The 72,089-nt window shown below is 40.8% G+C and overlaps 1 protein-coding gene and 1 pseudogene across 1 annotated transcript; both read right to left on the bottom strand.

Annotated features, from left to right (window-relative positions):
* Positions 1-14,763: 14,763 nt before the first annotated feature.
* On the bottom strand, positions 14,764-17,307 carry LOC147463131 (uncharacterized). Its single transcript, XM_086528088.1, has one exon. The coding sequence runs from the start codon at positions 17,157-17,159 to the stop codon at positions 16,611-16,613; it is 549 nt and encodes a 182-aa protein (XP_086384214.1). The 5' UTR covers positions 17,160-17,307; the 3' UTR covers positions 14,764-16,610.
* Positions 17,308-20,151: 2,844 nt separating this feature from the next.
* Positions 20,152-23,001, bottom strand: LOC147463132 (uncharacterized; annotated as a pseudogene).
* Between the last annotated feature and the right edge of the window lie 49,088 nt (positions 23,002-72,089).

A 72,089-nucleotide genomic window follows, 5' to 3' on the forward strand; every position in this document is an offset into this window, starting at 1 on the left:
CTCTCTTTTTTTAGAAAGTTAGGTGCACCACCATGATTTTCTAATGTAGCCTCCCACCTACCCCATAGATTGACAAAGGTTGCTTCATAAGAGGGATAGTCTTCAAGTGTATCTGCTTATGTCCAATAAGACATTTCCATAGTCCTTCAGAAGTATCACCTTGTCCGAACTTGGAGAGGAAGCTTGCTCGCAGTCTCTCCCAGTTGGACTTGATTTGGGGTTGCAAGGTCTCATATCATGCTTTAGCTTCTGCTTTTAGAATCAACAGGAAGACTCGTAGCTTTACTTCCTCTTCATCTCTCCCGGATATGAGATGTGCCATCTCCAAGTTGTCAAGAAACTCTTGCGCATCTTCCCCACTTCTTGCATAGAACGTGGGAAAAGAACTTGACATTTTGTTTAGACTTTTAAAAATTTCTTTTTTTTAAAAGAAACTTTTCTCTTACGGGCCGCACAAGATTGTTGACACTATAAATCTGATTACATTAAAATGAAGATGTACACATCCATTGTTAATTCATACTTTATCATAGGTAGAATAAATGGATTAATTGAAGCATTGATTTCATTGAGGCGAGTGGATCCAAATATCCTCCTTATGATAGATTGAAACCTAAACTTAGTTGCAATGATTATATGAATGGATTTCCGAGCAATAGGCCTAAAAGGTTCATTGTTTTGATCGTGATTCATGTGCTACTCCTTGTTGTTGGTTTGAAGACCTCGTTCCTTCATATGGCCCTTGAGCACCCCTTCACCACTCCTTGTTCCTGCCTTTAAAACAAAATGAAAATGTGAACATCAAAAGAAGTTTCATAATTGATGATTGGAAGTATAACTGGATTGGGTGATGCCAGTATTTCTCTAAGTCTTTCTGCACCAAACATAAAAACAATGCCTTGCTAGAAAAAGACTTTTCTATCTATGTGAACATTTACTCTAATGTGTTGTGCAAAATGAAATGGATAGATGGGAACTCCATTGTTCATCACTAAAAAATTTGAAGGTAACTTGGAAATATGTTCATCAGTGGGGGCACCACTTTATGAGGGCGAGATTTTTGAAATGGGGCCTCTAAACCCAAACCAATGGGCCTACCCTCACAAAATGTTCGTAAAGAGGTACGCACACTACTTGGGGCACCACCTTCTTTTGGGAGTGCCGTGCAACCGAATGCCGTGCATCAAAATGAAATATGAAATTTGTGGAATAGCATTCACCTTCTCCCCATAAGAATACCCATAATACATCCAAACTCTTCCTCTCTCAAGCACTCATCAAAAAATCATGCGCACAAGACTTGCCTCTCAAACACACGAGAGAATCACTTACATCAAACTAACACACTTTGCATAGAGAGCTCATCTCCATCTATGCAATGCCGTGACACAAATAAAATCACCATGAGAGGTAGCCACATGCATATGTAATGAAGCAAAAGAGAGTTGGAGTGAGAAATTTCTTTAGACCAATTGAATAAGTGTGGAGAAACAAACCAATGGTAAATTGAGAATAGAACACTTACTTGATTTCTCGCACACCTTTTAAGGGGAGGACAGACGTTGGCTAACCATCACGAAATGCAACACTTGAAAGTTTTGAAGATGATTTCATGATCATTAACATAACCATGAGAGAGATCATGATGTATTTACAAGTTATTGAGGTGCTACAAATGATTTATTGGGTTGATGGAGTAAGAGATTGTAGAATGGAAAGAGTGGAGAATAGAGTTGCACTTCCTCCAAGGAGGAGGGTTAGGAGGGAGGATGTGAAAGAGGGAGAGTTGGGGTTTTCTCTACTATTGATCAAGAAACAATATGAAGTTTAAAATATAGGTGTGTGTCCTTGAGTCTCTCCAAGGGGCTATTTATAGTTGTGTAGGAGTGGGATTATGCTACACTTAATTAGGGTGAGTGATTAGCCCTAATTAAGTGTCCTTTGACCACTCATTGAATATTGGACATAAAAGGGACTATTTTTTTACCAAAAATATCATTTTAGACCGTGAAGGCTCCATAGGGGTGCATAATGTAGGTGGGCCCCACCATGAGGACCTACGGGTGGCTCCTGCGGGGTATCTCAACTTGTCTGTCTTGGCATTTAGAAAGCATCTTTAGGTTGGTCCCATCACATGCAAGTGATCTTGAACACTCATTGCTCTTCTAGAAGATGAGTAGGGGAAAAATAAGATCTCACTCTCTTGATTTACTTGATTTACAGTTCCCTTTTGCTGCGAATCTGACAGATTTACATTATTTTGACCATAACTTTTTACCTGTAGCTCGGAATGGCATGCTTCAAAAGGCAAATTTGACCTTCTCAACATGTTTGATATGAATTTGGACTATTCTTCACGCCCATGCACCAAGGAATTTGTTTTGGAAGGTCCACACTAGGCTAGGGAACCTTTTGCTTCAAAGTCTTCTTGTATGGGCCCTTTGCTTGTATGCATCCAAGGGGAATCATGCTTTTTAAAAAGGCTATGATGCTTAAACAAATAGAGGAGGGCCCAATATTATTTGCTTGTGAAAAGAATATACAATTGGAGTCTTTTTGAAAGGAGAAAAACTATATGTATATTCTTAAGAGATATTGGGCCACCTATGTAGGGGGCATAGAAGACTTGTAGAGATGGACCATAATCTTTGGTAAAGACAAGTGGAGAGCTGATTTCCATGGTAATTTATCTATATGGGATGGAAGATGGATATATTATTTTTCTACTACTAATTCACAAGAGGTAAGAAAGTTTGGGGGTAGATAGTTGGTTATTGTATGCTTACTTTTATTTACAAAGCAAAAAGAAAAGGGTGGTAATATAAATATATGACTAAGGTGACATTTTTGGGAAGAGTACAATGTATGTGTTTCTACAAAGGTTAAACGAAGAGGGGGAATTTACTCTAGATAACTTAATAGCGTAGAAAAATATATACACATATGTGGAAGAGGACGTTGAGTAGGGTGAGAAATGTTGCAAAAAGATGGTTACCATTTTATGCCACTCACCATCTTCAACCCCGTGAAAAAGGATTTTCCTGCCCGCCATATTGCATATCAAAGCACCTTAATTTAGAATCCTTTCACAGAATTGGTGATCCGGACAGAGATAGCGGCGAGAGTAGACAAGTTCAACCTACCCACAAAGAAGCTGGAAAGAGGACATTTGACTACTAAAGACTCCAGAAAATTAGATTGAAGTCTAGATGTTGCTAAAGCCACAGACAAAGCTAAAGACAAAAAACAAGACAAAGTTTGCACAAGGGCGTGCATAGACTAAAAAGGGGCAAATGTTGGCAGATGGACCAAATGGGCGTCCTCCTAGTCAACCCCTTCTTCATGAGCCCTAAAACTTTGACATCCCATCATTATTTTTGCACAAAAACTTTGTAATTGTATGAGAGTCTTTGATTTTAGCAAGATGATCTCTGAGCTGGTTTATCTAAAAATCCGAGTTGTAGGTCGTATTTTGAGTGTGAGCCTTGTAAATTTGGCCCACTAGCCAAGAAATCCCTAGGTATATAGCTCAATATTTGTAAATGAGAAAACACACATTATCATTATCAAAGTGGTTTTACGAGTTTTGGAGAGTACGACTGAGAGCGGCTACTCTCATGCGCTTTGTAATCAATCTATCTTGAGCTCTGGTAATCCAAATTCAATTCCAAAACTTGCATTGTGTTTCTTGTCTACTGCTCTTTAATTTCATTGTAATCACTGTCAATTCTATTATGGTTTTTGACTATGCATTATTAAGATAAATCGGTTGTTTTGAGTGCTTTAATGGTTGTTTTTTGACGTTTCGACCATATGAGAGTGTTCCTAGACCATAGGGAGACCCTTATAGTATGGTCTGTTACAATTTTCAAGACCTTGATCATGATGGATCTTGATTTTGGTGCCTTGTTGGATTATGACCAAACTTGGTAGGATAGTGACCTAGGTGTCTTAGACCTCCTCCTAAAGTTTTGTTGCATTTGAACTTCATTTGAGTGCCGAAATGGCATGACAATTGAGTGGTGTGATATAGGACACAGACAGTTTACCAGATTTGAGAGTGATAGATTTTCTAGTGCGAGAGATGGCTCCGTTTCATAGGTTCACTTCTTGAGGTTGACACACTCAAACAGTTTCCATGTGCCATCCGAGTTGCTTCCCTGAGTATTGACATTATGTTAGTGCCAAATAGCTATGCTATAGATGTCTGTCGTGGGGACCCGCTAACACTTGGAGTTTTGGATATACATAAATTGAACAAACACACATGTTCTGTAATGCATATAAAGAAGTTTGATCAGTAACTAAACACCATGACCGCACCGAAGTCCCTTGGTATCTCGTGAGAACCCAGTTTAAGAAGCTTCAATTCAAAAAGAAAATGAGGCCAACTGTGGGAGGGATGTCTAGCCTCACTCCTATCTTATTGCACACATAGCAAGAACCACGAATATAATTGTCAATCCATGAGACGAAGTTGACTCGACTAGTGCATAGAGGCTACAAGAGGTTGTCAATCTCTTGGAAAACAACAAACAACTTGCATCTAACTCAAGCTACACTCACATGAGAGAAATCACCAAAAGCTAGCCGCTCATCGGCAAACAAATCACATCTGTTCCAACATCAAACGACATCCAAACGTACAAAACTTCTAGGACATGTTTATAAGACCTAAGCATACATGCTTGTGGTCTCAAATCTCACTTTAGGTCAAGTGAAAAATCACGATTATTAACAGCAGCAAGTTTTTTACCTAGTCGTTTTCGACCCAAAATGCATCTAAATGCTTAGCAATGATGCCCCAATACCCATGGCCTAATTTCTACTTATGATGAAATTAGGCCACGGGTCGGCGATCCCAAAAGCTATAGATTACCATGAAATGCTTACATCGTTGCGTAGAGCTCTTACCTACGTTTGCAACGCAACAGACGGCACTGCAATGTGACAACCGGGAAGGGAATAGGAAGAGCGAGAAGGAGAGAAGTGAGCGTCATTAGCTCACGCTGTGTTTCTATTATCCAAAACTTATAAAATACTTACAAAAACTGGCTTTTATACCTTAGCCAAGATTTTGGTGGTCAAAACTAATAATCTAGGAGCTCTAACTAAAGATAGGCTGATACAATTTGGAAGCTTGTAGCCCCGACCCATCAATTACCTTGTTTATCTGGAAAGTAGGAGTTACAACATTCCTGATTCATCAAAATAATAAGTGTTTTTACAATAAAAGCTTCAAAAAATGTTATCCAAGTTAGCTTGCTGCTAACGTTCCCCCCCTCTTCAACTATATCGTCCCTTGACACAGCTTCATGGACTGAAGTAGTCTTTGGGTTGACGGCTGGCGAGGCGGCCTTTAAGTGCATGTAGTGATTTCTCATATCTGATTCTTCGTTCTTTGTCACGAACTTGGAAGAACTACATGGTGACTTTGTTTTTAAGTTCAAAAGTTGAATAGCCAACAAATATGGATGTACGATTACTTATCATTGGCCCAAATATCTTCATTCGCCAAGTGAAGAAACCTATATACAATGCTTCCTCAAATGCCAACATATTGCTAGAGGGGAAAAACATGCATCGGGCGTAGAAGCCGTAGAGGACTTCTTCTGAAGGCTGTCCACTTAAGTCATAACAGAGACCTTTATTGCCTTCGAGGAAAGACATCCATGGTACTCCGGCTTGCTCAGGCTCGTGAAAAGCTTGAATACAGGAGCATTCTACAAATCTTATACATTATGGCACATAAGAGGTCAAGGAGGCTCTTTAAGAAAGTCATGGCGGCCGTTAGGGTTCTCACCATGTATTCTTCCGTTGCTGGTCCCTGCTACGGAGTTGTTAGTCATGGGTAATTCATCCATGTAGGCCTCTTCTTTTTCAGTGGTACGTATTCCTGCCATGTCCTTACCCTTGGTACATGATAGAATATTGGGTCTTTCTAGAGGGTTGCAGGTGCCCTTGTGAACAGAATTAGATATCTCAAATTCTTGTTCAACCAGCTTTTTCTCCACTTGGGGTGGATATCCTTTGAGCCTTTTGCCTGCATATCTTTGTATAGTCTTTCCTTTACCTGTAGTAATTCCACTTTGATCAAGGGGTATGGTAGTGATTGATGATGCCACTGAGCATTGATTTGGTTGGGAGTGAGTTGAGTTACATTTATCGAGTGGAGAACTCTCAACTCCCAATCCATTGTTGCTTTCCATTCAGCATATGTTTCTTCGGCAATCTTTTAGTGCATCTTCCTCAGCTTTAGAAAGCTGGACCATGAACACTTCCTCAACTTCAGTGAGTGGTACCTGAAAGTATGATTCTTCTGCCACTCTTTCTCACGGCTGTGTTTCCATCTCAACAAATGAGACTGAGGGTATGTCGATTGTTGGTTGTTTAGTTGTTCCTGCTTCTTCTTGATTTTTTGGTTGTCCCTCCCTCAACAGCTGATTGAATCTTTTTAATTGTGCTATCTCTTTGAGCAATTTCTCTTCGCATTGGACCCGCATCAAGGCAAGGTCTCATCTTTGTGATTGTTCTAGCTTCAGCTCAAGCTTGAGATCCTTGTTTCTCTTTTCCAAAGTCTTATAGAATTCATATGTACCCTTGATTGAAGCGATAGCAGGGTTGTCTCTTATCTGTCTCAAAAGTGCTACCTGATCGTTGATCCTTTGCGCAGAGTACTGCAAAGAAGCAAAGAAAAGCAGACTTATGAAAGGAGCCGCCAAGCTATAGGTCAGGACCCTGAAAGATGGGTTCCAAGAGATATAAGAGGACCCATAACCAAGAACACTGCACGAAAAGGAACAGAGGATCCCAAGGATTTTCTTGAGTGCATGTATGCAAAGGCAGAAGCCTTAAAGTTGAAAGAAGCTCAAGAAGCTGAAAGAAAAGCAAAGGAAGAAGCGACCGAGCAACAAAGACAAGCCGAGACTACTAAACAGAGTGAATCACATCACGACTGGGGGAGATGTCTCCGAAACCCACTTTACCCACTACGGAGCAAGAAGACCAACCAATACCAAGCCCAAGCCCTTCACCAACAACTAAACCCAATGAAGGCAAAAAAGAGTCTGAAAAATAGGTAGAAGCAAGTTTTGAATAGCCAAAAGAAACAGAACAAACTAAGGCAGGACCTTGTACAACAACCCAGTCAGAAATAGCCAAGGCATCCATGAAGCCTCAAGAAGTAGCCAAGGCAACCGCAACGCCTCAAGGAAGAGAAGTAGAACCCCGCCACAACCACGAGCAAAAACCACATCACCACCTAAAGAACCACAAACAAAAACGGACAAAACCTCTAGACAGCCCCAGGTAGAGCTTGTTGAATGGGAAACAAATGACGAAGTCATCATGCAGGTCAATGAATATGCCAAGCAGATGCAGTTGATGACATATAAAATGCGAACAACAGCACTTAGCCGCAGTGCTAAGGCTAAGGAGATTGATCTAGTCATTGATGCTCTACAAGGAGAGCTACATGACAGTATGAACATCATTCTATATCTACAAAGACACATCAAAGAAATGAAAGATGAAGCAGAACAACACCACCTTGCAAAGGAGAAGCAGCAGAAAGAGATGGAAGAGCTGGGAGATCTTTTGACTAAATTATCCAATGCATGCAAGAGCAAAGATCAATAGCTAATAGAAGTAACCAATGAACAACACCAGCTTGCAAAGGAGAAGCAGCAGAAAGAGATGGAAGAGCTGGGAGAGCTTTTGACTAAATTATCCAATGCATGCAAGAGCAAAGATCAACAGCTAACAGAAGTAACCAATGAACTTCTAACCACTACTCTGTCAGTACAAAAGATCCAAGTGCAGCTCGATGTAGCTTCTTTTGCTGAGGTTCTTCTTGGTGTGCAGCTACTGTTTTCTTTTTCATTTCTTCAATTCTTGCCCGTCTTTCTTTGTTGTCCGAGCTTTCACTGCTATGAGCTTCATGGGAGCTTTCTGTAGATTCTTCGTCTGACTTATACACTCTCTTTCTTGAACAGGTGGTTCTTGGAGAAGGTTGAGTAGCCACAATCCAGGTGTTCTAATCTAGGGCTAGCGGTAAATTGTCGGCCATACCAGTAGCATGATATGCTATCCTTGTCAACACTTCAAGAGCACCCATATATGTGTATTTTTCCTTCTTTCTTTGTGCCTTTCAATGTCGTAAGTACATACTGTGCATGATCAATTTCCTGCCTGGTCAACACTTGAGTGAAGGTGGTCGCAGCCGCATGGTTTGGGGTGGTGTACCGTGGTGGTCAATTTCATAAATGAATTCGGCTTCCTTTAGATTTTCTATCTCCTCTTTGATATTTCTGGAAAATGTTTCACTATAAGTATATGGCTTCTGTCTGCTTGGTTTTTCATCATCTCTCATAGGTATGGTATGTTGATAGATTTTTGGATCAAGACCCTTGAGATCCTTATAAGACCAAGCAAAGATATCTCGGTATTCTTTCAGTAAACTTAACAAAAGCTCTTCTTCTTCTTCTTCTATCAAGTCGTTTGCAATGTAGGAAGGTCTAGGCTCTTCTCCTGGTTCGGCCAGATCTATCTTTTTTGCGTTTTTCAGGTTCTTCGTAGAACTCACCCTGTTTTCATAGTTCCCTGACAGGTTGTTTGACTATGATTTTTTGGTTATTTCTTGTAATGGGATGGAACACTCATTACATCTTTACCTTCCTCCTTGGTGGTTTCCATTTTAGTGGTATATATCTCCTTTAGAGATTTCTTCAACTCTTGATACTTCTTTCTCCATTCAACTCGTGTCATGGTTGAATTCTTGTCCTGGTATTTAGGTTTTGCTTGAGTTTTCTTTCTTGTTTTCTTCAATGTTTTTGATATTTTGCGCTTTTCATTTAAAGGATATCTACTAGTGATTTTTTTTTTGACACAATCATGTGCATCTATTTGCATCAGAAGCTGTGTTCTACTGGAGACTGATGGCATAGGTCTAGTTTGAAGTTTCTCCTATTTCTTTTCCACTTATACCATTTCTGTCTTCTCGGTTTTTTGTTTGGAAAGTCAAAAAACTTTTCCTCCTCTCCTTTCATGAGTAGTTTAGCTCTCACATGTTCTTTTTCTGACCCCAAATCATCTGAGGTAGCTGAATATTCTTCTAACTCATCTGTTGCATTATAGTGGAGGTCCGAAAAGACTTGTTTAGCTTTCATTAAGTCCTTGGATTCTTGAATTTTGTCTTCTATGTGAAGGGTTGAGATCATTTGTATGGAAATTATATCATAGGCGTTCTCATTGCAAAATTGAGTAGGCATAGACCTATTTACACACACATCCATTGTTGCCAAAATTTGAGTCCACTCAAATGGCTCAAACAAATGCTCTGGAAAGGGTTCAGGTACATAGGCTTCATCTGTGTAGTCCCTTTATAAGATAAATTCTTCTCGTTTTAAGCTCCCATTTTTTGAGGCTATGCACATCCAAATAGGTGTGTCTTTGTTCAACCAAGATGGAAGCTTAGTTTCAGCTGAAGAGAGTAAGTCAAATTCTTGTATGGGCATTTTCATGGAATCTCTATAAGTGTGATCTTTTAGATTAACTCTTGTTATTGATCCCACTTGCTTCAAGTACAGATAATTGTTTTCCTAATCCTAGATAAGTTGTACTTGTCGCATGAAAGGTCTTCCCAAGATGATTTCATAATTGAGTTTCTTTCCAAAGTCCACTATTACAAAAGTGTGTTGATATGTTCCACAGGAACTAACTATCACTTTTTCAAGCAGTCCTAAGGGTTTTTTGATGTGTCCATTAGCCAATTGCAATTTCATTTGAGTTTGTCTAATGGTTGGCTTTCCCCATGATTCCCATACTGCTTTTGTGGCTATGGCTATTCTGCCCCACTACCCAGTATTGAATGGTTTCTATATCATTATATCTCACCGGAAGGGTTGTTTTTCCTTCTTCCCCTTTGTATTATTCTCCAACTTTGTTCATTGGAACAGATCTAATCTCTTTGTTATCCAATTTGTGTTTCAACTTTTCCAAAATTTTCACGATTAATCCTGTTATCCCCACCTTCTCTAGAGTTTTCTACAGGACATTCCATAAATATGGTCTGATTTGTAACAGTTCTCCAAAAGTAGGAGTGTATTGAATGGTTGTAGACATGATTGAATGGATGTTGTCTACCTCTAGGGTCTGTTCTGCTCTTTTTATCTGAGTGGTTTTACACACTATGGATTCATCTTTGTTACCTCCCAAGTAAGAGGGTAGTACTGTTTTCAAAGTCATTGGTTTAGACATTCCTGAAGCTTCAGAGCCGCAATCCCCATGCAAGGATTGTACATCCATGTCCATATCAGGAGGTAGATTGTCTAACCAAACTTCCTCTATAGGAGCTGACTTCAGAGTTAGGCTCCCATCATTACTCTCTCTAAGTTTTTCCCACAAGTGTCCTGGCCAGTCTTCTTCTATGAACGGAATTCCATCTAAGCATCTTCACTGTCAGGCACTATGAGTTCTGGCTCTTTAGTTTCAAGGTGGGATTCTACCACCACTTCAGATTTCTCTTTACATGTTCCTTCCACAAGCTCCTCAGGTTTTGCTATACTCTCGAGCTTGGGTTTTTGTTTTTCCAGCATCACTTGAGTAATTCTTACCAGATTTTGATAAGCTTTAAGCTTAGCTGCTTCCATATCGGGAGAAGGAAAGTTTTTCCATTTGTTTTCCATGTTTTGGCCTGCTTTAAGTCCCGCTTGGTAAGCTTCCAATGCTGCATTGATTGGCTCAAAAATTTTGTCTACCAAAATTGATCCTCCAGATTTCACGGTGGTTTCCTTGATTTCTCTTCCAGTTTCTTTCACTTTTTCTTGGAATAGTTTCTTGGATTTCTCCTCGATTTCAGCCCTTTGTTTTTGTTTTCTCATCTCATATCTTTTGCTTTTACTTCTCTTGGTCTTTTGAGAGGAAATTTTAGTATTCTCCGAATCATCAGCGGAGTTATGTCTGTTTTTCTTAGCATGAGCTCTGGTAATTACCTTAATTGGAACAATAGGTTCACTCTCAGATGAGCTACTAGGTATCACTTGGACTACGCTGATTACTGTTTTATCCTTGTTTAAAGGATTTTTTGGACAATCTTCAGGGAAGTGTCCTTCCTTTTTGCAACATTGCATACAAAAAGCTTCCATTGGCTTAATTTTCTTGTCAGCTCTGGGCATTCATTTTTCTAGTTATCATCTGTACCAGAGTTATAACAGTACCCCGTTCTTGGCTTAATCATGGGTCTTACCATCGGAGATCTAACACCTTGATTAGCTACATAGTACATCGCTGCAAGTTTTGGTGTAGTATAAGTCACATGTTCTTCCATTGGTGGTCGATGTGAATTATACCAATCTCATTCTACCATTACTGTAGATGGACTAGGCTCAACATAGGGTGTAACAGGCACTAGTGCTTGTTCATCTATGACTCCCTATGAATGGATGTACTTTACAGGCACTGCATTATGTCCTGGATATGGAGGTTGTTGACCCAACACGGGCTAAGGTCTTTCCATACCCATCGGTGGTCTTTGAGCTGGGGCCATATAGGTTGATATCTGTACATGGGTTGTCCGTGTGGCCTCATAGGCACGTATTGAACACTCCCATCATACTTTGGTCGGTAATAGCACTCATTGGTCTCATGGTTGGTCCATTTACCCTCGATTGTACACCATTTCTACGGCCTGATTGGTTGTTTCCGTTGAGGTATCCCTTGTCCTGGTCCCCTCATAGGTTCTTTTGCATGTTATTCATCATTTCATTCATCCTTTTGAGCATGTCTTCTTTGGCTGTAAGCGGTGATGCAAGAGCTGTTCCCACTTGTGCTTGTTTGTTGGATGTTGTTTTCTCACTTTGATTATTCTTAGGGACATCTTCTTCATTGAAAATATCACAATTGTCTCCTAAGCAAATAGCATCTGACACACACTCTTCTAGGGTCATATGTTTCTTGCTATACAATATAGCATGAAGTTCTTTATCTAGCAGTCCCTCTAGAAACAATGTATTGTTTCATTCTAGTTGCACAATCCCTAATAGACTCACCTTGTTTCTCTTTGAAGCTATAGATTTGAGCTACAATATTATGTATGATCCCCGTTTTGAAACATGCAGCTACAAATCCTTGAGCCAATATATTTAAGTCCATGATTGACCTTGGTGGAATGTTTTGGAACAAACAAAATTTTTCCAATTTATACTCAAGTTCTCGTTTTTCAGTGGACAGTCTTTTTATGATCTATTTTAAGCCTCTGGGTCAAGTCAAAACTTAATTGGCCTAAAATGTCAAGAAAAAGAAATAATTTGAGTTTTTGCAAACTCTTGAAATTTTATCTCGAATGCGTCCTTATGCTTACCCACTAGTTCATACAACTTTTAAAGCATAATCTCCAATCGGATTCAATGGTGGACAATCTTCTGGTGTTATTTCTAGCCATAGACTGAAATTCTACAACTTCACATAAACAACTTACAATTGATTCTTTTGGATAGAGCAATGTTCTGAGATCCACATCGGATTCTACTTACCCTACTCCTAGGTCCTACTACAATGGGGTTGTGGAAAGTGTCCAGAAACACTCGTTTTCTTGTTTTTTATGGTTTTTTGAGCATTGATCTTAAGACTTGTCTCGTCCATCAATCATTCTCAAAATCCTAATCCAATCCTACATTCCCACAATCCTAAAAGGTACTTAACAAGTACAACCTACTTTCAAGCTACCTCTACACAGCAAAAGACGACAATCTTAAGCTATGCGACTTTAAAAAGAAAGTTTTGACTCTAGGTGATCCTAGAGGAAGTTAAAGGATAACTTCACAAGACGCTTGTGTTTTTCCCTAGTTTAGGTCACTTCAATCCCCGAAAGCGGTGCCAAATGTGGGACGGTTGTCTAACCTCACTCCTATCTTATTGCAGACATAGCGAGAACCACGAATATAGTTGTCAATCCATGGGACGAAGCTGACTCGACTAGTGTATAGAGGCTACAAGAGGTTGTCAGCTTCATGGAAAACAAAAAACAACTTGCATCTAACTCAAGCTATACTCAAATGACAGAAATCACCAAAAGCTAGTCGTTGATTGGCAAACAAATCACATCCGTTACAGCATCAAATGACATCCAAATGTTGCGAAATTTCTAGGACGTGTTTATAAGACCTAAGCACACATTCTTATGGTTTCAAAACTCACTTTAGGTCAAGTGAAAAAATCGCGATTATTAACGGTAGTGAGTTTTTGACCTAGTCGTTTTCGACCCAGAATGCATCTAAATGCTTAGCAATGATACCCCAATACCTCGCCTATACTTAGTTTATGATTTTGAAGCTTAAATTCCTACTTATGATGAAATAAGGCCACAGGTCGGCGATGAAAAAAAAACATGTCGACAGTCAACAAATCAGACGGGACCTAACGGGTTTTGGCAGTCGAGTAACGAGGGAAGGTTGGGGAGAGGCTGAGTACTAGGCACGATGGAATATGGTTTTGTAGTAGCGTGAGCACACGAACCGCAAAGGATTTTTTTAATGATGAGCACTCACAATGAGAGTCGACAAAAGAATCCAATGAATCACTAGGTGTAGATGATGCCGTACCTGGCTTTGGAGCAAGTCAAAGAGCTATTGCTCAATGTCTTGGATTCAAATCCGTGATAAGCAGAATCAAAACAAGGGAAGTGCAGCTACCAAAAGCAAAGTCCACCAGTAGGTAGAAGCAGCACCAAGCTTGCACGTCGTTAAGGTATTGAGCTTGGAGCTTGATGTCTTGTATAAAGCTTTGTAATGATGTGGATAGCACTGATAGGTGTAACTTAGCTCTGTTATACGAGAAGATAGCACAAAAATGGGCTTTTCGTGAGCTTTAATATGTTGGTGCAAGGATTTACAAAACAACTAGCAGATGTTGGTGGTTGCGGGGCCTGTAGGCCACATGCTGTAGTGAAAGCTTGGGGTTGATTTCTAGCAAAGGGTGTAGCATGCACAGAGGACGCGTAGCATCACTTTGTGTGTGTGGGATGAATGTTGTTGACAAATGGGCATTCACTTTTTGGTAGAGGTCAAAAGCCCTTTAAAATAAAGAGCTATAGCACAATATGTACATAGTGATAGAGTTATCCCACACAGTCACAATGGCTCTGAGCATTAAATGCTCTCAAGTACTTACACACACACACACACACACACATACACTCAAACTTCAATCTGCAAGAAATCACAGAGAGAAAAATGCACTAATCTTGCAATGTAATTTGTTAATTAGTTGTCCATGCGAGGTCCGATTTGAGCAAGCAAATGGTCGTTCAGAAAGCTCTTGACAATAACTTCTCCCACACACGAGAAACGCTACAAGAACATGATGATGAAGAGATTAATTGAAGATAAAAATTATGTGTAAATACACTAAATGTGAAGACTAATTGACGATGAAAAACTATGCAAGGATTCAATGCTAATGAAAATTTTTCTTCTCCGAATCACCAAAGGGTAGTGGAGCATGCTCGTGCCCAAATGGTGATTAGGAAGTAGGATTATTGAGAGTGCTAATGCAATGGTAATTAATAGGCTTAGTTGTGAACCGACAGCTTTGATACCACATGTTGAGACTTGTGGCTATGGTGTAAATGATAGCAGTCCATTCAATTAGCAAATTAATTATAAGAGATTAGAGAGAGAGAGAGAGAGAGATTAACGCTAATGGAGATAGAAAATCATTAGTAGATTAATATATTGCAAAATGTATACAAAGTGGCTAGAATAGTGGGTATTGAGTGGATGCAAAGTCAGATACAAAACATGCAGCAAAGGCTTCTTTTATAAATTAGGGAGAGAGTCTTCTAATGATCTACACCATGATGTCAAATTGTTGACTTCCATTTTAGAGAGGGTTCTCACGTTGTCGGGGGATTTTTATGTGCACGAGTTGAGCCGGGTCAGCACCGGGCTGCTCGCTGTGGGAAACGGTGAGAGAAAGATGCACATTTCAAGAGAATATAGCACGAAAGAACACCTTGAATTGAATTACCTAAATGAACTAAAATCTAAATACAAAAAAAATAATAACTTGATCGCAATAGGCAACAAGTGCTCTTGGTCCCACCGAGACTGTGAGCGGAAGAGAAAATTCCAAAAGTGTATGGCCTCAATGCTCTTCCCTTGCTCTTCTCGACCACCTTCACTTGCACTCACTTTGTCGTCACTTGCTTGAGTTTTCTTTAAATTCAAACAAACCTCTGAAAACTGCTAAAGATCTGCTTCTCCATTGTCATAACTCTTTGTGAACTTCAACTTCTCGTCCTTGCTTTATTCTGAACACTAACGATCTTCTTCCTTTGATGCTTTTGGTATCGATGAAGTTTCTACCCTTCGTGCCTTCCCGAATCACAAGTTAAATTTCTCGGTCTGCTCCTTGTTGGACACTGACATATCATGCCCAACTTGTCGTCCAAATAATAATACTCCTCTCTCGCTCGTGTTGGCCGCCCTGTCCTTAGCTTGCAGCCTTCCTTTGGAAATTTGTGGCACTGCTTTCATGCACGCAAAGGACACAATCCTCCTTCTCTATTCATGAGTGCCAATTGCCACCCTCTTGCTCATGCACTCGACAACAGAGCTAGCAGAGCCTCCTCGTGCTCTCTCCACCAGCTCCTGCAGTTCTCGGCCTGCCTTGCTCGCGCGCGCACGCGTTCTCTTCCCTCTCAGGCCCGCCTCTGCTCGTTCGGCTTCCAAACCACCAGCAGCTCGATTCAACTCTTTCCTCTCCTGCTGTCTTCACCACAAGCAACCCCACTGTCAGCTCGTCCTCCTCTTCGTCATGGGCGGCCCCTGACAGTTATGCGCTCGTCAACCTGCTACTTTTCTTCTGGCGGCCTCGTCCCCTCTCTCTGACGGCTTTTTATCTTTCCCTGTGCTGTCTGCTTTTCGATGCTTTTCGATGGCTCCGCCCTTGCGTGCCGTTTTTTTTTTTATAAAGCTCATCAACCTCTATTTTTACTGCAACCCCTTAACTCATAAAATATTTCCTTTAAAAAAAACCTTGCTTTTTATTACTTTAAGCGGCTGTTCACACTGGTCTTGCATGTGGGTTAAAATAATGCCGATCTTCACCTTCAAGGCATACGTATAGGTGAATGCATTGAAGAGAAGCCGTCCCTTTGCATCGAATATCTCCACTCTTTACTAAGCCATGCCGCCAAACTGATCTTGGTGGGCAACAAGCTCCTCAAACACATTTTAAGCTTCTTGAAGTACATCATATTGAAATACTTGAGAAATGGAACATCACATAGCACTTCTTATGGTTTACATATCAACCAAAGCATCTTCGAACACATAATATCGAACTGAAGTATCCTTGTCACCGCTATATTAGCCGCACCTACTGCTCTCTAAAGTACATTGCAGTAGTTATATGTATCAACAATGGCTTTGCCGAGTACAACAACACAAGCAATATACTCCAAGGGATGGCAATCAATAATCCGTCTGAGCAATAATAACGTCTAGAATCTTGTGTTATGTTAAAGCTTCACCTATGGACGTGGAGCGTCATGACATCCACTCCCTCTGAACCTGCACATCCTCCGGCATGTGCCAACCGTCTTCAGGTTGCTAATCATCATAAGCAAAAGTATCGCCAGAAGCTTCTTCTAGCGAATACATCTCATCATCTTCTTGGCATTCTCCAGAATCTATATCACCTAGAACCACCTGTCCTTCTCGCTTCTTGAATAATTTGATCCTCTTTCCTGCAATGGGTACTTTAAGCTTGGTGCCATCAAGTTCTCTAAGCTTGTAAGTTCCATTATCATAAACGTGCAGCACAACATAAGGTCCAAACCATCTCTTAACCATTTTACGCATGGCCGAATATTGATTTTCCAAACTGCTATCACAAACAAGTACCCAATCTCCATCTTTGATCGTATATGGTCTCAATCTATGCTTCTTGTCAAATGCAGCTTTATTCTTCAATCGTGCCTCCTTGAGCTTATCTATTGCCTGGTCAATGTCTTCTTGGCGTCTTTCAAGCTGCCGAATGCGCATAGCAAGCAAGTCTTCAGTTGACATTTCTGATTTCCATGGCAGTATGGTCCAAGAAACAATCGTCTCTTCTATAGGCATGATTGGCTTTTGCCCATACATAAGTTCAAATGGCATAAATCCTGTAACTAAGCTATGAGTAGCTCTGTCAGCCCATAAAGCAAAAGGTAAAAGTTTAGGCCAATCACCAATTCTTCCTCTACAAGTCTTGGCCAAAGCTTTAACAATAGGCGGATGTCCTCTTTCACTTTTCCATTACCTTCCGGATTATATGCTGTAGTAAGAGCCAAATTGATTCCCAACCGATCGAAGAACTCATAAGCTTCATCTGCATCTAATTCTCCTCTATCTGCAGTAATCTTCCCAATGCAACCATATCGGCAAATCACATTCTCAAGCAAAAACTTGCATACTGAACTTGTAGCTTTGGTACGCAAAGCTCTTCCTTCCACCTGGTTAGTGAGATCCTCTCTGGCAAGAACAATATACCTCATTTTCCAAATACCGACTGGCATAGTAATCAAATCTACAACCCACTTATAATGCATAGCCAATGGATAAGTAGGATGTAACTCATCTCGATGTCGCACATTTGAATACTGTTGACAAACCATGCAAGTCTCCACAAATCGAGCAATATCTATGTACATACCTTTCCACCAGTAGTGGTCTTTAATCTTGGCAAATGTTGCCCACACTCCTCTATGTCCTGCCCATAAATTCTCATGAAACTCTTTAATTACCTGTTGTTGTTTTACTTTGTCACATACCACTCGTTGTGGTGATCCTCCTGGACGTTTTGGTTGCTTCCACAAGTGCCCATCTTTAAGGAAATAACAATAATCTTTCTTCCTGATCCTCCTGTATTCTTGATCACTCCATTCCTCTTGCTTGGTGAGAGTGCTGAGATAACGGCCTATCAAAAGCCACTCTCCATCGTACATCTCATCTAAAAAAGCTTCAAAAACACGAGCAAGAACACTACAACTAGTGTCAACCGTCAAAATCACTGGCCTTCCACATTTATAATCAACCTTCCTTAAGGTAGGAGCATCCAACAGCATCTTCTTCAATTTCTTGATGGACTTTGTATGGACATCTTCCCACACAAATCTTTTCCCTTTTCTTAATAATTGGTAAAGTACTTCTGCAACATGAGCAAAGTGAGGTAACCAAATACGATAAAACACGCAAGCACCCAAAAAACGACGGACTTCAGTAACTGATGTGCATGAATTCTTCATCCTTTGTATTGCCTCCACCTTAGCTGGACTTGGGCGTCATCCATGTGGCCCACACATATGTCCAACAATCAATATTTCTTTGGCACCAAAAATTGATTTTTGACCTGAAAGTGTTAGATTTACCTCTTCAAGTTTAGATAGAATAGCTTCACAATCTGCAATATGTTGAGCAACAAAGCTTCGGCACCCCCTCTGATCTTTTACCTCGTCTTTCAAACCTTCTTCACAACCCTTGATTAGCAAATCATCAATAAAAGGCATAGTAATGTGAGGAATGAATTCTCTTAATACCTTGTTCATGCCATTCATCATGTGAGCAACAGAATTTGTGGCACCTTGCGGTAAAGTACACATCCTTACCAACCCAAGTGGAGTACACATAGTAGTGAGATCTCTACTCTTAAAAGCAACCTAAAAATGATCATAGCCTGAGTAAAGATCACCCATGGAATATATAGCCCTACCTGCAAAATCTTCTGCAAACTCGTCCACAATTGGTCATGTGCCAACATTACGAATTGTTACCTTATTTACTAGCTGCATGTCTTGAATAAATCGCAGGGCTCCATTCTTCTTTGGGACGGTGAACCATCGATTAGAATAAGGTGCACAAGATGGCTCCAAAATACCCATACGTATCTTTTCATTTAACAAGTCAATAAGTTGTGGTAGATGGGCTTTAGGAACAGGAATAGGACGCAAATTCCATGGCATATGTGGAACGGTAAAGATAATCATAGGTGCTACAACATTTGGATCTACACATCCAATTTCACTGGCTCAAAAGCAAAGGCTTTACCATGTTTTGCAAGCATCTCTTGAAAGCACTTGACCTCCTCATCAGTAAGAAACCCTTCTTCACCAATGACTATTTGCTTCAAGGTCTCTTTAATAAATTTGTGGCCAATGTTCTTGGGATCCCTTAGCTTTGGTTGGTGTGAAGCTTTTTCGATAACCTCCTCACTCTCCCCTGGGAGTGGGGTAGCTACAGGCCTGACCTTCTTTGCAACAGTTTTGTACTTTGTATCCACCTGCACTTCAAAAGCACCACCCAATTCTTTACTTACCTCCATTAGAATGTAATACATGTCCATCGAATGCACTCGCACAAATTTAGTCCCACTTTGCAACCTACACTTCTTGATAACTTCGAGTTCTGACATCGTATCAACATAAGAAACTTCTTCAAAGACTCCTGAGATAACATCATCATGTTCAAGTACATCACATCCCTGCAAATCACTTTGAACACTTACCACATATTGCTTCTCCCACTTAGATAGCTCCATGAACTTCCTATATGAAACTAACCTTCAGATGTTAGTCCCAGAAACCCCGAAGAAAAAGTCTCTTCTTGCGAGAACTTCTTCTTCCCTATACCACTATCGTCCCGCTCTATAGTGGCACCCCAAGAAAATCCTGAGCAAACCTGTACTCTTTAAACTCTTTCCGAACCCTTGGCAAAGGCTCAGTCTCTTAAGCTATCTTTATTCCTGACATGATCAACACAAACAGTCAAAAATTGAACCGCTCTCTTACCATCTTTACTTCGAATCCTTGCAAATGCTGAACCATCATCCAAAACCTTTGTTTCCATACACACAGTTGTGATGTAAGGTTGCCCTAGGATAAGTGGATGTTCCTGTATAAAAAAGTTATGTTCATCGCAAACATCTCCAGTTGTAACCTTGACATTTGCACATGCACCATATAAATCGCCAGGCTGGGTGTTGGCAGCTCGAATCCGCCAACCATGATCCATATCAATAGGCCATTTCCCTCTCTGGTACAAGCTTTTTGACATCAAATTAATTTTTGAACCATGATCCACAAGTGCTAGAATAGGCTCATCAATATCACCAATCTTAACAATTGTCTCTGTAGTGACTCCTAGGTACTGCTTCCTCACCATCATCATTATTGAAGTGAACATGTCTTACCTCGGGTGTAACTTGATTGGAGATCACTGTAGACTGTAAACTTTCTTCTTCAATCTCTAACTCATAAGCATCCAGAATCGATTCTACATGCTGAATCACTTGGCTCTTGACCGCATCAGGTTCTTGCTTGACTAGTACTTGCCGCTTTCTCTTTATAATATCAATGATCTCCTCATGAAATTCACGTTTAGCAATGCCCAAGACATCGCCCAAAGTAAGTTCCACCTTGCTATTGAGAATGCGTTCCTCAAATACCTTCTTCAGATTTGTAGCCAATTCAATATCAGATTTTAACTTGTAAGAAGGCCCTTTTGGCTTACCTTGCTTTTTATCTTTTGGTGCCTCTTCCATAACCACTTCAGGTGTAGGAACTTCTGTAGAACTTGCCCCTTCTTCCTTCTTGCCGCTAGTCCTCGTAGCTCGTTTTGATGAGCCCACAATGTCTTCATCTCTCTTGCGCTTCTCTTCCACCATAGCTTCATTAGCCTGAGATTTTGCAAGAAAGGCATACACAGAAAGAGAATCTACAGGATCTGACCACCCCGTAGTTTGTCGAATGTAATTCCCAGCTTGACTTAATGTGCCTTGGTACTTTCTTCATCCTCCGCACTGCATACGTGTAATCCATAAGTTGTTGCATCAACCCTAGAGACATTGTGCTGCATCTCCTCAACCAGCTTCTTCATACCGCCCTTCCCATAGTTAAAACGTAGACGTTCACCAGTTTCCTTAAGATGCAGCTTGCCGTCCTTCCAAAAAACTGTGTTCTTCTTATAAGCTTCATTAAAATCATCACAATTTTTGCGTATATGATCTAAGCTATCACACCACATGCATCCTTTATCCCATTCTTGTTGTGGAGGACGTTGTCTGGGTTCTGAAGAAGATCCACTTGCACTCAAACCATCAAGTTTAACAGCTTTCAAATTCAAATTCAACTCTTGTATACCTTTTACCAGCTCATCAAGGACTGGCTCCTCCAGCTTGGGCTTCGGCTTCTCCACTAGGTCCTCTTCGAGCACTTCCATAGGATCAGCCACTATGAACTTGTCCACCCTCTTTTGTCGCTTTACAATCATATTAACAGCTTCTGTAACCAGTTTCCAATCAGAAGTTAAGCCCAACTCACCAGATGGATCCTCGAGCAGGTGTACCAAGCTCTTCTGAAGGCGCGAATCTGCTGCTTGAATAAATAGCTCAACCTTTTCCGGTTGCATTGTTTTCTGCTCAGCAGTAGATAACTGTTCAAACTTCTTTTCAAAAGCTCGTAGCAATTCTCTCGCAGATAAACCTTTATCCTTCTGTTGTATCCATTTCATAAAGCTTTGCTTGGTAACTCGTTGAGAATCTTCGAGAAAATACTCTTCTTGTAAAGCCTTCTTAAACTCCTGCCAATTTGCACCATGTGTTATCGGAATTTCTTCAATTCGAGCCCTAAGCTCAGGAGCCGCAATTAAGTGAAAACCTTCCACTGAGTCATGATCATTAACTCCATAATCCTCCATAGATTGTTCATAAACAGTACAAAATTTTGAAATATCACGACCTTCAAATCTTTGCAGCTTTTTCAGTTACTGTATACCTTGCTTGACGAATACGTTCACTTTGTTGGTACTACTGTTGAGAAGCCTGTTGCTGCTCCATATAGGCTGCGAACAGCTGCATCATCTGTTGCATTGCTACTTCCTGTGGTGTCGACATCTTATGCTACCAAGTCCCACCCCGGCTCGCTTTCACGTCGGGTTCACCAAAGATGTCGGGGGATTTTTATGTGCACGAGTTGAGCCGGGTCAGCACCGGGCTGCTCGCTGTGGGAAACGGTGAGAGGAAGATGCACATTTCAAGAGAATATAGCACGAAAGAACACCTTGAATTGAATTACCTAAATGAACTAAAATCTAAATACAAAAAAAATAATAACTTGATCGCAATAGGCAACAAGTGCTCTTGGTCCCACCGAGACTGTGAGCGGAAGAGAAAATGCCAAAATTGTATGGCCTCAATGCTCTTCCCTTGCTCTTCTCGACCACCTTCACTTGCACTCACTTTGTCGTCACTTGCTTGAGTTTTCTTTAAATTCAAACAAACCTCTGAAAATTGCTAAAGATCTGCTTCTCCATTGTCATTACTCTTTGTGAACTTCAACTTCTCGTCCTTGCTTTATTCTGAACACTAACGATCTTCTTCCTTTGATGTTTTTGGTCTCGATGAAGTTTCTACCCTTCGTGCCTTCCCGAATCACAAGTTAAATTTCTCGGTCTGCTCCTTGTTGGACACTGACATATCATGCCCAACTTGTCGTCCAAATAATAATACTCCTCTCTCGCTTGTGTTGGCCGCCCTGTCCTCAGCTTGCAGCCTTCCTTTGGAAGTTTGTGGCACTGCTTTCATGCACGCAAAGGACACAATCCTCCTTCTCTATTCATGAGTGCCAATTGCCACCCTCTTGCTCATGCACTCGACAACAGAGCTAGCAGAGCCTCCTCGTGCTCTCTCCACCAGCTCCTGCAGTTCTCGGCCTGCCTTGCTCGCGCGCGCACGCGTTCTCTTCCCTCTCAGGCCCGCCTCTGCTCCTTCAGCTTCCAAACCACCACCAGCTCGATTCAACTCTTTCCTCTCCTGCTGTCTTCACCACAAGCAACCCCACTGTCAGCTCGTCCTCCTCTTCGTCATGGGCGGCCCCTGACAGTTATGCGCTCGTCAACCTGCTACTTTTCTTCTGGCGGCCTCGTCCCCTCTCTCTGACGGCTTTTCATCTTCCCCTGTGCTGTCTGCTTTTCGATGGCTCCGCCCTTGCGTGCCGTTTTTTTTTTTATAAAGCTCATCAACCTCTATTTTTACTGCAACCCCTTAACTCATGAAATATTTCCTTTAAAAAAAACCTTGCTTCTTATTACTTTAAGCGGCTGTTCACACTGGTCTTGCATGTGGGTTAAAATAATGCCGATCTTCACCTTCAAGGCATACGTATAGGTGAATGCATTGAAGAGAAGCCATCCCTTTGCATCGAATATCTCCACTCTTTACTAAGCCATGCCGCCAAACCGATCTCGGTGGGCAACAAGCTCCTCAAACACATTTTAAGCTTCTTGAAGTACATCATATTGAAATACTTGAGAAATGGAACATCACATAGCACTTCTTTTGGTTTACATATCAACCAAAGCATCTTCGAACACATATCGAACTGAAGTATCCTTGTCACCGCTATATTAGCCGCACTTACTGCTCTCTAAAGTACATTGTAGTAGTTATATGTATCAACAATGGCTTTGGCGAGTACAACAACACAAGCAATATACTCCAAGGGATGGCAATCAATAATCCGTTTGAGCAATAATAACGTCTAGAATCTTGTGTTATATTAAAGCTTCACCTATGGACGTGGAGCGTCACGACAACGTGTGGTGGTGCGGATGTGTCACACACCCCAATAGAGAATACAGAGAGAATGAGATGGTGGTTATGGAGTTTAGGATTCTTACTCTAAACAAGAAGTGATAATTGATGATTGAAAGGCTTATTGCTTTCCTGCAAGAGAGCAGTGATGAGAGCTACATATAGAATTATGTGACGAAGTTGATGTAGAGCATGTACACTATAAAAATAGAAGAGAATATAGTAAGATGAAAGATGGTTCTTCTTCTTCTTCTTTCCACAAATGAGAGAAGGATAGTTATAAAGATGGTGTTGCACCACCTCTGTATAATACGTACGTAGACTTTCGATGTATTCTATGTAACTACTAGCCCCCAAAATTGAGCTCTACCGCTCTTTATATGCTTCTCTTGCAGCTTGGAGTGTCCTCCAAGGCAAAATAGGGCACCCCCTTTCTAGCTTGGAATAGCTCCTTCTTGTGGGATTTTTGCTAAAAACATGGCCTTCCTTTTGCAAGTCAACTCTAGCCAAAGGATTTAATTTTCCTCCTGTAACCCAATCAGTAATATGATATCTAAGTAACTAATGAAATTGTACGTAATCTTAACTGCACCGCGAGCCTCGATATAATCACCACACTTACCGTACCGCTCCCACAAATTTATGGTGCCATTTTTTATGAAAATAATTCTCGTAGAATTTTGTTGAATCTCGCTTCTTCACCATATGTTTTTTTTTCACTTATACGATAAATAAATATTTTTGGGGTTGGATAATGTTAACAAACGCATTGCTTTTTAGGAATGCCAAAAAGCGTGAAAAGCATATTTTTTTTTTGAAATTGAACCATGGTTTCACCTAGCCTACCTAAACTAGGAAACGGACTTGCTTTTCACTAAAAAGTAGAAAAAACACCCAAAAAGAAGATTTTTATGAAATTGAACCCTAACTTCCCTAGACCTCGTAAGTTAAGGATCCGGACCTGCTTTTCACAAAAAAAAAAAGCAAGAAAAAGCAAAAATGTTCAAAATTGAACAAATCAGGTCTCCCCAATCTCGAAAAAATAAAAAGTCTTTCAAAACATATTAAGTGCATAAGTAAAGAGTGAGTTTAGGAAATAAAAAGACAGATGAATGTGGAAAGTCAAAAGACATATGAAGGTGGAAAGTCAAAAGGCACATGAACGTGGAAAGTCAAAAGACCTTTTGTGTCCATATAAAGAGGTGGTTGACTTCACATTGTATATTTGTGTTTTGCTTCTAATTTTCACAAAAAAAGCAAGAAAAAGCAAAAATGTTCAAAATTGAACAAATTAGGTCTCCCCAATCTCCGAAAAATAAAAAGTCTTTCAAAACATATTAAGTGCATAAGTAAAGAGGTGAGTTTAGGAAATAAAAAGACAATGAATGTGGAAAGTCAAAAGACATATGAAGATAGAAAGTCAAAAGACACATGATTGTGGAAAGTCAAAAGACCTTTTGTGTCCATATAAAGAGGTGGTGGACTTCACATTGTATATTTGTGTTTTGCTTCTAATTTTCACAAAAAAAGCAAGAAAAAGCAAAAATGTTCAAAATTGAACAAATTAGGTCTCCCCAATCTCCGAAAAATAAAAAGTCTTTCAAAACATATTAAGTGCATAAGTAAAGAGGTGAGTTTAGGAAATAAAAAGACAATGAATGTGGAAAGTCAAAAGACATATGAAGATAGAAAGTCAAAAGACACATGATTGTGGAAAGTCAAAAGACCTTTTGTGTCCATATAAAGAGGTGGTGGACTTCACATTGTATATTTGTGTTTTGCTTCTACTTTATATTTCGTTCATTGTTTTCTTCTCTTTAAACTATCCTTGCAATCTCTCTCTCTCTCTCTCTCTCTCTCTCTCTCTCTCTCTCTCTCAATGTTGTATTCATCATTCTCACGTCCTGCTAATATTGTTGCAAATCTACATAACACATTGTTTTTATTGTTATTGAGGGAATCTTTGAATTAGGAATACCTTTTAATTTTTTTGAAACCATTAAGAATACCTTTTAATTTTTTAGTAGCCAAGAAACAATAAAGGAGCACCTCCCTAGAGCGAGCGAAATGAGCTTCTCTATAGCCAATTTGGTGAAGGTCATCTATTTGCTCGTGTGTGTGTGTGTGTGTGTGTGTGAAGGTGATACTTCCCGTGCCCTCTCCTCTCCTCGACCAAGCTTCTTGGCCACCCAAGTTTCCTCATGGTCATGCCTCAAATGGATGCATTATTGCATGCAAGCCCAAACAAGCCACACCAACTTAATTAAGCAAGAATTAAGTTGTATATTGTGATTTAATTTCATTGCAAGTCCAAATCGACACGCATGAATGAGAATTAAGCATAACTATGCAACAATCAAGCATAAATTGATAAGAAAACTCAATTTTTTCCTCAAAATTTAGTGCCAATCAATCATTGCTATCATATATGCCAAGAAAAATGACACTCCAATCATTGACTTGTAGGCACATGATCAAACTCCATGCCTCCTCTTCCCTTTGCATGCTTCATGTATCTTTCTAGGCCGCTCTTCCATCCCCTCCTTCCTCAAGGTGCAAGAGAGAGAGATACCTAAGGTTTGATATTAGTGAAATGGCACAGATACTACTACATGCCCTTCTACACCCAACCTCTCTCCTTTTATAGTCTCTTAGGCTTTATTTTAAGAGACCCTTGAACCTGCATGCATAGCTTAGGGCTATGCCCCCTTGGTCCTACTCTTGCTGTGACAATCGACGTGATTTGTGTGTAGATTGTCTCTAGGGGTAGGTTCCCACCAACTATAGGGTGGATGCCCCTTTATGGTTTCATTTATATGTTCTTCAAATGCCATGGTGAAGGTGACAATATGAGTCTTTGAAGGTCACAAAGGTCATACAAACTACACATCAAAGGTGATGTGAGGCTTTAGGGTTTCCATCCCAAAACTACATGCCTCTTTCTTCAAGCATATGTGCTTGGCTCCACAACCTCTATGATTGGGCTTAGAATCAGATGCTTGGGTGTATCTGTCAGGGAATGTGCTCCCTTTTCTCTTATTTTATTGAGGCATAGGTTTTGAGTTATTTACATGTCCTCCCATTCCTCTTGCTTGAGCAACATCGCATATTTTCATGCTTGCACATCCCCTTTGTGTATAGGTCTATATTTGTCTGTTATTATCTGTATGTGTTGATTTGTGTATTTGTCTATAACAAGAAGACTAAGAAGTGATACGGACATTGAAAGAGCAAAACAAAGTGCTACATTGTCAACCCCACAAACCCAATGTGTTAGACAAGAGGAAAGGGATTGAACTTTCATTCTAGTTATCCAAGATGATTTAATGCTCCACATGTGATTTCACTTCTCAAGGAATTGGGCATGGGCTGGTCCTTCTGATCCTTGGGTTTCTTGCATGCAGCCTACCAAAAAAAACCAAGAAATATAAAAACAAAGTCTCAAAAATATGCCGATGATATCAAACCTCACTAGCCTTGCCAGTAATATTCACATGCAATTTTGGAACAATGTCATCTACAACCTATGAACTTGGCTAAGGGGCATCGTTGGATTTTCCTTGGACACCCTACACCCGAGACAAAGAACTTGCTTAAAAAATTGGGCCCAATAATATAAACCAAGGTAAGCAGATAGGACTCCACCTGCCCCATGCTTGTCATTTTGGGCCTTTCTACTTTTTTCACTTGACACTGTGTCATAATAATCAATATCTAATTCTCCTAAATGATTTTCTCATATTAAACTGATCATTTAATGTGGGGAAGTGCTAGGGGAGAAAAAGCTAGAATATTGGTTAAGCTAGCAGACCGGCCACAGTAGGGATCCAAAGGAGGGAAAATAGGGATCCAAAGGGGGGGGCATCTGCAAAAGAGCCATGTGCAACAATGGGCTAAAAAGACCCTAAGGTTCAGCCCATTAAGACTTCCAAAATGCTAAGGTTCCAAAATTCAAAGGTTGTGTCCGAAGGTCAACCCTAGGGGAAATTGGATGCTTTGTGTGTAACTAAAAAGTCTTTGCATATCCCTACTTGGGAGGGGGCGAGCCCTTCTTCTAGGGGATGAGAGAGAAAGTCACACACACACACACAGAGGCTTCCTTTACACAAAGGAAATTAGGGACACATGTCAGCTCCCTAGCCCAGATGCCCACAAGGTGTGCCCAATTCCTATTGGATGGCCTTGGAGGTGGACCAATGAGAATTAGGCTAGAGTAAATCTAGTTTAATTAATTTAAAAACAGTTAATAAAAGAACCAATGAGAATTAAGTCTCCTAGAAGACTATTGGACAGTCTCCCAAGGGGTCCAATGAGCATTCAGGAGCCCCATGGCTTGCCTGATTCCTATTGGCCAGGAGGCAAAGGGGTCCAATGAGAGTTTAGTTTAATTATTAAATTACCTAAAGCTCTCACAAAAGGGGAAAGGGGGACACATGTCAGAAGGCTATCACTTATGCTGCTTAATAGCCATTGGCTTGACTTGGGGAGGTCCAATGAGGAGCCTGCAAGAGCAATTAGCAAGAGGGCTCGCCCAAGAGAGAGAGGGGGGCTGATTTTTGCAAGGCATTATCACACGCACACTCACAAAATCTCATGTGTGAAGAAAGAGAAGACTATCTCTTCCCACGCTTTAATGGAGAACTCATCACCTACTCCAAGCTTGTGAGATAGAAGCCTACATCGACATACTCTTGGCATGTGGATGCAAATCCAACCAAGAGCCAAGCTTCAATGCATGCTCATCTCCTCTACCAAGCTAATTACTAAGCTAATCTATGCTAGTATGAGTGATTATGTGAGGAGATGTACATCTTTCTCGTAAGATACTCCTTCTTCCTCTCAATCTACTCTCATACCCTGCTGGCTCTCACCATCTTCGAAGGTGTGTGAGGTCTTGAGTCTGAGAACGGGGATAATTAAAGTTGTGTTTGCTAAGTTTTTTGCTTGGTGCATGAAGCTTTCATCTTCATTGCACTAGCTAGTCTTGAAGGAAGACAAAGAATTGTATTGTACAATGTCTCTCTTGATGGGAGAAACCATAATACAAAGCCTTTTGGAGGGGGGACCGGCTCCATGAAAATCCGATCCTCAACTGTTGTCAATAGCTTAATTTCTCTCTCTTTTGAAAGTATTGTTGATGCTATCTAACTAGGTGTTATGCTTTTTGTTGCTCTCTCCACCCAAGCACTCTTGTAATTCTCATTAGGAATCTATTCTAATGAAATGCCCACTATGTTCATGTTAATTTCCGCTACACACAAGTTATTAGGCCATTAAATGTTACATTGGTATGAGAGCACAAGGTTTCTCTTTTCTTGCTCAAGAAGGGAGGTCCTCAAGCTAGCTATAAATGGTTGGTATTATTAATTGCCTGTGAGTAAGTAGAATAGGGATTTTTCAGCCTTGCAGTGCGCCTGCCTTCGTGCAGTTAACGGGGCATCACCATCGAGAGCTATGGTCTTAATAGTGGAGTCCTATGGGGCTTGCCTATGGCTTAACCACTATTGAGCTATTAGAAGCTTGACAAGAGCCGGTGCTATTTTGGTGTTGAAAGACCCTCTCTTCTATTCCTTGCAATTAATGATATTCGAGCTGCGGGTATAGCAGCTTGAGTGCTTTTTCTAAAGGGGTAAAGAGGAGTAGCAACTAGGGCTTGAAGTGCCAAAGTACACCTAAAAGTTGTTAGAATGGCTGACAATAGTAAAGAGAGTGAAATTAATGTTGATAACTTTGATTTTGCTCATGAGCAAGCTACTAATAATGCTTCAATGCTTGTTAACTATCTTGTTTCTAGGCTTCAACAAGCCATGGGCAATCCATGTTCACGGATTCTCCAAGCTCATCACCATGATGAGAGAACACCTAGGAAGCCTCCTTGTGAGACTACCAAAAGAGGTCTCTCTCCGATTCGGGAAGAAGAAGAGAATCCGTACGAAGGGCTCAAGAATTTACTTCTTGATGATGCATCTCCTTCTCAAAGGAGAACTCAAGAGCCTCCACCGAAGGAACGAGAAAGAAGTGAGTCTCCCACCACCTCGACGGGGATGGCTCCATGAAGACGGCGGGCTAAACGCTCTCCATCACCACCAAAGCGGAGAATACCATCACACTCTTCTCCACGCCATAATTCAAAGAGGGATGATAAAAATGAAGAGAAGAAAAAGGCGAGAAAGAGGACACCCTCTTCCTCTTATGAAAGTGATGGTGAAGACAACGAAGATCAAGACAAGAAAAAGGCGAGAAAGAGGTCACCCTCTTCTCCACCTTCTTCAAATTCTTCACCTTCTGAATAAAGTGATGGTGCAACCTTTGAACCATCAAAAAGAAGAGGCCATAGGAAATCCTATGCCGCATGGAAGAGGTCATCCAAGCTAAAGAAGTTCAAGGAGGGAGGGAAGAGCATCTCTTTCCTTACCTATGATGGTACCATTGGTGCTACGGACAAAGTCTTGGCCTTTATCCAACAGTTCGATGCGGCGTTTGGAGATGAGGGCTTCACGGAGTCCTCTAAGCTACGCCATGTAGCTATGCACTTTCAAAAGTCCGCCAGGCAATGGTGGTCTAGCCTACGAGCCAACAATGAAGCTCCATGAACATGGAAAGCTTTGAGAGCTTCCATTATGAAGCAGTTTTTGGCCACCGATGCCAAAGACAAAGTACTCACCGAATGGCAAGCTTGAATCTCTCTCCCAATGAATCCATCCACAAATATGTAGACAAGTTTTGGGACCTACAACTCAAAGCCACTGTCTTTCAAAAGTTGGATTTTGGAGAACAAAAGCAACAATTTTGTGCGGGCTTAACCGAAGAAATGGCGGAGTATGTCAACTCCCAAAGACCACGTACCATATCGGCGGTAATACACCATACTATGGTGGCCTCTCGAATCAATTTCCAAACGGGGGCTAAAAGAAATAATAAGCCCCCGGAAAACAAGGGTTCCAATGAGCCTAAGGGGAAGGACAATGTCCAAAAGTCTCCTAAGGGCAACTCCAACAAAGCTAAAGAGAAGGGAGTTTACAAAGGTAAGAACAAACTCTCTCCTGAAGAGCTTGAGCGTTATCGCAAGGATAACCGGTGTTTCAAGTGCGGCGAACAAGGGCATGCGTACCGCGCTTGTCCCCAAAAGAACAACCGCCAAGATCCTCCTAGAGCTTCCTTGGTTGAAATCCAAGAGGAGGAGACTCACCAAACTCACCACAAAGGATCTCCTCTATGCCATGCTTGGGGAAAGGTAAGAGAACATGATGCTTTTATTCTCTTTGACCCTGGTTCTACTCACAATTTTATATCTATAGAGTTGGCCACCAAGCTAGGCATACAATCTTACGAGATGGGAGATGTCCTACCCGCAGACAGTGCCTTCAAGGGGCAAGAAGCTTCAGTCACTCCCTTAATCGGGAAATTGAGGCTTCATGTCCAAGGCTATGTGGACAAAGAGGAATTCTTTATCTCTCCTCTCAAGCATGAGGATGTAATCCTAGGGGCACCATGGTTTGACCGCCTGGCTGTCGATGTTAAATTTCCTGAAAGGAAAATCTCCTTTAAGTTCAGGGAAAAAGACATGTATATATATGCTAAGGAAATGGGTAACACTATCCCCATTGTACATACACCAGCTTTCAACAAGTCAATAAAGAGCTCTATTTCCATGTACATGATTTTTGTTAAAGATTTTCAAAATGAACCTAATGCTTTAGCAAAAGAAAATAAAAGCAACCAAAAGGAATTAGAGTTATCCAATTTTCTCAAGGGGTTTCAAGATGTTTTTATTGATGACATCCCTTGTGAGCTACCTCCTAAACGAGGTAATGATGACCATGCAATTGAACTTCTTCGAGGAAGTTCACCGCCTAACAAACCTCCTTATAGAGTTTCTCAAGCTCAACAAGAGGAGATTATGCGGCAAGTGCATGAGCTAGTTGAGAAGGGCATGGTTAGGCCTAGCTCATCTCCATTTTGCTCACCGGTGCTATTAGTGCAAAAAAAAGACGGCACATATCGTATGTGTGTTAACTATAGAGCACTAAATAGGATCACTATCAAAAATAGGTTTCCTGTTCCACGGGTAGAAGACCTATTTGATAAGCTACAAGGATCAACCTACTTCAGTAGGATTGACCTAAAAAGTGGCTATCATCAAATAAGGATAGTTGATCAAGACATTGTAAAGACCGCATTTCGCACCACACTTGGTCTTTACGAATACATTGTCATGCCTTTTGGCTTGACCAATGCACCAGCCACATTCAACCGCTTGATGGAGAAGCTGTTCAGGCCTCATCGAACCTTCACTAGAGTGTTCTTTGATGATATTATCATCTACTCTAATTCATTAGACGAACACAAGCAACACCTCCAGGTAATATTTCAAGTTTTAAGAGAGAATAAACTTTATGTTAATCGAAAGAAAAGTGAATTTTTCTTGCAAGAGATTCAGTATTTAGGTCACATTATCTCTCAAGATGGCATCCAAATGGATCCATCAAAGTTAGAGGTAATAAAAGGATGGCCTAAACCAAGGAATCTTCATGAACTAAGAAGCTTTATAGGTATGTGTGCATACTATAGACGCTTCATAGAAAAGTTCTCACAAATTGCGGGACCATTACATGACCTAACAAAGAAAAGCGTTAGGTATACATGGTCTGCTAAGGAGAAAAATGCTTTCGAAAAGCTTAAAGAAAAGCTTATCTCTCAACCTGTGCTTACACTACTGGATCTCTCAAAACCATTTGAGGTCCAATGTGATGCTTGTGGTGATTGCCTTGGAGCTGTTTTGCTCCAAGAAGGGCACGCCATAGGCTATGAGAGTCGAAGGCTCGACCCTGTTGAGCAAGCTCTGGGCATATATGAAAAGGAACTCCTTGCAGTTCTACATGCCTTAGACTCATGGAAGCACTATTTATTGGGGACTCCTTTCATTCTGCGAACGGATCACCAAAGTCTTAAGTACTTCATGACGCACACCAAGCTCTCCGACAAACAAATGAGGTGGGCAAATTTCCTTTCGCAATTTCATTTTCATATTGCTCACATTGCTGGCAAGCATAATCAAGTAGCTGATGCACTCTCAAGACGGCCGAGAGTGAATGCGGTTTCCATAGCAACTCACAATGATCTATCTTCAATGATAGATGAGTACGCTATTGATCCCGACTTTAGAGATGTGATTTCAGCCCTTTCATTAGGGAAGAAAGAAGAACCATTTACTTTACAAGATGGTTATCTTCTCTATGGTAATAGACTATGTGTTACTAACTCACTACGTGAGAAAGTAATGTATGAATCTCATGCTCCACCTTATGCGGGGCATAGAGGGATTCAGTCTACCTTAAAGGGAATTGAAACATATTTCTATTGTCCTACCATGAAAGTGAACATACAAGAGTATGTTTCTAAATGTGTGGTATGCCAAAAGACAAAATTTGATAGAGGGAAGCAACTTGGATTGCTTCAACCCTTGCCAATCCCTAATTCACCATGGGAGAGCATATCCATGGATTTTATCTTTGGATTACCCTATCCATGGGAATACGGGAATATGGACGATAGTAGACAGGTTCAATAAACAAGCTCATTTTATACCTGTCAAAAAGACTATCAAAGCCCATCAAATGGCAACCCTCTTCATTTCACAAATTTTCAAGTACCATGGCTTGCCAATGTCCATAGTGTCGGATAGAGATCCTAGAATGACCAGTAATTTTTGGAAGGGTCTCTTTGAGAATTTAGGGACAAGGCTAAACTTCTCTTCAGCCTATCATCCACAAACAGATGGCCAAAGTGAAATAGCTAACCTAACCATTCTCGATCTACTAAAAGCCTATGTAATGGAAGTAGATCAAAGATCCCAATGGGAGAAGTACTTACCCTTAGTGGAGTATACTTACAATAACACTGTACATACTTCCACGGGAAAAGCACCTTTCGAGGTAATTGAGGGAAGATCAAAAAGTCCCTTGCTACTTAAGGTACATGGGAAGATATTTGCTGCAGATGAGTATAGCCGAGACCTACAAGAATCTTTTCAAAAGATTAAGGATCCTATCTCTATCTCACAGCAAAGGCAAAAGGCTGCTGCTGACAAGCACAGAAGAGCCCAAGCCTTTAAAGAAAACTATTGGGTCTTGTTAAAGTTTCCCAAGGCTCGATTAAGGCACACGACGGGCAAGAATCCTACGGGCCACCAAAAGTACTACGCTAAACTAGCAAAAAGGTACTATGGTCCCTTCCAGATTCTTAGGCCAATCAATGAGATGGCCTATCAACTCAAGTTTCCCAATCATTGGCTCATACACAATGCTTTCCATGTGAGCCTATTAAAGCCTTACAAAGGAGATCCACCTCAAGAACCAACTATTGAAGACCCACCGGAGATCGAGGACCAAGAGGAGGTGCTGCAGCCCGAGTCCATTCTCCGACATGAAGACAAGGTACTAAGAGGCAGTAAGACTATCCGACGATATCTTATTAAGTTTAAGAATTATCCTTTTGAAGATGCTAGATGGATGCAAGGCATACAATTAAAGGATAACCAAAACCTTGTCAATGCTTACAATGCTTCCCAAGAGTAAGAAAATGTACAAAATGTTAAAAATGAACAAAGTTTTTGTCTTATAAGACTCTCTTTTTCTTTATTGTGCACAAAAATGAAGTAGTATGCATGCTTAGATCAAGTTTGTGGAGACGACGTCTCCCAAACACCAAGTAGAGCTTGTCACTCTACTATGGAAGACTGATAGGACTAATGTGCAGACATGCTTGCGGCAGCCTCAGGCTCTCAAGCGCCAAATGGACTAGTCATCCATTGTGGAATGAGGTTGTAGGGTAACATAGGGATCCTCCACCCGCTAAGAAAAGGATTCATGAATATGCTTTATCTTCTCTACACCATAGTCGAGGACGACTATGATTTCAAGAGAATAGGAAATGTCATAATAATCAATATCTAATTCTCCTAAATGATTTTCTCATATTAAACTGATCATTTAATGTGGGGAAGTGCCAGGGGAGAAAAAGCTAGAATATTGGTTAAGCTAGCAGACCGGCCACAGTAGGGATCCAAAGGAGGGAAAATAGGGATCCAAAGGGGGGGGCATCTGCAAAAGAGCCATGTGCAACAATGGGCTAAAAAGACCCTAAGGTTCAGCCCATTAAGACTTCCAAAATGCTAAGGTTCCAAAATTCAAAGGTTGTGTCCGAAGGTCAACCCTAGGGGAAATTGGATGCTTTGTGTGTAACTAAAAAGTCTTTGCATATCCCTACTTGGGAGGGGGCGAGCCCTTCTTCTAGGGGATGAGAGAGAAAGTCACACACACACACACAGAGGCTCCCTTTACACAAAGGGAATTAGGGACACATGTCAGCTCCCTAGCCCAGATGCCCACAAGGTGTGCCCAATTCCTATTGGATGGCCTTGGAGGTGGACCAATGAGAATTATGTTGAGATGTCGAGCTCTACACCTTGAGCTGGCATCCACTACGGGGCTTGGCCGCTTACGGCATTTACTCACTGGCGCGTTAGGTGACCGACACGGAGGATCTCTGCCAGTGATTCTACAACTGGACTACACTTATAGTGCCAGCCTAGTACACTTCTAGCGAGTTCACACTTAGTGACCGCATGTACATATGTGCTACTTTTCAGCTTTAGCACTTAGTCATTTTGTACTCTCTTTTCTATGAAGAAGAAGAAGAAGCTTTCCATCTCTGTGTGCTTTGTGCTTGTCTTGTGTAGCTCTCTTGCATCCTCATTCTTTACATGGTATCAGAGCTTGGTGCATGCAAGAGAGGCTAAGAGAGCAAGAGCATCACAATCCCTTCGTTCGCAATCCAAAGTGCAGTATACAGAGATTTATTGTACAAGTACAGTGGTTGTATGTACGCTTGATTGTGGACACTGGTTGAGTGTATAAAGCGTTACAGGTACCACAATAGCAGGTTCAGCAGATTTGCAGGTTTTTGCAGATTGCATCTATTTTGTCTTAGTGCTTCAAGATGTCTGACGGTTTCAATCAGATTGTTACTGAGAAGCTTGAGAAAAATAACTACCCTGCATGGAAGTTCATAATAACAAATTTCCTAAAAGGAAAAGGTTATTGGGACTATGTAGAAGGAGACAATGAAAAGGAACCAGAGATTCCCGAGGCAAATGCTCCAGCAGAACAAAGGAAAGCTTTGAGGGACTGGTAACAAGGCTAGAGCAAAGTGATGTATTGGCTTTCTATGAGCATCACAGATGGCATGATGGGCTATCTACAGGATGCTGAAACCCCCGCCATTGCATGGAGAAACTTAAGCAGAGTGTTCGAGGTGAACACCAAGGCCGGGAAGCTTCAACTAAAGTCGGAGCTAAATCAGGTTAAGAGGAACAACCTCTCAATCAATGATTATGCCTTGAAGATCAAGAGTATCATTGAGGCTCTTGGATCTATTAAAGTCTCAGTGGAAGATGATGACATTGTCCGTGCATGCTTGGATGGTCTAGGAGATGAGTATGTACATTTTAGGTCTTCCATGAATACAAGAGACGACATCCCCGTGTTCCAAGATTTGATCTCTATGCTTATTCTTGAGGAGAAGAACCTGACACATCTTCTTCTCATGGCAGAAATAATTCTGAACAGGCCTTCTATTCTAACTCCAACAGAGGTAGAGGTAGAGGTAGAGGTCGTGGTCGAGGCCCAAGGGGTTGCAGGGGCCAATTTCTGGAAGGTCAATCAAATCAAAACAATACAGGTGGCAGGGGAAACCAGTCTCAAGGCAGGGGGAGTCAAAGAGGTCGTGGTGCAGGATCAAGCAGGCAGCAACATACTCCAAATAGCAGAGAATGTTCGACTTGTGGTGAAAGAGGTCACATGTCACGTGACTGCCCAAAGGGAAAAGCAAGTGGAAAGAGAGAACAGGGCAACTATGCATCTACTAGCAGAGATGCAGATGACAGCAAAAACGAGCGCATGTTTGTTATGCAGCATGTAATGAATACAATGACTGTAGAGAATTCCACCCAAGATGATGTTTGGTATGTGGATTCAGGTGCCTCTAATCACATGACGTCTCGTGGAGAGTGGTTTAGAGATATGCGCAAACCAGATGTGTCATGCTATGGTGCAGACAGGAGATGACACAGCTCACCCCATTGCTCATGTAGGGGACATACCTCTAAATACGAAGAGTGGGAAATCAAAGTACTTAGCAGATGTACTTCATGTCCCAAACATTACAAAGAATCTTGTTTCTGTTGGAGAAATGGTTGAGCAGGGTTTGCAGGTTCGCTTCAATCCAAATGGCTATTATGTAGAATATTTCCAGAATGGCTGTAAGCTGATCACAGAGGGCAAATGTGTGGGCAGAATGTTTACGCTGAATGTAGACATGCCTGAGGTAAAAGCTGCATTATTTGCACAGGGCACAGGTGTTGTGGCTGATGTTGACATTTGGCACAAACGCATTGGCCATGTCAATGAGCAGAGATTGCGCAGCATGCAATCAAAATAGATTGTAAAAGGTTTGCCCAAATTCAAGGTGGATGGTATGGATAAAGTGTGTGCAGCATGCCAGTTTGGAAAACAGTCAAAGGGCTCATTTCCACATGAGCGCAATGTATGTAAAAAGCCACTTGAGGTGGTGCACACAAATGTTTGGGGTCCAACCGATACTGCAAGTATACATGGTTGCAGGTATTATCTCTCTTTCATTGATGACCATACAAGGAAAGTATGGGTCTACTTCATGCGTAACAAAAGTGAAGTGTTTGGTCACTTTCAAGACTTCAAAGTCATGATTGAGAAGGTGACAGATATGCAAATCAAGACATTGAGGTCAGATGGAGGGGGAGAGTACTTCTCCAATGATTTTTCAGATTTTTTGCGAATACATGGTATACGCAGGCAGTTTACATGCAGATATACTCGACAACAGAATGGGGTCATAGAAAGGAAAAACAGGCACATTGCAGAGGTTGCACGTGCATTGATGAATGAGAAGAACATGCCTCATCGTTTCTGGGCTGAAGCCGTAAATACAGCTGTGTACATTATGAACAGGACACCTACAGCTGCGGTGCATGATGTAACACCTGAGGAAAAGTTTACAGGTACAAAGCCTGATTTGGCACACTTGAAAGTGTTTGGCTGCATAGCTTACGTGCATGTACCAGATGACTTGTGTAGGAAATTGGATCCTAAAGCAGAGAAATGTATTCTTGTGGGATATTCCCTTGAACAAAAGGGGTACAGGTGCTACAATCCTACTACACGAGAATTACGAGTGAGCAGAGATGTAGTCTTTGATGAGATGAGCAGCTGGTACAGTAATGCACATGGCACTATTGGGACTGATGTAAAAGATTATGTGGTTGTACAAAATGTGAGGCCACAGTCACAGGTTTTGAGTGGACCACAAGAGTCCTCTTCTCGTGGCTCTGTTGAGAAACCATGGAATGGTAGACTACGTACGCAGGTTACTCCACCAACAGGTACAGGGAATGTATCACGAAAAGGAAAGGAAAAGGTTGATGAACCTCCCTTTATGGCTGATGCATCATCAGGTTTTTCACATGTAGACATGGATTCAGATGGTTCTGAACAAAGTCTTGATGAGGAATTTGGAATTCCGGCTGTCAGGACACCTGGTGTAAGGAAAGTACAAGAAGATGCTAGAGGGAAAAGGAGTGACCCAGGACCGCGCAGATCTAATAGAGTCAGAAATCCAGTTCAGAAATTGACTTATGATGGGTATCTAGCGCATCACCAAGCCTACATGGCTAAGGTGATACAGGATGTGGAGCCCACATGTTTTGAGGATGCAGTTGGAAATGTGCATTGGGATGATGCAATGAATGAAGAGATGGCTGCATTGGAAGCAAACGACACATGGGAGTTGGTGCCATTTCCAAGTGGCAAGAAAGCTATTGGCTGTAAATGGGTGTATAAAACCAAGCATGAGGCTGATGGTAACATTGAGCGTCACAAGGCAAGGCTGGTCGCAAAGGGTTATGCACAGACGTATGGCATAGACTATGAGGAGACCTTTGCTCCAGTGGCAAAGATGACGACTGTGAGAGCTGTCATAGCAGTGGCTGCATCTAGAGGATGGATTATGCATCAAATGGATGTAAAGAATGCCTTCTTGAATGGTGAGTTTCAAGAGGAAGTGTATATGGATCAGCCACCTGGTTATGTCGATCCAGGTTACCCAGATTATGTATGCAGACTTCTCAAAGCTTTGTATGGTTTGAAGCAGGGCTCTAGAGCATGGTATGACAGGATTGCCAAGTATCTTGTCAGTATTGGTTTTAGGAGAGCTCATGCTGATCATTCACTCTATGTATGTGAGAGTGATGTGGGGATTGTGGTCATTACCATATATGTAGATGACCTTATTATTGTTGGTGACAATGCTATGGAGATTGACCATGTGAAGGGTCTTCTCAAACAGGAGTTTGAAATGAAAGATTTAGGCGAGTTGCGCTACTTTCATGGCATTGAGGTGATCAGGACTCTAGAGGGTGTATGGCTATCACAGAGACAGTATGCTTTTGACATGTTGTCAAAGTATGGTATGGCTGATTGTAAGCCAATTTCTATTCCCTTGGATGTGAATGCAAAGCTGAGTGCAGAGAAGGGTGATGTTGTTGAGGATGTCAAGATGTACACGAAGATTGTGGGTAGTCTAATCTACTTGACTATCACGAGGCCAGACTTAAGCTACACAGTAGGCTTGGAGAGTCACTTAATGCAGCTTCCAAGGAAGCCACATTTGGATGGAGTACGACGCACACTTCGGTATGTGCAAGGGACTCTTGACTACGCATTGTTCTATGCAGCAGATGCACCATTAGCATTGTATGGGTATACAGATGCAGATTGGGCAGGTAGCATTGTTGATAGGAGATCTACGAGTGGCTTCATGTTCTCTTTTGGGAGTGCTGCTGTTACTTGGAGAAGCAAAAAGCAGCCTACGGTTGCTTTATCGAGCACATAGGCCGAGTACAGAGGTGCAGCAGTTGCGGCGTGCGAGGTAGCTTGGCTACGCACATTACTTGAGGACTTGGGAGTGCAGGTGGACCAGCAGATTGTCATTCATTATGACAACCTCAGCAGCATGCAGTTGGCTAGGAACCCAGTGTTCCATGCTAGGACCAAACACATAGAGGTCCATTACCACTACGTTCGAGAGCGAGTGTTGGCGGGCGACATCGACTTAGTCTACGTCAGCCCAGAGGAGCAGATAGCGGATATCTTTACCAAGGCCCTCGGAGCTGAGAAGCTTCGACGTTTCCGGACTATGCTTGGACTCTGCGACATACAGAGCTCGAGGGGGAGTGTTGAGATGTCGAGCTCTACACCTTGAGCTGGCATCCACTACCGGTCTTGGCCGCTTACGGCATTTACTCACTGGCGCATTAGGTGACCGACACGGAGGATCTCTGCTAGTGATTCTACAGCTAGACTACACTTATAGTGCCAGCCTAGTACGCTTCTAGCGAGTTCACACTTAGTGACCGCATGTACATATGTGCTACTTTTCAGCTTTAGCACTTAGTCATTTTGTACTCTCTTTTCTGTGAAGAAGAAGAAGAAGCTTTCCATCTCTGTGTGCTTTATGCTTGTCTTGTGTAGCTCTCTTGCATCCTCATTCTTTACAAATTAGGCTAGAGTAAATCTAGTTTAATTAATTTAAAAACAGTTAATAAAAGAACCAATGAGAATTAAGTCTCCTAGAAGACTATTGGACAGTCTCCCAAGGGGTCCAATGAGCATTCAGAAGCCCCATGGCTTGCCTGATTCCTATTGGCCAGGAGGCAAAGGGGTCCAATGAGAGTTTAGTTTAATTATTAAATTACCTAAAGCTCTCACAAAAGGGGAAAGGGGGACACATGTCAGAAGGCTATCACGCTGCTTAATAGCCATTGGCTTGACTTGGGGAGGTCCAATGAGGAGCTTGCAAGATCAATTAGCAAGAGGGCTCGCCCAAGAGAGAGAGGGGGCTGATTTTTGCAAGGCATTATCACACACACACTCACACAATCTCATGTGTGAAGAAAGAGAAGACTATCTCTTCCCACGCTTTAATGGAGAACTCATCACCTACTCCAAGCTTGTGAGATAGAAGCCTACATCAACATACTCTTGGCATGTGGATGCAAATCCAACCAAGAGCCAAGCTTCAATGCATGCTCATCTTCTCTACCAAGCTAATTACTAAGCTAAGCTATGCTAATATGAGTGATTATGTGAGGAGATGTACATCTTTCTCGTAAGATACTCCTTCTTCCTCTCAATCTACTCTCATACCCTGCTAGCTCTCACCATCTTCGAAGGTGTGTGAGGTCTTGGGTCTGAGAACGGGGATAATTAAAGTTGTGTTTGCTAAGTGTTTTTCTTGGTGCATGAAGCTTTCATCTTCATTGCACTAGCTAGTCTCGAAGGAACACAAAGAATTGTATTGTACAATGTCTCTCTTGATGGGAGAAACCATAATACAAAGCCTTTTGGAGGGGGGACCGGCTCCATGCAAATCCGGTCCTCAACTGTTGTCAATAGCTTAATTTCTCTCTCTTTTGAAGCCGTCGGTGCAGTGTATGATTGGGGCATGGTGAACATTGATGAATTCCTTGGAAGGTCAAGCTTGAGTAATAGGCAGCGATCGTAAACCTCTGGCGGTTTCTTCAAAGTTCTATTGCAGCTTTCGTGTGTTGCTTCAAACTCCTTATGCTCTCTGACCATTCCTGTCTTCGCTATCACCAAACGTAGGTACCACCATTATTTTAAGTCTGCTGCAATGGTTCAACTATAGAAAACGTGCCATCACTTTGGACATGATAGCGTGGTTTCCTGTCTTCATCGAGCATACATATGAGCAAGAAGGTCTTCATGTCTCAAGGCGTATGCATGTTGTGGCACTACCCAATAAACACCATGGTGTCCCCGACTTTGGTGTAAATGAATACATGCATATAATCCATCCCCTTTACCAGAGTGCATGTTTACATGGCGGGGCTAAACTCAGGTCGGTGTGTCATCGAGCACTACAAAGTGTACTCCATAGTGACAAAAATCTTGCCGTGATGATATGAGTCTGGTCAGTGTTGGAAAGCAAGTCTCTGATAGTGAGATCAAGCCACCATGCGATGGTGTGATAGGATTTGCCTGATGGGTGTGAGTGGCCAGCCTGCAATAATTGAAGCCAAGCACGGGTCGAGTGGTTGAGAGCCACCTGCAAGTGTAGGTGATGACTGGTAGGGGATCAGAGAGAAAGGCAGTTGAACTGCAAAGAGAAACAGTGTGTGTGGTTGTTGAGTGTGCTAATTTGGCGGCGCCAATTTCGCATGGCTGTTTTAGAGAGGTTGGGTTTGTTGGACCATGAGTTGAGAGTCGGTGCTGATCACAGAGAGTGGATTGGAGTTGGTTGAGGAGGAGTGTGGTTGTTTTTTAGAAAGAGAGAGACTTAAGTCGAAAAGCATGCAGAGAGCTTGAGCCGTAAGGCAGTGCCAGTTGCCTTGCTAGGCAGCCATGGTTGTGTAGGTAGAAAATAAAAATCAAAATTGCGGCAACGGTGAATGAATGGAGTGACTGTAGGTTTCCCTTACTTCACAACCTCTGCATGGCAGTCCAAAAGAAGAAGTCACGCCGTCTGCGTGGACGAGGGGATTGGTGGGTGGTGATGGCTGCATGAGATGAAGATAGAGAGAGAGTACTACGGGTCTCGAGTCCCGAGCCCGTGATCCGGACCTGAGGCGCATAAGGCCTGTGACGCCACTGCATGGAGGCTAGGTGGTTGAACCAAATGAGAGAGAACATGTGGCTAGCAGTGGACCATACAAAGATAGAGTGAGATGGGGGGTTGAGCCGCTGCTTGCCATTGGGAGATGGCGGCTGGAAATTACGAGAGAAAGAGAGAAAAAGAGAGACAGATACAGGGTGGTTCAGTAGGTAGGCTGGCTGGGAGGGGAGAGAGAGAGATTGCATGGGGCTGGGAGTGAGTGCAGCCTCCATGCAAATATGCATGTAACTAGAAGGAACTGCAACTATATGTAACTGGAGCAAGTGCACTGCATGTGAGCCGTCGTTAACTGATGTCGTGGCATGAGCTAGAGAGGCAGATCAACGCCATGCGGACATGCTTGGTGAGGTTGCATGGAAACATCTGCGCAAGGGTGGGTGGCGGGGAAAGGTCGAGTTGACATGAATGCCCATAGGCACTAAGTGTGTGTGCGTGCCCACCACGCTACTTGTGAGCCACACTCACAAAGACCACACTTATATAGGTTTGCGCCACTAACTAGAAGTGGCACAAAGACATCATTCACCAATGCATTGTATTCTCTTTTTGTGTGAACACAAATCAACAACTTGCACTCGATACTGTACTAGGCAAGCCCTTATGAATAAAGTGTAATTTCATGTACAAAAACAAAGAAAAGACTTTCTCGGACAACCGACTTGACAATGACGCTGCTGATTTTCATAGACGATTTAGGCATTTAATTTTAGTCTTAGTTTTTAAGTATTTCAGTTTACTTCATTTCATTTTGTACCCCGACATTGTCTTAGATCCACCAAGATCGTGTCCTTTTGTTCTCATAGGTAATTTTGTCTTTTCTTGACTGTTAATATAACATTTCATTTCATTTCTCTCTCTTCCCGTCAGGTGATAAATCTTTAAGGTCTCTTGGGATAGTTTGCTATGATGCTACGCTTCATAGCTAGCAAAAATCAATGTGGGGGACATTAGTGGGGTTTGGCAAGGCTCAAGGCACAATTGAACTTTTCTACGGCTTATCGTCCTAAGCATCAAGTATTGTCAAAACTGGTTAAATCACCTTCTTCTATCTTTATTGAACTCTCTCCTCCTTTGCACGTTTTAGCTCAAATTTCCTTTCACCATTAAGGAAGGTGTAGATGCCAAGGACCCCCCATTTTACACGTAGGTCGCATTCCTTTATTTTGTTTGTCTCAAATTAGTATGCTTGTAGTTTGCTATCATGCCCACGCCATATACACAATCACATCACACTTTAATACACACATACTCGTAATTGTTTCACTTCAACAAGCTGCACTACGAGGATCTGGCTCCTCTTTGTCAAACAAATCCCACTCAGGATTATCATGTGTATCACCCAATGTACTTAGCCCACACAAGTAGAAGCCGACGCCTTTCATACGACACCCACTTACAACCAATAAACATAATTATTTTTATGTAGTAACACACAACACGTACTGAACACCCCGTGATAACCACATTTTAATACAAGTTTCCCTTAACAATCTTGCCACTTTTATTCGAATTCTCATTTAGCTATACAAACAATTCCCTACTGACAACAAGCAACACCATTTCTATAATAATATCTTTTCAGTAATGTCCTCTTATGGACTTTGCACTTTGTACTTGTCTTCCATGTTATAGAATTGATGTTCTTACTGTATCTTTAGTGAAACATACATATTTAGTATGTTCGACAAACCCGGAAAAAAAAATAGAGGTTGTTTGAGCGGTAACCAATTGAGATAGACTATTAAGTAAGTAGGTCATAGGCAAGGCGTGTGAATAATGAGAACATTTTCAAAGAGAGTGGGAAGCATCCTCGAACAACATAGTTACAATCCTCGCGAGCTTGTACGAGCATTCTATTTTTGCGCGCCTCTCTACTCCGAATTGTCATTCTTTCAATTATAACTCTCTATGCACGCACACACAGGTATGTACATTTTGAGATACAGAATTATAACTCTCTATGCACACACACAGGTATGTACATTTTGAGATACAGAATATCCTCCAGGTATATACATCAAATATTTGATGTACATTTCTATGTCTTGTCTTCTATTATGAATACTCAAACATTGTTAAGGTCATGCCTTCCAATTGTATGGAAAGGAGTTTTCCCTCAGATAATTTGTCATTACGCTATGCAGCTACTTATCTGAGTTAAGGTGATCTGGGATGTTGAACAACAATTTGTAAGTACCCTCCTACTCCAGCATGCTCCAAATTGGTCTTACAACTGTGACAAATGTTAGATTTCTATGCCTAGCCTAGTCCATTGGTCACGGACACACAGATTCGCCGATTTAGGCAGTGTGTAGATACTCATCTTGGTGCAGATCCGCCGATTTAGACAGCACATTGATAAATCGCAAATTCATGATTTTTAAGCAATTTCAAATGCAGATACGCCGATTTAGGCAGCATTAGTGTAGATTCGCCTATTTAGGCAGCACGTCTTATTGGTGTAGATTTGTCGATTTAGGCAACACCAATCACAAAATCATGCTACAGTGGCTGGCCACCATTGTAACTGGTATGATTTTGTTACCCGAATACATAATGAAAGTGATTTGGAGTTGGACTTATATTGTGGAATTGGAATTGGATTGGGAATTGGTATCTGATGGTACTTTATCACTGCAGTGTTTATGTGATGAGACTTAACATTATGAGATTGATGATGAGTGTGACCAATGATATCCTGATTCATCAGGGTATGACATATATTGCTTATTCTAGTGGTATGGGACACTAGAATAGGTAGTATGTGGATGACGACAGGCGTAAGCAATGTTGTCTAATTTTATGAATTTCTTACTATTTCATACAGATTTCTAATCATTGTTTTTTACAAGTATTGTTTGCAGATTTTTATCTTCGCAACTGAGGATAGTTGCTTTCCAATGGCGAGGTATGTTATAGAATTGATATTTTATTATTTATTGCACCTGACAGGTGGAAAATACTAGACCCAGCTTGGCCTATGCGAATGGATTTGTATATCATGTACATTTTATTATTCAAGGGCTCTTTTATGAGCTTTGGCCATTTCCCGGCCATTTATGACTAATCGGCCAGTTTGTACTCACATTTGACCATTCAAGAAATCTATAAAACAATTACATACAAGAGGGAAATGGTCACTCTTGCACGGGGGGAGATTGCACCCAGTGTCTGTGTTATTCTCCTCTTCTTCCTCTCTTCTCTCTCGTTGCACCGGCGTAGCACTCCGCTCTAGGAGGTGCGCCTGCTCGTGCTCTTTTCTTCTGTTCTCGCTCTCAATCCCTCTCTGCTTGCATACATCATGTTTTAATGCTATGGGAATCGCCAGGTATGCAGATTTGTCCGTTTATGCTAGATATTGTGGCATCTTTAGTATTTTGCAGGGCAGCCACGCATCCATTTGTAGCAGAGTGATGATAAGTGAGGAACTATTTCTTTCTCCTATGGAATGTTTCTTCTTCCTCTTGCCTACCCTCATTCCCCGCTAGCTCTCTCCACCTTGGAAGGTGTTTGAGGCCTTGGGACTGAGGCTTGGGATAGTTAATGCTTTCTACAAAGTTTATGTTATGCTCGTGATGCATGAAGCTTTTCATCTTCATTGCATCACCTAGGTCACAAGGAACACAAAGATTGTATTGTACCAAGTCTCTCTTGATGGGAGAAAATCTTATACAAATGCCTATTGGAGGGGGGACTGGCTCCACATAAATCCGGTCCTCAACTGTTGTCATGTTCTCTAAACTCTCTCTCTTGCAAAAGTATTTTTCGTGCCAAGTTAACTAAGTACCATGTTCATGTTGCTACCATCAACTAAGTTCACCCGCTATGCTCACAAAGAAATCTCACAAAGTGCTTTTTTTAATTCCTAATTCCGCTACTCCCAAGGTTCATAGGCCATTTCCATTACAAGGGTCAAGAATCATCATGAACAATTTGCAAGAACATGCAAGACCTGTGGACTATAGGGTAAAGGTATTCAACGGGACCGACAAGTTATTCAAATTAAAGAAGCCGGCAAGTATCTTTTTCTTTAGATTCGGTGCTCTAGGTTTGCTAGGGCATGACTCCTAGGCATGTTTCCGAACTCGATGCAGTTAGAAATGATCATGATCAACCCATTGTCGGCAAGCAAGATCTGACAATTTTTTAAGAGTGATTGGCAATAGGTGCATGCCACAAGTATTGGGCAACTTAGGTACACTTTTTTCTGTGACATTATCGTCGTTTATTTTTTGCTTCTAGTATAATATCCTCCTCGACAAGGTCAAAAAATTACTAGTACATCACGATACATGTTCAATCTATGGAGCATGGCTCTATCAATTTCGTTAGACATAGATTTCATTGACCTCTATTTCTTTGATATGTCTTCCTTGTGATTTCAAGCGGAGGGGAAAAACAAGGCTTTTAGGAGCATGGCTCCCTATGCATATTTATGCATTGGGGGCATGATTACTCCAAAGAAATTAAACTGGAGGCAAAATAAGTGCACGAAATACATTGAAAGCACAATCATGTCACAGGATGCTCCAACTTTTGATTCTAAGGGCGTGGTTACAAAATCGATAAGTACCTTAAATATAAATTTCAATTTTGAACTTATTCCATTTTGCAGGATTGTCTACAATGCCAATTTGACAAGCAAATGTTGCTTTGGTCAAGCGGAGTTTGGCATTTAGAGGAAGTTTGATAGCTATGGTTCCTAAGCTATTTATTGTCACAATATTGAGCAATCTCACGATTCTTGATAAGATGTATGTTTTGGCAAGGCCAATTCTTTATGAAAGCTTGACAAGGTAGATTCTCTTTTGTTTTTGGCATTTGGGTGTCAACAAGAGCACCTATTAGCTATGAGCACTCAAGAGGCGTTCTTTCTCATCTTGTCGATGACTTATGCGAAGCAACGCTTCAATTTAGGGAGTATTGCGTGTGAGCTTCCAAAGTTTCAAATATGCTACCAGCATAAGAACCTGAGAAAACTTGGCAACCTTTTTTCCTCATGTTTTCTTGGAGACCAGTATGAACCAAGCCACAAGGGAATAGAGGGTACAACCGACAGCTCTAAATTTTCTCAAAATACAAAGCTGTGAGCTAGATTCATCAATATAGATGGCTATGAGCCTGGTTCAAGTACATGGACGACAAATGTAGACTAAAATTCACGCACAAACAAGAAACTCCTTCTAAATTTCAGGATCACAGGCCATGGAGGGGCGACAAGGTTAACCAATTTTAAGTTCTTCTTGTTTTTTGTGTTCAACCTTTAAATTGGACATGTTTCTTTGTCTGTGCAAAGAAAGTATTTTAACAGTTTTAATGAGAAGAAAGGCTTTCATTTTGCGCCAACATTGATTTAGGATCAAGGATCATGCCACACAAATTGGGCAAATAGTCAATAAAAGGATATAAGCTCAGAATTATGTTGGGCAAAAACAAATTGTGATGTATCCATGCCATTACAAATCGTGCAAGGCACGTATGCTAGTGGCTCAAACTGTTGAGACCATCATTGATGCGAAGGGTTTAACAAACTATTTTTTTGAGATGCATGCATGGCATGCCAATATGGTGGACTCGTTCCACTAACATATAGTTTATGCTTCCACTATAATGTCACCTACTCTGTTCCGAAAGAGATGAGGCTAGTATATTTAGTTTTGCTTGTTGTATATGACTATAGTGACATGCAATTTATGTGCACAAGGTGTTGTCAATACAAAAGACTATTTTTGTGAATCGCAAATAGTCATGGTCTTGATATCAAACAAATAATTCATGGAACGACATGCATAGATTAAGAGATCTTCAAAGAAGGTCAGCTCTTGTTTGGTGTGTTGAGAATATTTCTCTTCTATTCATGAAGATATATGATTCCTGCAAGCTCTAGTTGTGAATACGATCCCAACTTACTAATATGTGTTATTGAATATATAACACTAAGTATAGTTATAGGAGTGGTATTTCCAAGAGTATGACAATTATACTTTCTAGGAAATAAGTCTACGATCTACCAAAGGGTAGTGGACAAGTTCAACTTCCAAAGTTGAATTCAATCACTATTAGACATGGTAGATTATATTAGTCACTGTTGGCTGCTGGTTTGAGAAGTTCTCATATAGAGTCTAACCAAGGGGTTTGACATTCCAAATTTTAACTAAGGGGTTGGATTGCAAAGGCAACACTCAGGGTTACTAGGGTAATACTACTCAATTTTCACTTATCTTTCAATTAGTGTTATTAGACCTTTTTAGGTGAGAGATTTAGTCATGTGCCTTTGAATACAGGTAGGTGAACACTATGGTCAACCTCCAGGTATGCATCTGATTTGGTTTATTTTCATTTTCAAATATACTTTGATTGATTTTTCCAAGTAGGATGTATAAGCTTCAATGCTTTCATTGATTTTTCTCTTCAGAGACATGACAAGGTCACGTAGGAGCAAAGGATTTTGGGCCGTAGTGTCCTAGATACATTTCTGCATTAAGGTTTTAAGGACCTACATGGTAGAGTTTTGTTTGGTACATGTTGTCACAAGCACAGCAACATGGTCTAAGAACTCATGGAGTTCAGCTTAGCCACTGTGGAGAAAAGTTTATGAGAGTCCCTCTCACTCATGTTGCTGAGTGTTTACAGTTATCTCCACACACAAGTACCTCTCATACTCGATGAATTTCATTTTTTTTGACATTCTTATATGAGACATATTCCACATGTGGAGATTATGAGTCTCTGGGACTAGCACTAGCGCTTGTTATTTCAATTATGTGTTGCAACAAAGTCCCCAGGTGCTGATCAAATCCGTTTATTAGACCATTTTTAGCACGTCGTATTCAGGAACAACGTCAATGGGCAAAAAATGTCGGATACCTAGTCAGGCTTGTTAAGGTTACAAGTACAGTTACTCAACTTTAACGGATGGTTGTTTACACATGCAACAAAGTTATGTTTTCTTAATGTACTAGTTGATTTGGTACCTAGATGTGATGGATTTTCACATTTTATCATGGTCCAAATATGTTAACATGGTTTTCACGTGGAAATTATTTTTCTTTTCCCGTGAGTCGTAAGCATAACATTAGCCATAATCATTGGCAAATACGGTTATGGATATGCAGGTTCATATACGTTTTTTGCTAAATGCATGCACACTATATGTTATGGGCCCTAGTGTTTAACAAAGATTGATTTGGAGCGGCATTCACATTCATGACATCAGTAGCTTCTATAACATTTTGCACCATATGTGAAATCTCTCTATGAGATTGATTGTAGATCTACCAATTACCAATAGAGGTCATGTCTTGGTTTGGGTGCTTGTAGATCAGCTCACTAAAGTTAACCAAGATGGTTGTTCCTAACATTGTTGATTGATCAACAATGCTGCAAGAAATTGTGTCTTATTTACCAGTCATTCTGGAGGACTGTTTGTAAATGGTGGGGATATACATATCAGTACTACTAGTCATCTAGGGAGGATATGCAAATTGCAAGTGTTAATCTTGTTCTAAAGGATATGCTAAGCACATACGTTAGCATCAAGCAATCCAATTGGAAAGCTTATCTCTCTAGTTGGAGTTTGCTTACCCTGAGGCAAAGGATGTTGCGAGACTAAGTTTAGTCCCTTCATGTTTACACTAGGTTCTCAACCCCAATCAACAGTTACAATGGGGTTGTTTACTGATAGTAAGTCAAGGACTTATACTTTGCTGATGAGTTACGTCAATCAGTTACTTTCATGGAAAGTGAAAAGAGGTACTATTTTAGATGCATCTTACTTATAATAACGTGCTAAACATACTCAAGTGAGTTGTAAATGGAGTCTATTCGCTATGTTGGCGTATATGGGACACTTACAGAAGAAACTGCAAAGGGACAACAATGTGGAAAATCAAGATGCTCTTCTTGATTTCATTGAAACTCCTATAAAACCATGTTCCGGTCAAATGGACAGCTGGATCCATGAAGGATGCCAATCAAGAAAACATTAGTGTTCTCAAGAAGAAGTTTCCCACTTTTCTTTTAAGGACAAAAAAACGTCTTCGAGGGGGGAGTAATGTAAGGCCAAGGGGAAACCCAAAGGGATCACGGACCCACGTCAAGGGCCGACTATTAGATGTGGACAGGGATTCTAGATATAGATGGCGTGCTAGGGTGGAGAATCCTCAAGGCAGTTCCCCTGGGTCTTTCACTTTGAACCTTTCAATTATGACCTGGAAATTCTAGATGACCAAGAAAATGGAAAGGGTGAAGATTTCATGATTCTACCCCCAAAGCTAATAGCAAAAATCATGATGCTCCAACCTATGACCCTGTGGCCAATAAAGATAAAGAAGCTATCAACCCTCCTCTTAGTCCTATGGAGCAAACAAGAGGAATGCCTTATGCCTCAACCTATGACTCTAAAGGTGAATCCATTCCAAATTTCCAAGTCCCTACTAACCAGGTTAATGCAGATCTCACTTTTGCTACACAATTAAAAGAGAAGGATGAGATGATCAAAATCCCAGGTTTAGATCATTCAATAAACATCTAAATGACTCACCCAAAGTAAGAAAGGCTACCCCTTTCCCCCCATCTTTGACTTCAAAAAGGAAGAAGGAATCTTCCAAAGATCCCACAAGGATTTCAGTGTCCATGGCTAAACCTCCTAAAAGTAGTAAAAAAAGAGATTCCCTCCGGTAAGGGTTTTACTCATAATTGTAAAGGAGTGTCAGATCTTGCTAGAGCTCATGTCATTAAGCAATGGGTAAATTCCACTAACCTCCAACCTGATGTTATCTATCTACAGGAACTAAAGACCACTAGCCAAATTTTGTTATTAAATGTCCAAAGAATTAATTCTAGGTTCAAATGGTTTTTTATAGAGCATGCTCATGGGAGAGGAGAATCTACTCTTCCTATTTCTAAAAAATACTCTAAAGTCATCTCCCAAGTTCATAAATCAGGCAGTGGTTACTAGGTTGCTATCTCCCTAAGATCCCTCTCAACTATACAATGGTGTTAGTCTATGCTTCTAATTCCTTCTTTGAAGTTTTGAACAAAGTTCCTCTTGGGAGGAAATCTCCAATCTTCCTCTACCTATTATGATTCCAGGTGATTTTAATATGGTAGAGTTCATTGAGGACATATGGAATAATCTTGGGCAAACAATAATAGGTTTTGAGAAAGTCAAATGGGAGAAGCTCTTGGATTCTCATAAAAGACTAGACATTTCAAAGAATGCTAGTTTCACATGACCAACAAACAAATGGGAGACTGCCACAGAGCATCCATACTAGACATGATTTACATGAACTTTGACTTACTCTAAGAAATTTTCCAGGTAAGGTGCAACAATGATAACTCTCCATTGACTTCTAATCATGCTCCTATCATATTTCATGTATAAGGCTAGGTGGCCCCATCTGGAGCAATCTTTGTTTTCAATCAAAATTGTGAAACAAAAGGTGCAAGAAGTCTTTGATAGTGCTTTTGAGTTGCATTCATCATCTTTGATAGCTTGGGATCAAGACGTTAAACAAACTCTAACATTGTTGATTAATTATAAGAGAAAATCTAGGGAGATTAGGGCTCACAAAAGAGTGATGATTTCCAACCACATAGCTGAGTTAGAGGGTCAAGTCCTTTCCAATAGTCCTCCCCCTCCTTCCTCTATAGTATTAAAAGATTAGCTCATAAAAGGAAGAGTGCCTGAATGCTCAAGCCACACCAATGAGGATCAGAGAACATTGGGCAAGAAAAATAGATAGGCCTGATAAGAGTATGTTCACTTTACTCAAGGAAAAAAAAAGGGACTTCATCCCTGTATTGAAAGATAAACAAGGAAAAGTTGCTTGCTCCCACAAAGAGAATTTGAAGGTGGCTCAAGAGTTCTTTTCTGATATCTTCTCTACCCCCCCTCAAAGGGGGGACTAATCTTACCAAGGCTAGAGCTACCATTGCAGGTGTGAGAAAGAAAATGGTTCCTACTCACATACTGAAGCGGTCCGGGACGGGCAACAAGAAGAGCAACCTCTAGACACCCTTCAAGGCTCCCGTGCTGCTCAATGGGGCTGGGGCACAACACAACACAAACCAAAACAACAAACCCCCAGCCAAATCCCAACTACACAAGGGGCACCACCTAGTTTTGGATGCGAACTAGGACGCGTAAAGAGAGAGAGAGAGAGAGAGAGAGAGAGAGAGAGAGAGAGAGAGAGAGAGAGAGAGAGAGAGAGAGAGAGAGAGAGAGAGAGAGAGAGATAGTGCTCGGGCTGCTTTGAAACGTATCGGCAATGATCAAGCAAACACAATTATATATGTAAGAAAGAGAGAGAAGGGGGAGGGGGTGTTTGTTGCACTAATACCTTCTTACAAATCTGTCATGACCAATCAAAGTGATATTAGTATTTGTTCATCATAGCTTGAGTAAATTACACCACAACACATCACAAGAAAAGCCACCCCACTCACTGTCTTAAGGCCAGGGGAGTCCTCTCCACCCTGTCGCCCTCTTACAGTATGTGGGATTTATGGCTAAATTGATGACAACACTAGAGACAAGCTATCAAGAACTTAACAAAAAAAAAAAAAACACCAAGACACTTACACATCATTGTTGTCCATTACTTCACGTGGGAAGAGAGACAAAGTATCCAAGCTTAGTCCAAATCGACCCTCCTTGATTCAGCAAATGTTGAGCTTACACTAGTAGGAGAAATGATAGATTTCCTACTCTCAATTGAGTGATCACTCTCTCTCTTACAATGGCATAGAGTTCCCTTGCTAATCTCCTATTACAACACATGCACATGCATGAGACAATGAGCTTCCACTCAAGAGCTCCTTCTAGAGAGGTTGAGCTTGGCTTCTCAAGCTATAGCATAGTGCTCTTGCTTATGGCTCCCCCTTTTTGTGCTAGCTACACCCTCCTTTTATAGCAATTTTGAAGGCTAGGGTTACTCCTCTAACCATGGTTGGGTTAGATTTTCGACAATTTATCTAATTTCTTTTGCTTGGAATTATCAAGAAGTTGGTGGGGAAAGAGAGAGGAGAGAAATGGAGGTGATAGGACTTTTCATAGTGGGTTAGTGTTAGTAGAGTTAGTATTAATTTACAAATGGAATTGGATATTTACAATGGGAGTATCCATGTAGGATACAAATAAGGAAGAAAAACTCTTAAGAGGTAAGAAAAGGTGGATTTCTTACAAGGTTGATGCTCCAAGTGTCTTGAGTAGGGCCAATTTTGACGCTTGTTGACGGTCCACTAGCTTTGACGGTATATTTTTTCTCCACTCTTGACCTTCCTTGAGAGACAAGGTAATTGAAGCTGAGTAATCAACCACCATGATGCTGTCTTTTAAGAGAAGAGGCTGAATTTTGTGGTTTTTTTGATAGATATGGTTAATTTGGAGGAGGAAAAATGAGACTAGGTGGTCAATTTTGGAATGGAATTGTGTGTGGGAGGTATGAGTTCACCATGGTTTCTCTTATTCTTCAAGGTTGAGGAGAAGGTGAGTAGGGTGCAGAGAGGAGTGGTGAGAGAGGTGGGGATGATGAGTGGAGAAGTGTGTGTGAAAGAGGAAAATGATAAAGTGGAAGAGAGAGTGTGGCTGCATAGCATGGGAAAACTGGGGTCCACTAATAAAATCATAGCTCACAGCTCGTAGCTCAAAAAAATATGAAAAAATTTGAGGCAAAAGTTCAGCCCACGAGATACAACTTTTGTTTGTATCACCTTTTCAAATTCGGAGAGCAAGTGAACTTTAAAAATTCAGCAAAACCGACCGTTTTTTTCCACTGCACAAGGTCCTTGTGGGGTCCTTCTTTGGATGATTCTTTTGAATACCTCCAAGAGTGAGCCCTCCATAGTGCATGTATGCATGCCACCTACCCTTGACCTTATTTGGTAGGTCTATAATTGAAGATATTGTTGAGATCATGATATAAGTGAATAGTACAACTAAGAAAATCAAATATTGAGGGGTCTAAAAAATATGTACATGTCAAATATAAATAATATAAGTGAAAAAAATATAAAGGGGTCAAAAGAAATCTCTCTCATTATGAGGCTACCATAAAAAGATAAATATTTTTGGTGTTCTAATTTTTTAGAAAAAAAAACAAAATAGATGTAGGAAGGGAAAAATCATAATAGTGAAAAAATATACACATAAATAAAACTAGTTTTTTTGGAATTTTGTTGGGGTGGAGTTACACCAAATATAAGAGAAGCTTACATGAAAATATTTCTATATGGAATAAAGAGTATGAAAAATGGTAAGAAAAATTGTGGTAATGGTGAGGCAATGTACAAAGCATAAATAACACACACCTAGGTAGAAATATTTAAATAAATATCAAAATAATTATGAAAAAATCTTTTATTTAGGCCCTATATACAAAGAAATATTTACATACGCATGGGCCATAATATACTTATATTTTATATATATATATATATTTTTGGCTCAACTAGCCCAATGACTAGCTAATTGAGGGTTTTTTATTTCAGTAAGGAGATATGGGAAAAGTCCCCTAACTCACGCACGCCTATGTACAGTGAAATGGTAGGGATAGCCACAGTGTTTGGGTGATTTTGGTAGGGTGAGGTAACTCACTGTGGCAATTACAAAGAGCCAAAAAACGGCTATCATTAGCCCTCCCCCTGGATGAGGGTATATTCATGTACCATCATAGAGCATCTTTTCCAAAGAGAGTGCTTCAGAGTCCTTGACGAGATTTTTATTGTTTGGCCTCTCAGAATTTTGGCTAGAGTTACACTCATGCTTCATGTAACAATACTTACATGAGACAGTGGCCTTTTGACAGATCTTTGGTAGATCCTTTGGTAGAAGGCGACTCAAATAGGGCTTCAAGCGATACCCGTTTACTTTCCTGGAGTGCTCTTTACCATTCAAGTCCATAAGCTGATAGTAACTTGAATTGAAAGCCTTCTTGACTATGTATGGCCCTTGCCATCTTGTTTCAAATTTGGCATCAAAACGATTATCGAGTCGATTGTCATACCTTAGCACAAGATCTCCTTCATTGATGCCTTTGTCCTTCAGTTTCTTGTCAAGCTTCTCCTTTGTCTGTGTGGCTTTCCTCTTATAGCACTCGTATGCTGCTTCTCTTTTTCACTCAAGCTCAGCTAAGGTAAGAAGTCGATCCATCCATGCTTCTTGATCATCTTGTGCTGATTTGCCATGAAGTCGCATTGTTGGAATGTTTAGCTCAATTGGCTGAAAAGCCTCTTGACCATAGACCAAGTGAAATGGTGTGAACTCCGTGGCTTCCCTATATGTGGTTCGATACGCCCACAAGGCACCATCCAAGAAGTCATCCCACAACTTTGTCTTGTTTTTCACCATCTTTCTAATGATGCCTGCAATGACACCATTAGCTTTTTTTACCAAACCATTTGATTGGGGATAGTAGGGTGTACTGTGATGATGTAGAATGTGAAGTTCTTCACAGACTTCTGTGAGCAATCCCTTTCTAAACCCTGGACCATTATCAGAAACAATCTCCAAAGATGTGCCAAATCTACAACAAATGTGAGTGTAGACGAATTTGCTCACTGTCTTCTCATTTACCTTTGCCACACTTTGTGCTTCCACCCACCTAGTCATATAGTCTACAGCCACTAGAATGTAGAGTTTACCATTTTTAGTCCTAGGCAGAGGACCCATAGCATCAATGCCCCACTTTTCAAAGGGTCCATTTGCAAGCACGATTTGCCTTGGACCATAAACCAATCTTCTATTCCCATTTACTTGACAATTGTGACAACTTTTACACCAATGTTGGACATCCACATGCAGACTTGGCCAAATATACCCCGCAAGCAAAATCTTCTTCACAGTTAATTCTTGGGCAAAATGACCACCACATGCTTCTTCATGCAAACCTTTTAGAATGGCTGGAATTTCCTCAATAGTTGGTACTCTTCTACATACTTGATCCCTCCCTCTTTGATAGAGGGAGCCTTCTAGGAAGAGATATGCGCTTGCCTTCTTCATGAGTCTCCTCTTCTGAGCCTTCATGAAGTCTTGTGGAAACTCTCCCTCCAAAATGTAACTAATAATGGGAGTCAATGACTCCAATCCCTGGTATCTCGGTTGCTTGACAGTTGCTGCCACCATGATGACCTGCACTTCTTTCTCAACACATGTAACTACTTGCTGTGCAAGTAAATCGGCATCTTCATTTTGTTTCCTAGGAATATGATATAGTTGCACTTCTTCAAATTGATTAAACAATCTACGAATGGCATGAACTTTTGTCCGTAAGCTTTCATTCTTGCATGCCCAAATGCCTAAAATCTGTTTAACAATGAGAAGTGCATCTCCGTTTACCATGAGGCATTGTATCCCTTGGCCAATGCACATCTTCAAACCATGAATTAGTGTGTCGTATTCTGCTTCATTGTTGCTAGCTGAACTTGGTAGATTGAACTTCTCTTTCATGACCACCTCTCCACTTGGGTTGAGCAACACTAGCCCTCCCCCTGCTTTTCCTGTGGCTCGACGAAAAGCTCCATCAAAGAACAAGGTAAAAGCATTAGGAATACTTTTTGGTGGTGGTAATGGTAGGGTCTTTACTTCAGGCACCTTAATCTCCTTTACATGCACCCTATAAGTGAGAATCCCTGCCAATTGTGCACACACACTATCTTCTACCTTGAAAGAGTATTGAAACTCTTACAACTCCATAATCCACTTTGAGATCCTAGTACTAAGATTCATTTGAGATGACACCCAAGGGAACAAATTTTCTGCAGTGAGTATTACAAAAGGTTTTGGTAGTAGGTAGGATCTAAACTTTCTCACCGCAAACATGAGAGAAAGCATCATGAGTTCTGCTTCTGTGTAGTCTCTCTCCAAAGCATTCATGACCCTACTAGCAAAGTAGATGGGTCGCATCTTTGTACTGTGGGGATCTTGTTGTAGCAACACAGCACCAATTGTTTCCCTCCCAACACTAGAGCTAACAAAGAATGTGTACTCCCAACAAGGAGGCATGAGTGTTGGTAGCTCTGACAAAATGACTTTAATGTTACAAAAATACTCTTCAAGCTCATCAGACCATGCAAATTCTACTTGCTGTGTCAACTTTTGCAAAGGATGAAGCAACTCCGAGGCTAAGTGAATGAAGCGTGACATATACTTCACCTTCTAAATGAAAGAGATGACCTCCTTAAGACTCTTCGGTGATGGGAGCTCAATAAGAGCCTTTGCCTTTGAAGGATCCACCTCAATGCCTTTATAGGAAACCTTGTGACCGAGCAAGATCACTTCATCCTCACCTATGTGGCACTTGTCGGGGTTGAGTTGACCTCCCATGTCGTAGAGCTTCTTTAAACCTTCTTCTACCCTTTGTAGATGCAATGATTTTGAGCTATAAATGCAGAAATCATCAATGAACACCCTAAATGACTTTCCAAAGAATGCTTGAAACACCATGTTCATGAAACGTTGGAATGTTGCAGGAGCATTTGTCAGACCAAATGGCATGACTCTAAAAGCATAACAACCCCAAGGAGTGATAAAGGTTGTTTTCAATTGATCCTCCAATGCAATCCCTATTTGAAAGTAACCTGAGTAACCATCGCACACAGTGTACTTCTCATGACCAGCTACCTCATTTAGTATCTCATCCTGGAATGGGAGGGGAAAGTGATCTCTTTTTGTTGCCTCATTGAGGGGACGGTAATCCACACACACCCTCCACTTTCCATTTTTCTTAGGAGTGACAACAACAGGAGAGACCCACTCTGAATTCTCCACTGGATAAATGAAACCTGATGCTAGAAGCTTTCGTACCTCCTTTTGGAACAAGATCCAAATCCTCATAGATGCATTACGGCTACAAAATTCTTGTGGCACTTTATCCATGTTTTTCCTAATTGAACACCTTGAAATCTTTTTTCTCAACTTGGGGTACTACTGTCTATTGGGCACTATGTGATCGAGATTACTTTTTACTAATCGGCTCTGTTGTGAGCTTCCTTGATTGTTGTGCTCCACATTTTCTTCTTTGATCCAAATTTCTTCCATAGAACATTTGTAATAGGAAGCAGGATGTCTTAACAACAGTGTGCAACACAATTTGAGCTTCCATGGTTACTGCTGAGTCAATTCTCTTGGAGGCTTGAATTGAAACTTCATGCCAACAACACGCATTGTCGGTTTCCTTAAATGCAATATTTTTTTATTGTGAACCCTCTTGACTCCAAATTCCATAGCTCAAAAGCAATCAAGTTTGTTCCCTTCTCTATTGGCCATATGCTAGGTACCTTTGTCGGGCATTGAGTGATCATGTTACAAATTTTCCATGTGTGATCCACACTATCAATTCAAAAACACATGAATTGTGCCTTTGAACTGCTACCACGAACAATATCAACCCCAATTTCCCAAGTTCTAACACCCCAAATGGATGTTGCAATAGATCCTATACCAGTGTTTTTTATATTCTTTTTGCATTTCCCCACTCTAGACCCCAACCACCCTTGGCATTGAACTCTTCTGCCCTTTGGATGCAATGAATTGCCCACATTGTCTTATGGATGTCTGTCTCCTCCACCACTAGCCCACCATCTTGATGATGTACTACTTGATTTTCCACAGTAGCAAGTGCTTTGAGACCTACACAATTTTGTGGAATGTTTGGTGTGACATACTCGGGTAAATGTGATGCATTCTCTTCCTCACAGTTTACATGCCCAACCTATTTTTGCTTTCTAGATACTGTGATATTATCACCTTCCACTGTTGGTTATTTATAAAGAGGTGTACCTCCGAGTTGATCCTCAACCTCTCTAGTAATAGCAGTTGGTGTTGGTGCTCGTCCTTGTTGTGCCTGACGTGCTAGCTTCTCTGCATATATTCCAGCACCATGATATCTACCCTCCAAATAAAGCAAGAAATTTTACACTTTGAAGCAATGTGTTTGATAGATCTGACACCCATGCATCATACAAGCTCAACATTTCTTTGTTGTCCTTGCCTACTAGCCAACTCGTGTGCTATGCCCACTGGCCCACTCCAAATACGCTCTAGTGTAGATGCAACATGCATAACACTAGGGCCAGAGCCATGATAACACTCCTGATGCAGGTATTGAGTGACAATATGCATGGCTCCACAATTCACAATGCTAGTGTCAATCATCGCACGATTGACAACTCCCACTGCAAATGCACCAACCGCATAAGCAAGATCAAGTCTCGAGACCAAAAGATCAGACATGGAGAGACTTAAAAGTAGACAAAACATGCACTATGTGTGCCAACCTATCCCTATCAGCAACCTCAGTGCCATATGCATCCTCATCAGGAAACACCTGACTATGCATCACCATGTCAGCATCATCTGGCAAAGGAATATTTGTTGAGAATGACTGCAAAATAAATAAATCAGTACCACTGCAATCACACACAACTATCTGAAGGACACTATCACCCTCAAACATATGAGACACATCATAGAACAATGCATCGGTCTCTGGCTCAATTGATGTCACCTCAACTGATGTGACCAAGCTGTGCATCCCCAGAGATTCCATTATTTGCATGAAGTTCACCACAAGAAAAATGCACAACCTGATCTCCATGCAGCACATCCACAAAAGAGACACGCCACATCTCTCGCTCCAAACATGGCTGCAAATACACAAAGACTACACCACCTCTAGTGTGTCAAAAATATGCAAAGGGTATACCAGACCACTCCTAGAACTTCTGGCTATCACCAGTGATCCCCTACACATCTGAAATGATCGCTCTCCAAGCAGAACACAATGTCCACTACTATTAAATTGATGCACTAAAATGAGACTCTGATTGGGTCCTGTTACATAACGTACATCTCGTAGTGTAAGCAATGCACCAGTAGGTAAAGACATGCATACATCTCCAGCACCCTCTATGTCGTATGCTAAACCATCAGTAAACTATACACAACCAAGTCTGGGGGAAAGAGAAAAAAAAATCACAACATGGCATCACGTGCAAAGCTGCATGCTCATCTAGTAGAAAACGTGTAGACAATGTGCTATCCCAAGACACAAAGTAGTTTGATGGCAAGCTAGACTCAAAAGTGACATGCCCATCACATGCATACTCTCTAGCACCTATCCTCACAGTAGCACCATGTATTTTCCTCTTTAGCTACGTCATATGGCTGAAGCAACGATGCCTAATATGCTCATCGTGGCCGCAGTGCCAACATGTCAGTTGCGATCGTGAGCGAGAACCACCTCTAACCCAAAGTGTTTCCATATCCATGCCAAAAATATGGCAAACAATGCTCGAGATCACAAGACCTCCCACTCGAGAGCAAACCACTGTCTCAAGCAAAGAAGGTGAGCGAACGGCCAAGCTCACTAGCCTGTGCAATAGCCATACATATCTGGCAAAATTTTGGCAGAGTCTCCTTTGTAAGTGAAGCAAAAATATCAACAGTAAATCGCAATGGAGACAACAACAAATGCCCAAATGGCCAATCCTGGAATGTACTCGTTTGGAATCACCTCACAAAGTCATACACAGAGCCAAAGCACTCTAGCCGGAGTATCACTCAATGACACCACAAATGACATACATATGTGAGTAAAAAACTGATGCCAAAATGTGTCAATGAATAAACAATGTGCCAAAAAACCGTAGCATACACAACGCCTCACTTTGCAAGAGTGGGTACAAGAACACAAAACCATGTCCAAATTGACAAAACCTATCAAAAGTGAGAGTAAACACTCGATCACTCTCAAAGTGGAAATATACCGACCACTGTACAAGATGGCATAACACTGCAAAATTTTATGGCAAGAAGACGGGGAAAAATGAACAGAATTTTCTTTGCAAAACGAGTCAAAACCCAACACAAACTGCAAGGCAAAAAATTACAGATAACTGCGAGAGTGGGAGTCGACTCGACCACTAAACCATCAGAGTACAAACTGCGAATACGCATAAACCATGGTGAGAAATCTTGGGAAAAATTTGACAGAGTTTTCCCTAGAAACTGAGAAAAAACTCAAAAAATCTCACCAAATACACGTGATAATAGACACTGTCTCAGTAGCACAATCCACAAATGGTTTACATGCACCGAAAAGCCTAGCAAACTGGCTCACTCCTGACCGAGTAGCTCTATGGATGTATACCTGTCCAAAAAACACTGCAAATTGTAAACCTGCTACTTGTGAGCTTTGTTTAGCTCAAACTGTATCCGCATAATGCATACATAGCATAAAACTGCACAAAACCGTGCTAAAAAAGCTCTCTAAAATGCCCCACATAGTCAAACAATGTGCATGAAACCGCATAAGGATGTGTAACAATTCAAAGATACTACGTATCCCAGAGGTAGAAGAACCATGGCTAAATGAGTTATGGGAAGCGACTATAAGTGCTAGGGAAAGGAGTGCAACCTATTAATCCACCGCCATCCCCAAAATAACTATGGAGCATCAGCATCTAAACCTAGATATCTAGTCCCTCTAAGGCAAGGTTGGATTTGTAACATCCAAAGAGAGTAAACCACACTCATTGAAGACTCTACCATCATATATGGGAGAGCATGAAGCCAAATTTTAAGTGAGAGTTGTACCCTCACAATGGAAGCCAATGCCAAAAATGATTGATTTGAGGACTTTAAAATAATGGTTGTCTATTCCTATCTAGTGCACCATAATGCGAGCAAGATTGCTAAAAATTGGACCTCATGTATGGGCCAAAGTGAAAAATATCTTGGAAACAAATGGGCATAATTTTCTTTCTTAAAACCATTGAAATAGAAGCAAAGGAAACAAAATGCACAAAACCCAAGAGCATGGAGCCTGTACCAAGAACCAAAGTAGAAAAATACTACAAAGGACACATGGCAGCACCACCATACCGATAAAACATACCAACGTCAAAATGACAACCATCTTAGATGGGTAAGAATGGCTATAGACACAAAAGAAATTTGGAAGAAGTGGGGAAAACTAGCACTTAGATAGACACGTATGAAGTCATAATTAGTAGATGGTTACATAAAAAGACCCATAGGGATATTCAATCAGGTGATAGTCACTTCCTATGGAAAAAACTATGAGTACACATTTGCCATAGTAGATATTGGCAAGGACAACAATTTGATATTATTTTGGGACGTCTATTAATGTGACAGCTCAAATGGTTCAAGATTGGGGTTACGACCACATCTACCTAAGGCATGAACAAGCAACAACCAAGATAAACCTAAAATACCACACTTATAGAGATGACACAACGACACCAATTGATAAATTTGACTCAAGCACCAAGGGTGGATTGGAGATTGTTGAATGGCTACAACCAAAGAAATCCATTTTGGATGTTTGTTGCATCTGAATTGGGAGACTACAAAGAGAGGACTGTATGTTGGAGAGTATTGTACAGAACGAAGTGTATGCAACCTCAATAACCAAAGGTGATAGCATGGGTAGTATTTAAAGAGTCAATCATTTCTCAAGGCCAATTTCATGGAAACACTAGTTTTTGGGCCAACAAATTCATGGTAATAACTGGAGATACTCACCCTTGGATAAAAATTTCACAAAGAGAAAGTAGAGCTATCAATGCAAGACAAACACCTCAATTAGGAGAAAACACCTTCAAAGAAATAAGCAGTGTTTCCAATATGTGTACCAAAGTTGGAAATGTACCAGAATACCCATCAAATTCAAGTGAATGTACAAATTATTCTTGTCGAGCTACTTGAAGCACAAGGATTCTATGAGGGTAACTCTCAAATATGGTTACCTAAATTAGTAGCTTCAACCAAAACCATGAAGAAAACTCATGTAGCATAACGCCCTAACCAAAGGCAACCAAGGGTAATGCAGCATGTAGATGGATTCTTTTGTTTTCTACTAGGGTTCTACAACAGTAAGAACTTCAAAAATTTTAGTATATATTTCACCAATGCATATGTATTTTGTGATTTGGTGAAACATGGTGGGTTTGTGGATATGCACTAAGATCCAGAAGTATTGCCTTGTACACTCCTCAAGTGTGGAATATATCAACATGTTTGGCAAATCTAGAAACCTCTTTTCAGTGTGATAGAGGGTAGCTTGCCCTCAATTGCACAAGCCCACATAGTTGTCATGCCATCCAAAGTTAAGCATGATATTACTTTGATGATGTCATTATATGTACATCTGGACTACTTTCCTCCTTGTGGGGATTCAAGTAAGGCACTCTATAAGTGGTCTTGGAGCTTCTGACTGTATGATCATATGAGTCGTATCTTGTCGCATCCGTTCCGAAGCTACTGACTTTGGCGGTTGTGTGCATGCAAAAAGGTGATGGTGTGTAGCAATCCATGGACAATGCTCCACATGCTGGCTTGAATCTGTCAATGATGCCCTTGACATCTTCTTTAATGGCCTTGCTATAAAAGAGGTTCTTTCCCTCCTTGCTCAATCTCTCTAAATAGCCTTCAAGGGTGACTCAATTCCGAAAGCAAAATATCAAAATCAGCAAGCATGAAGGGTGGGGGCTCGTAAGTATCTAAGCCCCTATTTGGATCAAATGCAGATCTTTTAGTCCTATTATAAGAGAAAGGGAGTAGCCGTGGATCCAAACATTGAGCAAAATTATGTTGAAAACAAATCACTACGTTTAGAATCCAAGAAAACACAAGTAGTAAAACAATGATAGAACATGTGATCTTGCCCATTGTACCTAAGCCACTACCAACATCAAACACAAGAGTTTTAATCCCATTATAAGAGCAAGGGAGTAAACATGGATCCAAACTCTAGGAAAGATTACATTGAAAGCAAGGCACTATGACTTTGTAAGAAACAAGGCTATGCCAATGATTGGAACATAGAGAGAAATGTGTAAATTGATACCTAAAAAGAATTACACAAAGTAAGAAATGTTGGGGGAAAATCAAACAACACGCATGCTATCTATGATCTTTTAAAACAACACCTAGTGTAGGACCGATGAGTCAAACAGAAGGAGTTTTTTCCTAAATCACTATGGGGCTAAGAGAACGTATCAAATCAAAACAACCCATAGTAATGTCTAAAGTAAAACCCCTAAACTACCTCTAGAGTAGGACGCACTAGATGGTGAATTAAAACTTGCAAGTAGTGTCTATCTACTCTACACACCCCATATGCAAGTAGGACAAGTCATAAATGCATCAAACAAGCATATAAGCACACATAATTTGAAAATATTTTTTCAAGGAAAATAAAAGCTTAAAGTGTAGTTAATCACCTACTTGTATCTAGAGAGAGGATATGTGACTACAAGCTAGAGAGAGTGCTAGCTAGAATAGTGGTCCTTGTATGTAGCATAGTGGTTGTGGTATGTAGTGGTATGTAGTGGTAGGTACCATATGACCAAAAACCATGAAATTGACATTATGAATCTCTTACCATCTCTCAATACCACGATCGATTGAGCATCTCTTGACAATTGCCATGGAGCAGTCCCTCATGACAAATTCATTGACATTGTATCCATGCTCACACCCAACACACTTTGTAGAGAAATTAAGGTCATGTAGAGTGGGGAGCAGAATAGAAGGTAGAGGTGGGAAGATTCAAACTTGGCACCCCACTTTGACCCTACTCATCATCTCTTGAGGTAGGGCATGCTACATCTCCAACTCCTTCATAGCATCACCATGGAGCTCTATCTCATCCTATAATGAATCAAATAGACATAAGTATTACAAACATACATCCATGTATATAGTTAATGGCAAGCAATTTTTGGTGGACAGAATTTACAATCTTCATGAAGCACACACACATAGCGTTGAAATCAACATTTAGAGGTGATATCATTCACATCACAAAGCAATCTTTATCAATGTTCTTAGACAAATAGGCACCCAAATAGTATATATCCAATCCAAGAAGATCAAAGATAAGGGTCGTGGGCATCATCAATCAAAGAAGAAGAAGATCATTTTCATGAGGATGAAGACACATAGTGTTGAAATCAACATTTAGAGGTGATATCATTCACATCACAAAGAAATGTATGTCAGAGTTCTTAAACAAATAGGCACCCAAAGAATATATATCCAATCCAAGAAGATCAAAGATAAGGGCCATGGACATCATCAATCAAAGAAGAAGAAGATCATTTTCACGAGGAGGAAGAAGACAATGTGCAACATCAATGAGAAATGTGAAGCTATCTTGGACAACTTACAACAGCAACATTAGCAAAGGAATAAGAAGACAATGAGCAAGGGGAGGTAATCACAACACAAAAAAGAAGCAATGAAGGGATACTGACAACTTGCAATGGATATGGGTGATCTTTGGCTTTACCACTTGAATCTTTTTTGGGATACGTGGGATAGAAGCTTGGTCCTAGGTGATTTTCTGTTTGAGGGGAAGGATCTTTAGCTTGGGTGATACCATGATTTGTTGAGACACTTTGTAACCTGTGTGACATAGTCTGTGTAGCTCTAGTAGCTTGTGTGGCAAAGCCTATGTGGTGTTATAGTTTCTATGCAATCAATCATTAGTCCAAATCTTGAGGGAAGGTTTTTTGGGAATATGCTGTCTGTCCTATGCATCAAATCCCAAGGTATGCACCATCCAATATGTAGTCACAACCTGTGTGGCTGGCATAAATCATGTGATAGTGTGTATAGCTTTTCACTGAGATTTCACCCCATGATATATCCATCAGGCAATCATCAAAGTGAATTTTGCAACGACTATGTTGTCATCGACTACCAAGTGATTTTGGTGAGTTCTCAGAACCAAATTGGCAAAGTATTAATGCTCTTTTTTGAAGGCTACGACATAGCATCAAGATGTTTTTTATAAAGGCTACGGCCTTGTTTCTAGCTAGTGGTCGACACGGTCAAGAATTGTTCATAAGTGGGACAAAGGAGCAAGGCTCCATCCAAACACTTTCATGGGCATGGTTGTGTAGCCCAACTAGAGCATTGAAATTTTCACAAGCTTTTGATTCAGGTGCACCTTGGGCAAGGCCCTAGGGAGTCGGAAGTAGAGCATCTATTGAACCAAGAAAATGCTATTTGTTAGTTAATTTCTCGATTTTTTTCTTAATTTCAACTCATTCAATTATTACGATGGCAAGACCTGTTGATGGACATACTTAATGAGGTACACAATTGATTTTTGTTTATTGAGCATGCGCTTGACAAGTATGGAATGCAATGGATGTTTGTGAATGATCAAGGATAACAATGATCAAGCCAAGCATGTAAAGATACATAACTTGCAAGTATTGTTCTAGTTCTCCATAAGATCTACAATTAGACAAGGTCAATTTTTTGTGAATGATTGACAAGGTCAACTTTCTTTTGCTATGAAGTTTGTCTGTGAGCAAGAGTATCTATTAGCTATGAGCAATGGTAGCATCCAAAGTGGGGCTACTAAGATGTATCATGCAAAGACAAAACTTTCCACGTTTGGAATATGCTATTAGCAACTGTGTGCGGGTTATTTCATTATGTGCCAAGATGGCGTATATGGTGCATACAACAACTCTCTCTCGTGCAACAATATGTCTATGAGCCAGATTCAAGCAAGTTTTTATTTCAAAAACTCAAGACAACTGGCCATAGCAGAGAAACCAGTCTAGACAAAGTTTTCTTGTTTTCTACATTTTAACCTTTAAGTTGTCAAGATTCCCTATTGCACAAAGCAAAGTGCTTTGAAAACATTCATGAGAAGCAAGGCTTCTAACTTGTGCCAAGATCCTGCCATTGACTTTGAATCAACGACATTGGCAAACAATTGTGGGAATTTGGCAAAGTGCGGATATAAGCTCACAATTTACGTAGGACAACAACGAATTGTGATGTATCCATGTCCACTTGCGCAAGGGACTTTTGGTATTGGTTTAATCTGTAGGGGCCATCATTGTCACCAAGGGTTTACACCTCTGCGTGCATGGCATGCTAGTGACGTAGACATAATTCCATCCCATTACCTGTTTACGCTTTTGTTATAACACTAGATACTCTGTTAAGGACGCGGTAAGTTATGGATGTCTTAAAACCATTTTTGTTTATGTTTATTCACATGAAAAGTGCCATACTTAAGTCACCCTGGTACAATCATGACCACATACAAGGTAGGTGAATCAAGATGTGACTTATGTTACCTCTCTCTATGAGAGTGTTGTACAAGCACACTGTTGTATGCTTATAGGAGGATAAGCCAGGACACGGCCATTGTTTGCACAAAGGCATACACAAGGGGCATACAACACAATAGAATAAGGGATTTTCCTTAGCCCAAAATTCTGTGTGTGTGTGTGTGTGTGTGTCTCTTTCCTAATTCTCTGTTGGAAAAGTGAAATTAGGAAGGGCTAAGAGCCAGTTGTTTTCAAAGGGCTAAGAGCCATCTATTTTGGTATGGCTAAGAGGCATCTTTTTGTAATCTATCATTAATTTCTTTCAAGATCAAAAAATTCTATCCAGTTGAGCACCCATCAATTCTAATTGACAAGCAAGAGTCTTGCCATTACTAATATTTTGGGTGTTATTTTAGCATTACATACTTTAAGTGTGAAGATCAAATTGAGTTTTTAAAAGTCTTAAACTTGGAAAGGCTTATCTCTACCAAGGTGTATAGATGAAGCAAGTATTTCAGATAGCACAACTACTCACAAAGACCCAAGATTATGGGATTTTAGGTCTAGAAAATATCCAGTTGTGGATACGATTCCAGCTTGAGCGGATCTCCTATTTTGTCTATAGCTTTGAGAGTGTCTCTACAAGCATACTTTTGTTTGTTGATTCCATAGCACCATTGATAATCTTCTTACTCTTCTTGTTCTCATGGAGGAAAGTTGGTTGAAAGGCAAGCAATTTTACTGGCTCTTTGTGGACTTTAAGAAAGTCTTTGATATGCTTCCACGTAACAATTTGTGGAGAAGCATGGAAGAACTTGAAGTGCCAAGTGAGTTTATGCTTGCGGTTACTCAAATCTATGAGAAGGTGATGTGTCAATTGCGCATGGGAAGCGAAATTCTTTTTTTTTTTTTTGCAAGCACTATTGTGGTTAAACAAGGATGTTGGTTGTCACCAACTCTCTTTGGTCTATGCATCGATTAATTGGAACAAATGATATTTGACTTTATGCAAGAAAAAGGCATTGAGGAGGTCACTATTTGCAATGCGGTAATCATGCTTTTGTTATATGCAGATGATGTAGTGCTTCTAGCACACACCTTAGAGGATGAACAAAAGATTATGGTTGTCCTTGAGAACTTTTGCTTGCATAGTGGGATGATTGTGAATGAATATAAAACAAAGGTTATGCTTGTGAAGACAATAGTGTGACTTAGACGAACACACTTTCCTCTCCCGACCACAGTGTGGGCTCTCCATTGTGACTCTCATCACCACAATTTTGGAGCATCAAGAATCACTCATCAATCACCACACACATACTACATCACATGTAACTTCGATCCCATAGGTTATATGTGACCTCCAAGGATGGTAATAAAATCTCTCTCTCTTTCTCTCTCTCTCTCTCTCTCTCTCTCTCACACACACACACACACACACACACACAAATGTCAAGGAATATTAACTTAAAATGGGGAAATTTAAGCTCCCTTGGCCGAAAATATTACTTGCTTCGTGGGTAACTAGGCCTTAAAAAAATCTCTTTAATGTAATTTTTCACTTCAATGAGCATTACTAAATTGGGGCATACTCAGAGCGAGTAGAGAGAATTAGCTAAAGCTCTACAGTGAGTGGATTCTGCTGACAAAATTGGGAATCATCTATAGCGAATGATGCTAGCAAAGCACATGGGCCGTTCAAGGGTATCTACCTCCACCGAATGCATGTTTGGAGATGATCCGCAAGAATCTAACTGTGGGTTGTGGAATTTTGGCATGTTCCCTACAACAACAGTATAAAAGGTGAGGGTCTCCCTCACTTAGCTGGCGTGTGTGTGCTTTTGTATTCTCTATGTGTAATTGAGGGTTAATGCTTAAGTGGTTGAGCTTGGACTATATTAAACTATGGCAAAAGGAAAGCAAGCCTTGGAAGTCCAACCGTTGGATTCTACTTCTTCTCAGATTGAGTTCCTTTGCTTAATATATAATAGAAATGATGCTTGGTACTGTGAAACCCATTTCTTGACATTAAGATTATTGAAAGAACTATTCATTTGGATTTGTAGTTAGCAAAAGAATTTGGTTTTTACTTCATGCCTGATACTGACTACATACACACTTAGCTTTTCCCTACTGTACAAAAAAAGGCATCAAATCTGTCATAAATATTGATATTGTTCTGGTTTTTTTTACTGATGGTGAGTATAAGGTTGAAAGCTTGGTGGTGTTGCTGGTTATGCCGCCATGGAATATATATAAGCATTTGGGTTTCTTTACAAAGGTTTTCTGTGACTCTTTTGGAGGCTAGACTAAACGGGATTTTGCTATACTGAAATTGGTTTTTTTTAGCATTGATAAACTGCTACAGTACTTGGGGTGTAAATTTTTGAGAAGGAATCATGTTCACTACCTTTGTCTAAAAGCTGTACCACTTTTTGATAACTGGCTCATAGAAATGGATCTTATTTTTCATATTGCTTCTAAAATAACCTTGAGAATGATGTGATGTATCTAATAAGGTTTCCATGGCATATTCCTTTGACTCTTTACAGGTTTAACCTTTTCAAAATTGGCAAAAATACTGGTAGTATAAACATGGTTGAGTGCCAAATCACCTGATGATTGTGAGGGTGCTAATCACTAGGGTAAGGAATGAATAATATTTTGACAAGGGATGTTACTTATTAGTTTTTTGGTTCTGGGCTGAAAGTTCAGTTGGTACCTTGATCCAAAGTGTAATTTTGACTGACATGGATCGTGTTTATTACTTGTTGCTTAGGTGTCTGGCTTAGATCCCTGGCCCGTACTACCATAAAAACCTGTTATATACATACATATTCTGGTTCTTTATGCTTCACTACTTGAGATTTGGCATAAGATTCTGACCAAGATGGGTATAGTGTTACTCTGGCTCTGACTGATACTTCCTTGGCTTGAGCTGATACTTCTCGAAGCTCATGGTTTTTTGATACCTTTGCTAACTAAATGTGATATGGTATTATGATATAGGATGGTTGTTCTTAACATGGAAATTTTGACTGACATGGATCTAGGTTTCTACTTGTTGCTTGGATGCTTGGCTTAGATTTGGCCCGTACTGCCATAAAAACCTATTATATACATACATATTCTGGTTTTTTATGCTTTACTACTTGAGATTTGGCATAAACTAAGATTTTGACCGAGATGGGTATAGTGTTACTCTGGATCTATCTGGCTGATACTTCCCTGGCTTGGGCTGATACTTCTCGAAGATGATGGTTTTTGGATACCTTCACTAACTAAAAGAGGTATGGTATTATGGTATAGGGTGGTTGTTCTTAACTTACAGAGAATCTAACCTTACTGCTTGGATGTTTTACTTTGATATAGTTTTGATAAACATATTCATACACATACAATGACTGTATCTAGTAATAGCTTGAAGTAGCCTGCTTTATGGCTAACTTTGACTCTGGCTTTGGCTCTAGCTGTGGCTAAAAACTTATCTGACCCTAGCTGTTACGTCTCTGAAAGGGGATCCTTTATGGTATCTGGAGTAATGATGATTACAAAACATCTAACCTTCACCTGTTGCTTGGATATCTTGCATAGATCTGGTTTTGTACATACTTATTCCACTACATCAAGTGATGATGCTACCATAAAATATACTCTGTCTTAGATACTCTACTGTTTGCTCTGACTTACAATAAAATCTAACCTTCTACTTGTTGCTTGGATGCCTGGCTTAGATCTGGCCCATATTGCCATAAAAGCCAGTTATATACATATACATTCTGGTTCTTTATTCTTTATGATTTACTACTTGAGATTTGGCATAAAATAAGATTCGGACCAAGATGGGTATAGTGTTACTCTGGCTCTGGCTGTGTGAGGTCCCCACCCCATCGTATCATACAACAGATCTGATGGTAAACCTGATGGCCACTAGATCTATAGCGGAAGCAAACAAAATGGTTCGGGGTTCGACTAGCGGACGATCTCTCATCACAAAGTGAGTCGAGTTCGAGCCTACTAGCAAAGAGATCTAGCTCCACCTCGCAGGGGAAGCGTACTTAAACTATCTAGCGATCCTATGACCCCCCTTCCAAGAGGAGAGAAGCCTCGAGTGCCTTTTTCCCCATGTTTCAGAGGCACGTACTCTCGAGAATTCCCCGCTCTAGGGGCAATGAGCGTTACTAATATCGAGTAAGCACTATGGGGATAGAGAGTTCCCGACCAATCGGGACCACCCATCTCGTAGGCATTGGCAACCTGAGCCAAGCCCCCACTTTCCACCCCCACACTCACACTTCATCGTGTGACCTAATTACTACCACAAAGGTTGTTCAACATAAATATTCCTTGTTTAATTCCGAATCACATGGTTCGTTAAAACAGCCCTTCAACCAGTATTGCAAACAACACCAAGACAGAATTCTACTCAAACTTATTCATTAAAATTCCCACCGCATAGAAAGCAAGACGTGGGTTCCCACCGCATAGAAAGCAAGACGTGGGTTCCCACCGCATAGAAAGCAAGTCGTGGGTTCCCACCGCATAGAAAGCAAGTCGTGGGT

The sequence above is a fragment of the Adiantum capillus-veneris genome, chromosome 2, assembly GCF_014529385.1.
Source record: "Adiantum capillus-veneris isolate H3 chromosome 2, ASM1452938v2, whole genome shotgun sequence".
Lineage (NCBI taxonomy): Eukaryota > Viridiplantae > Streptophyta > Polypodiopsida > Polypodiales > Pteridaceae > Adiantum > Adiantum capillus-veneris.

What these genes read in the sequence shown, in the direction of transcription:
- LOC147463131 (XM_086528088.1), bottom strand. Translation starts at nt 17,159, where the DNA reads ATGCCATTTGAACTTATGTATGGGCAAAAGCCAATCATGCCTATAGAA.